Here is a 72,089-nt window from a genome sequence, read left to right as displayed (position 1 = left end):
ACCTAAAACTGGTCCGAGAAAAAACGAATCAGCTATTATTAATCTTGATGATAAATTCGGACCTGGTACTCATTGGGTTGCATACAAGAAAAATAATGATAAAGTTATTTATTTTGACAGTTTTGGTAATTTACAACCACCGCAAGATCTTATGGAGTATCTCGATGTTGGTAGCGTGAAATATAATCACAGAAGATATCAGGATTTTAATACAATTATATGCGGACACTTATGTCTCAAATTTCTCACAGGACAACTATAAATTGATGTGACTTTGTGTAGAGCACATCAGTCATGGCTGAGTCATTCACATTAACACTGACAGGATCTACATCCGTGTTGGAGGCCAATTATTTCCCTCCAATTGAATTATCACCAAATAAAAATTATGTTCTGGGACTTGTAGAGTTATTAACATTTAATTCAATACCCAATATTGATGTTGGTGCTAATAAACTCTATGTCTCTTATCCTGTGGATAATATTGATATCGAAAAAATTGATACAAATGATAAAAATAATGTTGATGAGAAAAAAATAGTCAAGAAAAAAAAGAGCTAAAAAGAATGTAGCAGTAATTACAAAAATTGATAACAATGTCCCAGTAACTGAAGGTAATACAATGAGTGAAAATATAGAAGCTGGAAAATATGAAACTGTTGAAGAAAGAGTCTTGACAATACCAACAGGAAGTTACGAAATCACTGACATTGAAAAATACATTCAAAAGAAATTACAAAGACTTAGTATCAGCATAAAAGCCAATAATAATGAATTGAGAAGTGAAATTAAATGTGATCAATTTGTAAATTTTACACCCCAAGATTCTATTGGTACACTACTGGGATTTACAAACCGAAAGCTGACACCACATAAAACTCACTCATCAGATTTACCAATGAAAATATTAAAACTCAATGCTCTGAGAGTTGAGTGCAACATTACATTAGGTGCTTACATAAATGAGCACAGAGTTCACACAATTCATGAATTTTTTCTAAGTGTACCACCAGGATATAAGATTGTCGAATTGCTATCTCACGTCATTTATCTTCCAATCGCCGTATAAGCAATACAAAATCTCAGACTAAGAATTGTCTATTAAGACGGAAAACTGGCTAATTTCAGAGGTGAGACGATAACCATAAGATTGCATATAAAGTCTATAAAATAATGGGTATCGTATATGAGACAAAAAGTGGTGCTGGCTATAAAAAAAATAGCAACATGGTCGAGCAACATCAGTCGCCGAGTACCTCACAAGGTGTTAACACATCAGAACGCTCAGTTTCTACAGAGCCTCGGACTAAAATTACGTGGAAAATTAAGAAAATAAAAATTTATTTTTGTTGTTTAACGTGTACACGACCATGGCGGCGGCGGAAATCTTAAATATTCAACGACAAATTATTTTTGATGAGTCAATTGCGCACTATGAAGCGCATGCTCATCTCCCGTATGCTTCATCAACATTCAACAACAGCGATGAAATAAGAATTGCTGTTCAACATCAAGATTTGTGTCTACTTCCAAGTAAGAGTACACTACATGTGTACAGAAAATTCACAAAGTCTGATGGTACAGCTGTAAGTGCAACTACTCACATGGTCAACATGACAGTTTGTCATATGTTTGAAAAAATACGCTACGAGCTCAATGGTCTTGAGATTGATCGTAATAAAAATGTCGGTATCACAAGTCTCATGAAAGGATACACATCACTGAGTCCTGCTCAACAAAATACACTCGAGAACTCAGGCTGGATTGTAGATGAAGCTGTAAACGAATTACACAATGACAATGGCTACTTTTATGTATCTATACCACTGAGTCTTTTGCTTAGATTTGCTGAAGATTACCATAAAGTTGTCATCAATGCAAAGCATGAATTAATATTAATAAGATCAAATGCTGATTTGAATGCCTACGTTGTGGCCACACCTGCTGCTGGAGCTCATGCTGAAGCTGTTAAAATTACGCTGCAAGAAATCGAGTGGATTGTACCATATGTGACTATGGCTGATAAACAAAAAATTGAAGCTTTGAATTATATCACAAGTGATCCAGCTATCTCAATCAGTTTCCGTGCTTGGGAGCTGCCAGCGTATTTGATCATTGCAACATCCGAGATATAAAATTATTTTTAAACTCTCAGAGTTATCCTTATGGGAATTTAAACCTCAACATTGCAAACAATCAATATAGTCTGTTGTACGACATGTACATAAATTTTCAAATTTCATACTACAACAAAGAACCTGAGCCACTGCTAACGAAGAAGAAATTTTTAGAACAAGCGCCGCTGTACGTTATCGATTGCTCAAAACAAAACGAATCAATAAAATCTGGACCGGTGGACATTCGTCTGGAATTTGAATCCGCAAATCAATTCCCTGCACAGACATCAGCTTATTGTCTCATTATACATGATCGCATAGTCGAGTATAATCCTATAAGCAGCATCGTACGAAAACTAATATGAAGACTGTTAAATTTAATCCAACGCTAACCATACATCACATGGATGTATGAAGATTTGCACACGAGCAAGCAAGAAGAGGCGAATGGGAACAAGCAGCAAAAGATCGGGAACGATTGAAACAAAGAATTAATAAATTAAATATAATTATTGAACCTGTATTAATTAATAAACTTACATTTATAAATAAATAAACTTTTTTTGTATTGATATACATTGTTTTTTATTATTTATAACCTAAAATATACATTTAAGTCTTACATAACCTGAAATATTTTTTATATTGATATATAGTGTTTTTTATTACTTGTAACCTAAAATATACATTTAAGTCTTACATAACCTTAAATACATAATAAACTATAGATATTTTTCTTACCCTAAAACATACATTTTAGTCTTACATAAACTATAGTCTTTATTCTTAACCTAAAAGTATACATTCTAGCCGTACATAACCTCAAATACATAATAAACTACAGATATTGTTTTTAAACTAAAAAAATGTACTACAGTTAGAGCAATCTTTTTTAAATGGATATGCAAAGCTATCGGGGATATCATCGTTGAATGTATAATGATCCCAACACCTTTGATAGCCCATTAATTTTTCATTATTTCTTAATTCTTCTGGTAGTTTGTGCCAAGCGAAATCGATCTGCTGGGCTGCATTTTCAAGGATAAATGTATCATCAAGACATGCGATATCTCGATCATCCATACATAGTAAATTCTTCAATTGATTGAAGATCTGAACTGACTTCTCGTAGGTTTGTTGAATTTCATAAAAATGCCAGAACCATCTCTTAAACTCTTGGACATTTTGAAATGCGCATAAAGTATCCAATTTCTTCCAATGATAAGAGTAGATGATCAAAGAGAGTTCAACATCCCGATAATGCAGAAATCTGCAATACCGACCGAGGATTTGTATCTAGGCTAGTTTTTTTTTTTTATCAACATCAGGTTAATGTCGGTACTAAATCTGCTTTATTGTGATAGCAGTATCGTCTGTGCAGAATCTGCGTTATAGATAGCATGTTGCATGCACAAAATCTGTTTGATTAGCAACACGATCATGCAACATTTACTATTTCAATGTCTGTTTTATCGGCCCCCCCTTAAATTTTTTCAAATTATCCCCCTCTGTTTAAAATTTTTTTCAAAATTATCCCCTTTCTTTTAAATTTTTTCCAAAATTACCCCGTCTCTTTGAATTTCTTTTCAAAATTACCCCCTCTCTTTAAAAATTTTTCAAAGTTACCCCCTCTCTATTAATTTTTTTATCAAAATTACGCCCCCCTCTTTTTTCAAAATTTTTTTCAAAAATTACCCTCTCTCTTCTCAAATTTTTTCAAATTACCCCCTTCTCTTTGAAAAATTTTTGTCAAAAATTACCCCTCTCCTCTTAAATTTTTTCCAAACATTTTGTACGATGTTAAGATATTTGAAAGAATATACAGCCACTTAACAAATTAATTTAAAAAAAAAAAGAAAAAAAATTAAATAAACACATCCTTTATTATGCTTAAAAAAAGCCAGAGCTAGGTTGATTATTTTTAGCTATAAATAGACTAACTCTTTTAAAGCTATAAATAGATTTATTTGGTATGCGAAATATAATGATGATGCAATATCAAACATCAGTTATTCTTTGAAGGATGAGTATAGAAAAATTTTATATAGAAAAAACATCCGTATATTATTTTCTTAGAACAAGTATTTTTAAATCGATACATTTTTATTATTTTTTTCATTTTATTTATAAGATGTATTTGGTATGCAATTAATATGATGTAATATTTGAATGATTATTCTAAGAAATTTTTTATTCTCTCTTATTTTATTCTAAAATAGAATACATTTTATTTTTTTATTCTCGATATATGTTTTTGTGGAATATGCAGTATTTGGTATGCAAATGTTATAAGTTTTTGTGATATGATCCACAAAAATTTAATTTTTATGTGTTTATTATAACTATTCTTAATGGAATTTTAGATATACTGTATACTCTGGTTATGAGCTATATTGCTGTCTACACTCTCACATACAGGAAAAAAATGAAATTGATATAAGAGTGAGTAGAGCGTCCGATGTAACTTATAACCAGAGTCTGCTGTATATTTATTGCATTATATATATATATACATAATAGGTATTATAAATATAGATATATATACATAATAGGCATTATAAATATATATGTTATATTTTTTTTTCATGTTATTAAAAAAATTTTCTTGTCTCCAAGCAAAATATGTTTTATGCCTATAAGGAAAAAAAATTACCTAGTTATTTTAATAAAATAAAATTATCTGAAAGAAATAATAATACTACGACTATGTGGATTCCAATCTCTCATCTGCCCCACCAGGATATAATATTTAACCAATGGCTGTATTTTATTCGTTTGAATCTGCGGCGCGGTAAATTCTTACTCCAAACTGTACAGAAGAATGTTAAATGGAGGGGAGTCCACGTGCTCGTTCAAACTCTCAGCACGGGATATTCTTGCTCCGAACTGAGAGTATACCAAAGCTAGGGAATATATATCCAAGTGGTCGTTCAAATTTGCGGCGCGGGAATATTCTTGCTCCGAACTTGTATAGCTAGAGTATATCCACATACACGCTTTAAATTTTTGCGGCGCGGGAATACTTCAAGTTTAAGCTATATAGCATACGCTTGATATGATATATATATATATATATATACAATTTTTGAAGCAAGAGAATATTATTATTACTCCCTGATCTGAATTTTTTACCTATATCAGTATGACAGAGAGACTAATCTTGCCAAGTCTGGTCGCACCTAGTATTATGGTCGAATATTAGGGCGCCACTGGAAGATGGACTCGGCCTTCCAGAACCGGATGTTATATGATTTTATTTTAATTAAATTAATTTTATTTATTACTCAGGGTCGTTTGTAATATTTTGTGAGTGAGAAGAGGAATCGTAGAGTAGGCTGAAATAATGTTAATTCAAATTTTATTTAATTTAAGCACCTTGCTTTATTCATTACCTTTTGACAATAATTATTTCCTTATACTTATGACAAACTAATATTTTCCTATAACAAACTAATTTCCTTATGACAAACTAAATTCCTTATGACAAACTAAAATTCTTATGACAAACTAATTTCCTCGTCCCCTGGACGGATTCTTATGACAAACTAAATTTCCTCGTCCCCTGGACGGATTCTTATGACAAACTAAATTTTCCTCGTCCCCTGGACGGATTTCCACACCCACACACCCACTGAATTTATCTCGTCCCCTAGACGGTAAGCCTTAACTTTAATTTAAAAACATCCCCTGGATGTGTAATTATTTAAAATAACCTTATCATGTCCACCGGACCTAAATCACAGACACAGTTTTCTTTACTTAAAATTATTGACTCTACTTTGAACTCTATTTAATTTATGACTTCATTTCCTTTTATTCAATTAATAAACTTGATTTTCGATACAAAATTTCACCAATAAAATCTCCAATATAAAAATTTCACAACTATTAATTCTTACTTATTTACCTTGATTTATTTAATTCATTTATTAATTTTTACTGTCTTATTTAATTCAATTATATTTATTAATTAATTAATTTATGTTTTAATTTAATTATTAATTAATTAATTTCCCACTGAAAATTTTCCCATTAATATTTGTTTTCAAAATCGGTATCATTAATTTACTCACTATTTCTGATAATTATTTTTACTCAATTTAATTTACTGACAAAATAATCCTTCTTAACTTTTACACGACACAAATTTACCGTAATTGTCTAGCGTTTTACTTTTGATTTTATAATTTTAATTAGAATTATTTTAACATTATTTTATAAATTTTTCATAACTAATTTAACGACTAGAATTACGTCTTAAATTTACTAGAATATTCGGCCGGTCAATTGGTGTCGCAAGGCCTTAATTTATGATCTTACATGCGGACAAATTTTGTCTAGAGCGGCCGACAGGCCTGAATACTTTTATTAAAATATTGAATTTATTTTAATTTATTTATTGGATAATTTACGCGGAAAATTTATTTTATTCCAGCCGAGAGGCCTCGAATGAAATAAATTTAGAGTTACAACAGAGACAAGTACACGGCAAAGAATCTACGGAAATTTCGAGAACGCGAGACGCGTAACTAAACTAGGCGACGGCCTTGAGTTACCAATCTAATTCACGCAACCAGTAGAAAGATGCTAAGTAATTAATTTATAATTAATTCGGCCCTCAAAATTAGAGGCCTTAATCAATTATAAATTTTACCTTATGAAATTTAGACGCGCTGCGTATTTTCCAAAAGCTGCTGCCTTTGTTCTGCTGGCTATTCTGGGCCTCTCAAATTTAGCGCCTCTCTCTCTCTCTCCACTCAAAAATTTACTTTATAACCTGTCAATGAACAGTACGTATTAGTGATGTATTAAATAATTAGTTATGATAATTATCGGCCTAAAGGCCTAATAATTTAAAGTAGGAAAAATTATGAATTAAAAAATCGCCTCGTTCCACGTGAAGCGTGGACGGACTTCACTATTTACCTGATGTTTTCTATCGATGTACTTGTCGTCCCGACAACTCTCTTTTTGCTTTCTTCTCGTTCCGCAGTCCATTATATTATTTCACTCCCGTTCACCATTCCGGAAACTTATTCCCACTACCTTAGACTAAGGAAATGACGAACGGACGGGCCTTAGTGATCTATGCGACACCCGGTGACTAGTCGCAATACTACTCGTAACTTACGAGGTCATCGGCCGGTCATTGGCGGGAACGAAATTCAAATTCAAATTTATTTACTATTTTGTTTATTAAAATTACCCTGTCACATCAGCATATTCAAAATGTAACATTTCAATGATTTTTAGTAATTCAAATTATACCCCCCCCCCTAATGTGAGCTAAAATTTTAGCATTAAAAAAAGTATACTTTCTACAATATTGCCTTTTTTGAAGCGAAAGAAAATTTTTTTCTCCGATGTACCAATAAAATTAAACTGAGCACATTCCGATTCTTTTAATATATCTATAAAATATACTTAATAAGTTTTCATCAAAAAAAAACATTAAAGTATAAGAACTTAAATTATCAAATAATTTGAGTATATACATAAAATAAAAATCACTTATATAAGATGGAATTTCTTATATGCATTCCAATCTTTTGTATTCAATCTATGGGGAATATTTGTTTAACATTTAAATAATATGCATAAAAGTGTATTCAATATATACCAAATGAATTAAATATTCATTAGAAATTGAGCTAATGATTCATATATCCTAAAAAATGGAAACTTACAAATCATAGTTATAGCTATTTCAAACTTCGGGTGGGAGAATTACCTCCCTCCACTTAAAAATTCAGACCATACAAAAGACTCGTGATTTTATCGTTAGAATATCAGTTATTGTTTCTCGTTGTCACAGAATCACATCATTCAAAATGAATAAAGAATATTCAAAGTATAATAAAACAATAGAAGCTGCATATAGTCACTTATTAAAACTCGATTATTTAACAAATCGTGAAGTTTTCGAAAAATGGCAAAATATTGCCCAAAAGTATTTGCAAATATACAATAAAATTCTGAAACTTTCTAATCTGTCGGTGGGTGATCGCAATCAAATTCAAGCATGTATAGCCATCCATCATGCATTAACAATAGACTTTAATCATAAATTAAAACTTAAACGTGATAGCAGTGTAGTTAGTGGTGGCAGTGTGAATGTCGATCGATTAGAAGATCGTGTCCAATGGAAAGACTCTGTAAAGATATTTGATAATAGAATGTGTAGTGGAGTGATCGTTAATCTAAAGCATGTGGAAGTGAGCTCATTTTTAGATGATGCAAAAGTTATTTTCAATCAACAAATTGATGAATTGATGAAAACTAATCAATCAATCAAAGTTCATACCAATTTAGCATGCAAATTTAATCATGTACGTGATGCTGAAATTAGTGAAGAGATGAAACATTTTAATACAAAAAGTGAATCAATTCTACCTAGCACTAATATTAATGAATGGTTTGATGAAAATGTGTCTGAACCATTGCTAAAAAAAGTTGAAGAATTTAATTCAAAAAACTCAGGATGGGCATTAGCCCAAATCAGCAACTTAATGGTTAATATAAACCATTTTACACCGTTGGGTGGAGGAGGAATATCCACACTTATACAACTACCAAAATTTATTCAAGACAAAAAAGCCATACTGAACATTCAAAACTTTGATGATGATCGCTGCCTATTGTGGTGTGTGATGGCTACGTTATATTCATCAACACATCCAGAACGAACATCAAGCTATTTAGACTACAGCAAAGTTCTCAAGTATGAAGGTATTAATTTTCCAACTTCACTGCAAGATATTCCACGTTTCGAAAAACTCAATGATTTAGCAATTAATGTTTATGGATTTGAAAAAACATCTGATTATAATGATAAAGAAATTTTAGTTCCGGTATATTTAAGTAAAGCTAATCCAGATAAAAAAAGAATTCATCTTTTTATTATTGAGAGTAATTATAGCAATATTGAGGTTGATTATGATTTAAAAACAGTAAGAAGCGCATTTCATTATACATTAATAAGAAATCTTTCACGGTTAGTCGGCAAGCAAATTTCGAAACATAATGGAAAATCATACTTGTGTGATATATGCCTTAATCATTTTCAAATTGACAAATCATATAAACAGCATAGAGTTGATTGTTTGAGAATGAATAATATTCGAGTTACGTTCCCTGAAGATAAAATATTGAAATTTAAAAATATAAATTATCAAGAACCAGTGCGATTTGTCATTTATGCTGATCTTGAATGCATTATAGAATCAGAAAAAAATGGAGCACAAAAACATGTTCCTCATAGTATTGCATACTATAAGCATTGTAATTATGATAATAACAAGTCTCAATTTAAATTAAAACGCAGTTCAGATTGCATAGAATGGTTTGTTTTAGAATTAAAATCAGTTGCGATAGAAGTAAATGAATGCTTGCATGAAAATATTGCAATGAACTTTGGTGTTAATGAACAACAACAATTTTCAGCTGCAAAGACATGTCACATTTGTAAACGTGCTTTTACAGCAAAAGATATTAAACATCGCGATCATTGCCACTTGACCGGTAAATATCGTGGTGCAGCACATGCACGCTGTAATTTAAATTATCAAAACAAACATTATATTCCAGTAGTTTTTCATAATCTTTCTGGCTATGATGCACATTTTTTAATAAAAGCATTAGTAAAATTATTTGACAAATCAATCACTATTTTGCCACAAACAAAAGAAAAATATATATCTTTTAGACAGGATGTTGATGGGACTTTTGTAAATTTACGTTTCATTGATTCCTTAAAATTTATGGCTAGCAGCATTGAAAAATTAGCATCAAATTCAGATATTGAGTGACACGACATTTGATCCGAAGACAAAATACCCGCGACAAAATTCCCGTAAACCAAAATACCCGTGACAAAATACCCGTCAATTAAAATACCCGCGACAAAATAACCGTTATGTTATTAAAAAAAAAAAAAAAAAAAAAAAAGAATTACATTTTTATTAATTGAAATTTTTTATTATCTTAATTTAGTGTTTTTGACAAGTTTTTGATAGGTATCTGGTTGAATGTGTCCGAAAGTATCGAATAGTTTTCTGACAAAATATAGTAATAAAATTGATAATTAATATAACCATGATGTTTATAAATTAATGACCACCTGTTGGTATAATATCAACTGAAAAGTATATCGATATATTATATATTGATTCTATCCTAATAGCACAGTTTGCTTTAGCGGCCGTTTAATTTCAAAAGTTTCGTCCGTCAATTTCAAGCTAAAGCGGCTATTAGGGTGTATTTGATCAGTAATTTTTTTTTCTCCAATATTGCCATCTATCGTCTGAAATTGATAATATACTAAGTTACATTATAATATATTTGATCTCGTTATTGTTTCACGTGCTTTCGTTTTGGTTTAACATTATTTGCAATTTTTTTTTTGTGTTTAATTATGTCGTTGAAATTTGTTAAATCGCAAAAAGGAAAAAAATTGCTTATTTATAAAGGTTATTCGTATTCGTGTAAAAGCATCAATAAAAGTAGCGTTACTTGGCGATGTTGTGAACATAACCGCAAAATGGCTTGCTCTGTTATAATTCACACCACGTCACAAGAAAAGAACGGTAATTTTTTTTTTCTATATTATGTTAGCTACTGTTATTTGATAATTTATATTTTTATTAACAAATTTATTTCAATAGGTTCAATTATTGGTGATGTTCCTAAACATCAACATGCTGGGGATATTACTGATATTAAGGCCAAAGTTATTCGAGCAAATTTAAAGCGTCGTGCTGTTAATAGTGACAATAATCCATTGCAAGTAATTGCTGACACTGTAAAAAATGCTAACTCTCCTGTAATGGCTCGATTGGGTCGAATTGCATCAATGCAGCGATTGGTCCAGCGTGCTCGTCATGAAATAATACCTCAAGTTGATGGAAACAATGTATCTGATTTCATATTACGTGATGACTTGAAAATGACTGAAAAGAACCAACTATTTTTACAGTATGATAGTGGTGGAAATAAAAATCGATTTTTGATTTTTTCCATTGCTTCCAATTTAATTAAATTAAGTCAATGTGAAATTTGGTGTGGCGACGGCACTTTTCGATCAGTCCCAGTTATATTTAAGCAATTATATTCATTACATGGAGTCATTGATGGACACACATTGCCATTAGTTTACGTATTATCACCTAGTAAATCTCAGTCTACTTATTTAAAGATTTTGAAGAAAATAAAAGAACTAATGCCTGATGTTATTACTTTACGTCGGATGTTAACCGACTTTGAATTGTCTTATATTAATGCGTTTAAGACTGTATTTGAAAATGTCGACGTCAGTGGATGCTTTTTCCATCATACTCAATGTATATGGCGTCATGTGCAAAGTGAAGGTTTACAACAGTGGTATAATAAAAACATACGTGTCGTTCAGAATATAAAAATGCTAATGTCACTGGCATTTGTCCCCCCTAACGATGTAAAAGAAGCCTACGACGAGCTTGTAAAAAGTGAATTTTATGTCGAGAATGAACAACGATTATCTGGATTGTTGGATTATTATGAATCTACGTGGATCGGTGTCTTGAAACGGAACAAAGTTGATCGTTCTGCTCCGAAGTTTAGTATTGAGTTGTGGAATTGTTACGATAGTGTAATGAATGAAGAAATGAAATCCAATAATGGAATAGAGGGATGGCATCATTCTTTTAATGCCTTAGTTCGCATTCATCACGCTAATTTAAGCAAGTTTATAAGTGTTTTGCGAACTGAGCAGACTATCGTCGAATTAAAATTAAATCATCAAGATACTGGTGTATCATTACCTAAACGTCGTCGTAATTACCGTGAATATGATGCACGTTTAAAGAATGTTGTAGCTGCATACGATCCTAATAATAAGTTACAATATTAAAAAAATGTAGCCAATGTATTGCGTACCTAAGATCAATGTATCGATATTTTCCAAACTTAACATTACTGTGAATCATAAATTAAGGATGATTAATTATTGTTTATAACGTTTAATTGACATTTTTTTGTATTCTCTTATAATTTTTTGACTTAAAATATTTGTTTACATTATGAGTAAATTCATTAATGATAAATTATCCATTTTTATGTAAATCAGAGATAATTTTGATATTGTTTAGTAAAAATAATAATAAATATTCTAATAATAATAATAATAATGATATGTAAGCATTACGTTTTTTGGTTGCGGTTATTTTGTCGCGGGTATTTTAGTTGATGGATATTTTGTCGCGGGTATTTTGTCGCGGGGATTTTGGTTTGCGGGTATTTTGTCTTCGGGTCAAATGTTACGTAGCCCAGATATTGATGATAAAAAATAACCCGCTCAGAATATCAAGATAATTATGATAAATTTGAATTAGTTACAAAGAAAGGTATATTTCCATATGAGTATATTGATAGGTGGAGTAAACTAGATGAAACACAGCTACCAGAAAAGAAATTGTTTTATTCAAAATTAAATGATTGTCATATATCAGATGAGGTTTATGAACATGCTAATAAAATCTGGGATACATTTCAGTTAAATACTATTGGTGAATATTCAGATCTATATTTAAAGACTGATGTTCTCTTACTAGCAGATATATTTGAAAAATTCCGTTCAAGCTGTACGGAAACTTATAATTTAGACCCATTACATTATTATACAGCACCGGGTCTTGCATTCGATGCAATGCTAAAGAAAACAAATATTGAACTTGAGCTTTTGAATGATGTAGATATGCTTTTATTTATTGAGAAAGGTATAAGAGGAGGAATGGCACAGTGTTCAAATCGTTATGCAAAAGCCAATAACCCATATATGGGTAAAGATTATAATCCCAATGATGAAACATCATACTTGATGTATTTTGATGTTAATAATCTGTATGGTGCTGCCATGTCACAACATTTACCATATAGTTCTTTTCAATGGACAGAAAGTATAACTGATCCATCAACTCATGACATTGTTTCAATTTATGATGATGATAAAATCAGTGAAGCTATCAGGAAAATTCCTGATGATTCCTCTGAAGGGTATATCCTGGAGGTAGATCTGGAATATCCCGAAGAGCTTCATGATTATCACAAAGATTTGCCCTTATGTCCAGAGCACATGGTAACACCAAATGGAAAAAGTTCTAAACTTATAACATCACTCGAACACAAAATAAATTATGTTATTCATTATAGAAATCTTAAACAATGTTTAGCTCTAGGAATGCGATTGATTAATGTTCATAAAGTATTAAAATTTAATCAAAGCCCATGGTTAAAAGAATATATTGACTTGAATACAGATGAACGAAAGCTGGCTAAAAATGAATTTGAAAAAAATTTTTTCAAATTAATGAATAATGCAGTTTTTGGAAAAACAATGTAAAATCAAAGAAAAAATAGAGATGTAAAACTAGTTAAAGAATGGCGAGGCCGTTATGGTGCTCGGTCATACATTGCAAAGCCAAATTTTCACAGCAGTTTAATTTTCGATGGAGACTTTTCATTAATTGAAATGAGACGTGTAAATGTAGAATTTAAAAAACCAATATATATTGGATTTGCTATACTTGAATTGTCAAAAACTTATATTTATGATTTCCATTATAATTATATACATCAAACAATACCACACAATCAAGTAAAATTAATGTATACAGATACAGATAGTCTGATTTATCATTTTAAAGTTCCTGATATTTATGCGCTAATAAAGCGAGATATCAATAAATTTGATACCTCAGACTATCCACAAAATAATATTTATAATATTCCACTGGTCAATAAGAAAATTGTTGGACTTATGAAGGATGAAAATAATGGCAAGATAATGGAAGAGTTTGCTGGTTTAAGAGCAAAACTTTATACTTTTAGGGTTCATGGTGAACCAGATAAAATGAAAGCTAAAGGTGTAAAAAATGCTACTATTAGAACAATAACATTTAATGACTATAAACAATGTCTTTTTGAGCATGATAATTTAGTAAAAAGTCAGTGGATGATAAAAAGTAAAAAACATGAAGTAAATACAATAAGCCAAAAAAAGTTGGCATTAAGTTGGAATGATGACAAAAGAATGAGATTAAATGATTCATCAGACACATTACCATGGGGTCATAAAGATATAATAATATTAGAATAATTTAAATTATATTTTAGATTTAGAAAAAAATGTATTTAGAATAATAAAATTTTACTAAAAAAAGAAAAAAAAAATTTTTCTTATTTTTTATAACCACCACCAACTATTCTAGAGAGATAAAATATTCAAAATTAATTTTAAGTAATGACATTTGCTTTAAAATGATGCAATTAAAATTTTATTTAGAATAATTATTCTAAATAAATTTTAAATTTTATTAAAATTTAATTATCTATGTTATGAATTGATGACTGAAATAATTAAATTTTAATATATATATATATATATATAATTCAAAAATAATAAAAATTTTTATTTAGAATAATTATTTTAAATAAATTTTAAATTATATTAAAATTTAATTATCTATGTTATGAATTGATGACTTAAATAATAATCATTCTAAAATATATATTTTAACATGATTGGTAATATTGACATCGAGTAATTTAAAATACTATAGTATAAAAATTTTTTTATCTATACTATGAGTGGTTAAATGACAATAATTTATTATATTTTTTTTATTTGTGGTATATGTATTTTATTTTCTATTCAATTAATTTATTTTGAATTCAATTAAACAATTATTATTTATCAAGATATATGTATTTTGCTTGCACTCATCGCTCTCTCTAGTAACTTTTCACTAACAATTTGCGCATGGGGTTTAATGGCTATATGATAAATCTAGTATAATTCAGAAACTATAGCAATATACTATTACGAATAGAATTTTTTCATGTCCGTTTAAAAATTGAGCATGTCTTAATGTACGCTTGAGTATAAAAACGAAAAAGTGCGCATAGATTTCATCAGTAGTTAAGAAAAATCGGGTGAAAGAGTTTCACATCAAATTTATAAAAGAACAAAATGTAAGTAACTATGTCAATAATTTTAATAAATGACAAAATAATTTAAATTGTAAATTTTAAAAGTTTTTTTACATTTTAAAAAATTTTTTTAGTATGTCCATATTAAAAATCTATATCCCACCAGCGTGGATTAATCTTGATATTCCATATCTATCATTTTGATAGAATATGAAATATCAAGGTTTTTATTGCTAAAAAAACCTTTAGAAGGCAAAAAAATTATGGTCAAAGGAGTGGAGGCAAAAATAATTTTGAATATTAAGAGGGAGTATTTGTGGTTCAAAGAAAATATGTCACATAAAACTCCAGTAAATGTACATTTTGGATATGTGCATCTTGTAAGTACTTTTTCTTATTTTTGTAAGTATTTGATTTTTTTGAGTTTATAAAAATAATTTTTTGTTTTTTTTCTCTAGACTAGTGATGCCTGCAGGCTTATTATTATAGATAAATGAAAATAATATTTTTGTATCAATAAAAAAAAAAAAATGTAATCATAGAAATAATCTTAAAAAAATATTATATAAATTAGATAAATATATTTTTGTAAGGAAAATAAATATATATATATATATATATATATATATATATATATATATATATATATATATATATATATATATATATATATATATATATATATGTATATTAATTAATAAAAAAAATACTCATTGTAATATTTGGAAATATTGATGTGCAGATACTTGTATAAAATACTTTAATTTTTAATTTGATGATTCTTTGAGAGCTACGGCTCTAGAATAAAATAAAAACGATTATTTATGTATCTATTTAAGCAAAATAAAATTCAGTTATCAAAAACAATATTTTGTTATTTTTTTTTTAAAATTAATAATATATTGTGTGACAAGGGATGAAACACGACGAGGTTGGCTACCTGAACCGCAGGGGGACGAGAGCCGACATCACTCGCAGTCAGAAAATCATGTTTTTATCCCGAGTCACACACTGTTTTTTCATGATTACATGCATCGGAACTTTAAGATTCAATGTCAGCAGCCAGTAAGAAACAAGTTAATTTCAAGTAAATGATGCTAATACTGTTAGGTAATGAGAAATCTGTGATTTACAGTCACTTATTAAATAGTAAATAAGACAAAAATACTATTTTCATTCTTTTTTTTTTTTTTTTTTTTTTTTTTTTTTTTTTTTATTAATCTGATTGGGTTAATTGAAACTGTCACTTAACAAATGAAATGTGTAAACTTTAGTGGCAAGTAAACAAAAATGAGAGTAATAATGCTGCAAGTGAACATTAAATATAACTGGCATCGGGCAGAAACATGAATGTTTTTGACTGCTGCATGAAGGTATTTTTGAATTTCGTTAGCAGTTGTTTTCAGCATCAGCTTTAAATTGGCTTATTTCGATGGGCTATAGAGACACTGAAACTTCAAGTTTTTCGATGCTGGTATCATAAAAAAAATAAAGTTAAAAAAAAACTAAAGAAAAAAAAAATGTAATCCTTGAAATAATTTTTTAGTTTTTTTCAAAAAAGATTAAATAATATTATAGGGTAACTATGATTAAAAAAAAAATTTGTCAGATTTAAATTTAAAAAAAAAAAAATGTTATTATTTATTATGATAATAATAATCATATTAATTAATAATAATGATAAAAAATGAATATTAGTAAAAAATAATTATAAGTGAAAAAAAAATAATTATAATGAAACAAAAAAATTATTATAAATAAATAAAAAATTATGATGAAATAAATAAGGAAATAAAAAAAATTCAATCCTCAGGATGAGGTGGAGGAATTTCCATCGGTACCACCAACCGACCTGCATCAAAGTCGTTGTCTGGTGATGCTGGTGGTGGTGGTGGTGGTGGTGGTGGTGGTGGTGGTGGTCGTGGTGGTGGTGATGCCCTTCGCTGCATCTCTTCAACAGCAGCAGGAGCACCCTGCAGTTGCTGCTGCATTTGTTGAAATATTCTCAGCTCTCTATAATAACTCGCTCTTGCTCTCCTCACAATTTCTGCTTGTTGAAACAGTTGTTGAGGATTGTGTTGTCGCTGTTGCTGTTGAGGTTGGGGTTGGTGCGCTTGCTGATGTTGATGTGGATGGTGTCGTTGATGCTGTTGTTGTTGTTGTTGTTGGTGGTGTTGTTGATGCTGGAGCTGTTGTTGTTGTTGCTGCTGTTCTGGTTGGTGTTGTTGGTGCTGATGTTCTTGTTGTTGCGGTATTTCAGGCCCCATCACCAAAATATTATTAATTCCAGCAACATTTGGTTCTGCACTAGCAGCAGCATCTCTCCATTGAACTCGTACTGCGGGCAAAAGTTGGGCTTGCACCCTATACCACCAGAACTTGCGATGATGATTAATGTGTAAAGTGGTCTTTAAACCATTGATCAATATTTTGGCACCGTTCAGGGTTCCGGAAACTCGTAAATGAGTGGATAATTGGCTGTGGAGCTCTCTTTTTAAATCGACAATGTTGAATCGGAAAAATTCCGCATACGGGCGCGGAATATAATCCTCATATGAGATTTCCCCGACAATAATTCGCCTTCTCTCATGAGGAAAATAAATTCCGTCTCTGACGGGGAAACGTTCATCATCGACGAAATTGTTGGGGAAATCACCATGTTCGTTTTAACTCCGGAACCACCAGAAACGGTAAACATCGTTGATAATTAGTTCTGTGACCACATTATCAATTGTAACCATTGCCCCCAGCACGGCCCCATGCTGCTGGTGGTAATCATTCACTTGAGTTTGAATGAGGCTGAAGAAATCTTCATCATTATTAAATAATACCTCCCACTCTTGGGGCACAACAACGCTATATCTAATGTTTGTCTGTAACATAAAAAAAGGATTTAAAAGAATAATTTGAATATCCCGATAAATAAAAATTCAACTATTAAAATTATTTTTAACTTCCCGCTAAGAAAATCGACGATTTTCAAAAATTTCGGGAAGTTATTGTTTTCACCCCGATTTTTGAAAATCGAGTTTTCATCAGATGTCGACGTTTTGAGGTCCTAGGAAGCTATTCTGACTATTTTCAGAATGATGTCCGAGTGTGTGTATGTGTGTGTGTGTGTGTGTGTGTGTGTGTGTGTGTGTGTGTGTGTGTGTGTGTGTGTATGTGTGTAAACTCTTTGTAACTTTTTAACTAATAAATCGATTTGGATGGTTGAGGTGGCAATCGAAAGAGCTTGTTGGCCGTCAACTTTTCTAACAATTTCAGATCATTTGATCGAATAGACTCGAAAATATTTGCGAATTACGAAAAAAAAAAAAAAAGTTTTTTTTTAGTTTTTTATTGATTTCTCAGAAACGACTCATACGATCGACTTCAAAATCTAATCAGCTCTAGTACTCAATAAAACGCGTCGATTGCCACCTCAAACATCAAAATCAGATAATTCGTTCGAGAGTTATCGCGGGAGAAAGAAATGGTGAAAAATGTTTTTTTCTAAATATTTTTAAAACGACCGACGCGATCGATTTCAAATTTCAATCAGCTCTAGAATTTAATAAAACGCGCCGATTGCCGCCTTAGACATCTCAATCGGTTAATTTCTTCGAGAGATATCGCGGGAGAAAGAAATGGTGGATAATGGTTTTTTTCAAATACTTTCGAAATGACTGACCCGATTAATTCCAATTTTTTTTTTTTAGTATTTTGAAAGCATTTCAAAAACGACTTGATGAATCAATTCAAAAATCTGATCAGTTATAGAACTCAATAAAACATGTCGATTGTCGCCTTGAACGTCTTAATCGGTTTATTCGTTCAAGAGATATCGTTTGAAAAAAAATCGTAAAAAACGTATTCTTTCGAAAACAAAGGCATACAAAAGTATTTTCGAGCTCGAAGAGAAAATGTATCTACAACAATTTTCTGAGCTCAAAGAGCTCGAAATAGGCGGGAAGTTTTGGAGCTGGCCCGCAGGGTCAACCGAGAGACCGATTTTTTTCATAAGAAATAATTTAAATATTGGGATGAATAAAAAAAAAATACCTTATCATTAAAATGATTTTTTTAAAAAAAAAATAATTTAAAATATTACGATAAATAAAATTTCAACCAATAAAATTATTTTTTGTATAAGAAATAATTTAAATATTGCGATGAATATAAAATATTTAATCATTAAAGTGATTTTTATAAAAAAATAATTTAAAATATCACGACAAATAAATAAATTTACTAACAATTAAAATGATTTTTATAAAAAAAAAAATAATTTGAAATATCACGATAAATAAAAAAATTTACTAACAATTAAAATGATTTTTATAAATAAATAAATAATTTAAATATCCTGATAAACAAAATTAACTAACTATTTAAAATTATTTTTATAAAAAATAATTTAAATATCACGACAAATAAAAAAACTAATTAACAATTAAACTTATTTTTTTATAAAAAAATAATTAAAATATTCTGATAAATAAAAATTGAGTAACAATTAAAATTATTTTTCTATAAAAGAATAATTTAAATATCCCGATAAATAAAAATTCAACCATTAAATTATTTTTTTATAACAAATAATTTAAATATCGCGATGAATAAAAAATATCTAACCATTAAAATGTTTTTTTTATAAAAGAATAATTTAAATATCCCGATAAATAAAAATTTAACCATTAAATTATTTTTTTATAACAAATAATTTAAATATCGCGATGAATAAAAAATATCTAACCGTTAAAATGTTTTTTTTTATAAAAGAATAATTTAAATATCCCGATAAATAAAAATTCAACCATTGAATTATTTTTTTATAACAAATAATTTAAATATCGCGAGGAATAAAAAATATCTAACCATTAAAATGTTTTTTTTTTTTTTTTATAAATAACAATTTAAATAAAAAATTAACTAACTATTAAAAATTATTTTTATGAAAACATAATTCAAATATCACGACAAATACAAACTAATTAACAATTGGATTTATTTTTTTTTTTTATAAAAAAATAATTTTAATGGCTAGCTATTTTTATCGATATATTTTAATATTTAACTGAAATGAAATCAACACATACCATTATTGTTGTTGTTGTTGTTGTTTTTGTTGTTGTTGTACTTGTTATTGCTGTTATTATTGATCGGATTTCCTTTTTTTAACTTTTTTAATAATGAAAATTTTTAAACTTTGAATTCAAAAAAACCGAAGAGTTAGTTGTTGGAGAGACAATCAAATACGTCGCAATAATAAAAACTGATACATGTACCAACTTATAGCTTTTTAAGACATTTGAATCTGATGGGAACCATACAACGGAAAATACCCCTTCCACTAACCAAAAAAAGTTTATTTTTTTTTTTTTAAGTTTGATGTTATGAAAATAAAAAAATCGGTCTGTCGGTTGACCCTGCGGGCCAGCCCCAAAACTTCCCGCTGTTTTCGACCTCAAAGAGCTCGAAAACATTAGTGTAGATATATTTTCGAGCTCTTCGAGCTCGAAAATGCTATTACATGCAATTGTTTTTTTATGATCCTTTCAAGCTCTAACAAGTTACCTGTTATGCTGAAGGTTGAAAATTTAAGAATCGAAAATCATGAAAGAAGCGGTTTTTAAAATTTAGTTCCTGATTTTGTTCAGTAAAATAAGTGTATTGAGGCAGAAATCAATGTCGGGGTTCAAAATCAAGATTTAAATAAATTTTGACTCATGTAAGAAACAATAAAGTATGAAATATCCGATAAAAATATTAAAAACTACGTTTCATCGATTTTTTTGTTGATAATATGATTTAAACTAAAAACCAAGTTCGATGACATTATATGATCAAAAAAAACCATAAAAAAGATGAGTTGGTATGATATCAGGCACATTTTAGTACGTTATATTCTGATTTATCCGGAAAAAATAACATAAAATGTTATTTTTTTAACTTTTCAACGCCGATATCTTTTGAACTAATCAATCGATTTTGATAGTTGACGTGGCAATCGGCGCGTTTTATTGAGTTCTAGAGCTGATTTAAATTTGAAATCGATCGCGTTAGTCGTTTCGAAAATATTTAGAAAAAACCGTTTTTCACTATTTCTTTCTCCCGCGATAACTCTCGAACGAATTATCCGATTTTGATGTTTGAGGTGGCAATCGACGCGTTTTATTGAGTACTAGAGCTGATTAGATTTTGAAGTTGATCGTATAAGTCGTTTTTGAGAAATCAATAAAAAACTAAAAAAAAAATTTTTTTTTTTCGTAATTCGCCAATATTTTCGAGTCTATTCGATCAAATAATCTGAAATTTTTAGGAAAGTTGAAGGCCAACAAGCTCTTTCGATTGCCCTCTCAACCATCCACATCGATTCATCAGTTCAAAAGTTACAAAGAGTTCACACACACACACACACACACACACACACACACACACACACACACACACACACACACACACACTCGGACATCATTCTGAAAATAGTCAGAATAGCTTCCTAGGACCTCAAAACGTCGACATCTGATGAAAACTCAGTTTTCGAAAATCGGGGTGAAAACAATAACTTCCCGAAATTTTTGAAAATCGTCGATTTTCTTAGCGGGAAGTTAAAAAGATATATTTTTTTTTATTTAAATTATGGTATAAAACAATTTATTCAAAATCACATTTTTTCATTGAATTTTTTATTAATAATTAAAAGAATTTGAACATGCCGCTTGTTTAAATGTGTATATTCGCGCCAAAGTTTTCACTTCTCGCTTCAACTATGTATAGTTACATACTTAAACTGTACTAAAAAAATATTTTTTTCATTTAAATGCATCAAACTATTATTATATTATTAGAAAAAATTTATTTCCCATCAATATAAAATTATTTTTATGCTAATTATTCATTGAAAAATTATTTTAATAATTTTTTGATTTGTTTCATATCTCACTTGCTCTGTATAGGGACATTCTGTTGGGTCCATGAGAACAACCAATGGCGTGTTATCCCTATAAAATTTCCACGAATCAGCAAGTATATATTTTTTACTAGCAAATAATATATACTTAATTGTGCATATATTTGGTTTACAAAAAATGTCTGAGTTGTAGTCTGACATGTGATAAAATAATATTCATTTTATATTGTTTTTCCATAAACGATTTAAAGTAAGTATTTATTATTTCTGCAATAATTTTTTTTTTTTTTATATACTTATATATTTATAATTTTTCAAATTCTAATTTATTTTCAACAGTTCTTAATATAAAAAAATGAAATTCAAATTATATATGCCGGGGGAGTGGAGACATATATATAAAAATTATTTACAATTACAACTGGAGATACAAATTCAAGATTTTCTTGATAATAATGAAAATGTCAATGTTGCATTTCTCATTATTAATGGCTTATCTTATAAAATAAGTCTGTGTAAAATTTGCAGAAAAATGCGGCTATGCAGAAATGGCTCGAACTTGAGGCGAGCACTCAAGGGTACCATAGATCTTGTGAGTGATTTTTAACATTAGTACTCTATTTTTTTTCTATTTTTTTTCTATTTTGTTATTATCAACACTAACCCATGATTATTTTTTTCTGTTGCAGAGATCCGATTCGGTACAAGTAACTTTTTCACATTAAAATTAAATGTTTTTTTCCTTATTTCATTATAATTTTTATTTCATCTTAATTATTTTTTTATTGCAAAAATAAGTTGCTTATATAAATCTTAATAAATAAAACCATTTTTTAATTTAATTCTATGGCTAATTTTTTTTCATTTTTTTCTTTTTGATTATAGTTATCCTACAAGATTATTTAATCTTTTTTAAAAATGAAAAAATCACTTTTGATTTACGGGGTAACGGTAACCGATTGTCAATTCAAGTTAATTCACGTTCAAACACTGGAAACCTCAGATAAAGAGTCTTTAACATTTTTTTAAAAACCATATCAAAGAGCTAGAAATTTCATATTTTCAAAAATTCTAATTCATCTCTGAGAAAAATTGTTTTAAAATTCTCATTTACTCTATGAGTGCAACAGAGACAGCCCCATTTTTTTTTTCTGAGTGTGAGAAAGAGGTCCGGTGCCGTATCCCCTTTAAAATTTGCAATTAAAAAGTGTATTTTTCTTAACTTAAAAGTGGAGAAAGGTTTTTTATTAAGTACGATTTAAAAAAAATTTTTTTTTTAATATGATTGATTTTTTTTCTTTATTATATAAGAATTAATGGTTTTTACATTAGCTGTTACATATCATTCAAGTGTAATTATTTCCACTAATTTTTTTTGGTAATTGCCCCCGTTTTGATATTTGCTTGTGATTTGATGATCGTTGTGGGAGATCTAAAGTCAAATTATTCATATCAGTGAAAGCCTCATGATATTGGATGGTGTACAAGACTTCAGTTGGTGGTGATAATTTTAAATCTATTGCATTGAAGTACTCGGCAGGATTTGGAAATAAAGTAAAGTCTTGTTCTTTTTTAAACCACCAGAATAAAAATTGATGGTTCAGGTAAAGTGTTGCTGTAGTACCCCCGAGTGTGATTGTTGTTCCTTCACTTTCTCCAACAAATAGTTGATGTTGTTGAATCAAAGGGTTGATAATTTTGCACAGTTCCTCTTCCTTGTATGCGCACCATTCATTGGGGTAAATCAATTTATACATGACATTGATTGACGTCTTTGCAATTATTTTTCTGAAAAAGAAAATAATATTTTAATTGTAACATAAGAATAATAAATTTTTAAATACTTTAGTTATCAAATTATTAATAAAGTATTTGAGTTAAAATTTTTTTTAATAATTAACAAAAATAAATCTAAAAATAATTAATAATCAATTATAAATTACTTACATGAGCTATGAGTAACTGTTGAAATAAATTTTTCAAAGAGATGAACAAGACACGTCCTAGTGATATTATGTCACATTGAAACTTTTTTTAAATGTAAGAAGTATTCCTTAGGGATCTGGTATATATATCCATGATCCCACCTATTGCCTTAACCCCTTCTATCAATATGCGTGACACTTAATAAACGTTATATCCTAAGAAAAATAGATCAGATTCCTGTGTCACAAAATTCAAATAATTGCAAATTCAATTTGATTGGATATTATGTTTAAAAATAACGGTACAGCACATGCGAATGTGCAAAAACGTTCGCGAAAATAAAGTAGAAGGGATATATGTCTACACATCAATGTCTTATGACAGTGGTAACATAGGAGTATCTTATGCTGGTGAGGACATTGGAATGTGCCCCCACGAATTTCCCTCCCTCATTATCTAATATATATATTTTTCTAAAATCTAGTATATTTCAACGACGATTGTTATTAAAATAAATAAATATTTAAATTAATTATTATATAAATTCTATTAATTCCAATATTTATCATCAGCAAACTATTTGTAAATAAAAAATTACTTGAAAATAATTCAAACGCAAATTATTTAGAAACATTTTTACATGCTGATCAGATAAAGAAATATCTTTAGCAAACATTATTTTTAAATAATTATCATCAAAAATAGTCTATAGTCTTATAAGATAATATTTTTTAATAATTATTTAAAAAAAATTGTGCATACACACATCAATGTCTTGAGACATTGGAATGTACTCTACAGAATAATTCGCTCTCCTTCATTAATTAAAAGTTCTATTCATTTATTTATAGTTAGCAAAGAACAGTAAATAAGATTTTTAAATTCAATTAAAAATCAGTACTTAAATTATTATTAAAAAAAAATTTTAATAATTATGATTTAAGTATAATTTTGATAAAAATTTATTATCAAAAGAAAATATATTTTTTTTGGCCCACATGATACATATATTTTTTAAACATTATATTCAAATTTTAAAAAAATCTTCATGTCTAATAAAATAAATATTTTTATTGTTCCTTAATTTGTAAAAATATTTTTTAGATTAATAAAAATGTAAATCTGTTTTATGACATCAGACTGTGATGGTATTTGAAATAATCCAATAATGTGATTTTGAATTATTAATCATGTCTGCAATGTTGGTTTCAAAATGTGTGTTCTAAATAATTTTTAGTCTAATTAATATTATTTTTATTCAAAATTATTTAAACATAATTATTTTTGTTGAAGTCCAAAATGATTAATATTCCCCCTACCCCAAATGTTTTACTATTATCATGTGAGTGGGGAGATTGCGTTAAAAGCTAATGTGTCTGAGCTCTGAACATTCAGTCTTTCGCAGTGCTTTAAGAATATGAAAAGTGGACTTTATATATAAAATTTCGTAATCAAAGTTTGCGAATTATACATATTTGAAAAAAACTTCAACATAATATCACCACCAATAACAATGGATCTAACAGATATCAATAAAGTCAACTGCTTAGATGAATTTTTACCATCAAAGAAGATGTCTGAGTTAGAATTGGACAAAGATTATCAAATTATTGAGCTAAAGCCAATCACGACCAAATACGGTCCACAAATAATTGTGAATTTGGACAATGAATTTAACATTTATTTGCCAAAGCGAACAGTAAAACTTCTGCATAAAAATGATATGGAAAAATTAAACAACCTCAATGGAGCAGCCCACAATGGTCATCTTTATCTTCAATACCATGGGTCAATATACAATAAATTCGAGATGAAAAACAATCCATAAGAAGTACATCTAGTTTGTTACAAATTTTTGTATGCATAAAAGTATAAAAAAATATAAAGTATTAAAACTTGACTCATATGTTTTTTATTGTGTTTGATGGATACTCTTCGACCCCAATTATAGATTATTAATAGAGAAATTATATTTTATTGATTCTTAAGACTAACGATGCAAAATAAAAACAATAATTATTTAATTTATGAATTGGTCTTTATTTAAAAATTTAAATTTAAGCACTGATATATATATATTTTTTTTTTTTTTTTTTCATTTCAACTGATTTCATAGACATATTTGTTAATTCTTCAAGCTAATAGATAGCATGCACCTGATAGTGAGATCGTGAGAAGGACATTACAGCATTTTTTTTATATTCTAAAATAAGTTATTTATGGTCTGAAAATAATTGTTTGAATATATTCAGCTATGTTAACATAGGTAAAAAAATTCAGATCGGGGGGAGTAATAATATTCTCTTGCTTCAAAAATTGTATATATCATTTCGAGCATATTGCTATATAGCTTAAACTGGTAGTATTCCCGCGCCGCAAAAATTTAAAGCGAGCATGTGGATATACTCTAGCTATACAAGTTCGGAGCAAGAATATTCCCGCGCCGCAAATTTGAACTACCACTTGGATATATATTCCCTAGCTTTGGTATACTCTCAGTTCGGAGCAAGAATATCCCGTGCTGAGAGTTTGAACGAGCACGTGGACTCCCCTCCATTTAACATTCTTCTGTACAGTTTGGAGTAAGAATTTACCGCGCCGCAGATTCAAACGAATAAAATACAGCCATTGGTTAAATATTATATCCTGGTGGGGCAGATGAGAGATTGGAATCCACATAGTCGTAGTATTATTATTTCTTTCAGATAATTTTATTTTATTAAAATAACTAGGTAATTTTTTTTTCCTATAGGCATAAAACATATTTTGCTTGGAGACAAGAAAATTTTTTTAATAACATGAAAAAAAAATATAACATATATATTTATAATGCCTATTATGTATATATATCTATATTTATAATACCTATTATGTATATATATATATATATATATATATAATGCAATAAATATACAGCAGACTCTGGTTATAAGTTACATCGGACGCTCTACTCACTCTTATATCAATTTCATTTTTTTCCTGTATGTGAGAGTATAGACAGCAATATAGCTTATAACCAGAGTATACAGTATATCTAAAATTCCATTAAGAATAGTTATAATAAACACATAAAAATTAAATTTTTGTGGATAATATCACAAAAACTTATAACATTTGCATACCAAATACTGCATATTCCACAAAAACATATATCGAGAATAAAAAAAGAAAATGTATTCTATTTTAGAATAAAATAAGAGAGAATAAAAAATTTCTTAGAATATTCATTCAAATATTACATCATATTAATTGCATACCAAATACATCTTATAAATTGTTACGTTCCCGTAATATTTTATTGATTAAATTAAATTAGTTATTTTTAATTAAATAATTTTGTACAATGAAACGGAAATCGGTTATGATAAGAGAGTCGCCGTGGCTCGCGGGTAGGCAAAACAGATGACGATGCATGAGACCCGGGCTACGACGATTCTCTCACAGAGAACCTGAGATGCAGCGTCAACATTTTGTCAACTCTGTTGGCTTTATTATATTTTTATAATGACGAAATAGTCAGTCCTTCGAGAGAGCTCATGGAGCTCGAACCTCTGCTCTCTAGCCTTAATAAATTACAATTAATCCTAAATTAATCCAACCTTACTTTGGGCTGCCATTAGGCAGCCCAATACCCTACGACTCCATGGTTATTTTGGGCGCTGCTACCGGCAGCCCAATAATCCAAAAATCATCAATTAAATATTGGGCGCTGATACCGGCTGCCCAATAATTTATCCAGTCCTGGACACTGCCACCGGCTGTCCAGAATTCCTCAAATCCTGCATCCTCATAAATAATATGGAGACCAGATCGCGAACATATTTTAAAATCGCGAAAATCAAATTAAATTAATAATTAATAAAATAATCGACGACCACGGCCCACCAGGGGTCTATAGACACTCTAACGAGGCCAAACCTGGATAAAATTAAATAACTAAAAATTATTTTGATTTTTAATTAATTTTGGGTAATTTTCCAAAACGTAACAAGATAAAATGAAAAAAATAATAAAAATGTATCGATTTAAAAATACTTGTTCTAAGAAAATAATATACGGATGTTTTTTCTATATAAAATTTTTCTATACTCATCCTTCAAAGAATAACTGATGTTTGATATTGCATCATCATTATATTTCGCATACCAAATAAATCTATTTATAGCTTTAAAAGAGTTAGTCTATTTATAGCTAAAAATAATCAACCTAGCTCTGGCTTTTTTTAAGCATAATAAAGGATGTGTTTATTTAATTTTTTTTCTTTTTTTTTTTAAATTAATTTGTTAAGTGGCTGTATATTCTTTCAAATATCTTAACATCGTACAAAATGTTTGGAAAAAATTTAAGAGGAGAGGGGTAATTTTTGACAAAAATTTTTAAAAGAGAAGGGGGTAATTTGAAAAAATTTGAGAAGAGAGGGGGTAATTTGAAAAAATTTAATATGAGAGGGAGTAATTTTTAAAAAATTTTGAAAAGAGAGGGGGTAATTTGAAAAATTTTTAAAAGAGAGAGGGTAATTTTTGAAAAAAATTTTGAAAAAAGAGGGAGGGGGGTAATTTTAAAAAAAAAATTAATAGAGAGGGGGTAACTTTGAAAAATTTTTAAAGAGAGGGGGTAATTTTGAAAAAAAAATTCAAAGAGACGGGGTAATTTTGGAAAAAATTTAAAAGAAAGGGGATAATTTTGAAAAAAATTTTAAACAGAGGGGGATAATTTGAAAAAATTAAAGGGGGGGGGGCGATAAAACAGACATTGAAATAGTAAATGTTGCATGATCGTGTTGCTAATCAAACAGATTTTGTGCATGCAACATGCTATCGATAACGCAGATTCTGCACAGACGATACTGCTATCACAATAAAGCAGATTTAGTACCGACATTAACCTGATGTTGATAAAAAAAACAACTAGCCTAGATACAAACCATCGGTCGGTATTGCAGATTTCTGCTTTATCGGGGTGTAGCACCCTCTTTGATCATCTACTGATGAGCATAATATGGACATTGATGATTCAAAAAATCATTCTTTTGATAGAGTGAGAAAAATCTCATTTTTTCTGAGTCAATAATTGGAACAGCAGTGTCAATTAGATCTTCAAGCCATTTTTTCTTCCATTCACCTTGTACGTAAAAGTATCGTGCATGTTTGACCATAATTTCAAGAATTTCTTTCAATAATTCATATGGAAGCAAACCAGCTATCCATGATATTGAATGTTGATGTCCACAGTGATCAACACTTTTCTGCATTACAGCAACGTCAACTTGATCCAAAGGTGGTTTAAACAACCAATGTTCACATCGTGCAAGTCCATATGTACCCACTTTATCATAAATATCAGTAGCGCAAAGTTCTTTTACCACAAATTTGCCATCAGGCATCTCAAAACCCACAAAATCAATTATGAGGTCCATAATGTTTGTTAGCATTAAATGATAGCTTGGTTAACATGAACGTAGTTTTATGGCAAGCCTGTTCGTACTCACGGCGATCTTTGAAGCTGAGTAATAATTTCTTCCAATGCTTCACTTGTACATCGATTTCGTTCTTTTGTTTGGCCAATTTTTTTAATTTTTTTCGTTCTTCGTTATGACGATCAAAGTCATTAACGTTGTCGTCGTCCATTACATCCTCGAAGTCGATCTGCGCATCATGAAAACATACATCCGTACACACATGAGGTCTGAAAAAGGAGTTTAATTAATTAGTTATTATAATGAAAATTTTGTTTCAAAATTTCCCGCTCAGAACAGACTTTAAGCGACATCTAGTCGAAAACGAGCTCAATTTAACCGGCAGAGCTATATTATGAACTCAAAATGGCCTCCATAAAGCTCAAACAGTACCTGAAAATGAGCTCAGGAATGATTTACAGTGGGTAAAATAGAGCTTACCGACTGCTAATACGAGCTTACCATCTGCCAAACCAGAGTTTACCGACTGCCAATCTAAGGACAGTCGGTAAAACAGGCCTTACCGACCGCCAGTATATCTACAAACCGTCGGCCGCTTACCCTCGGCCGGTAACTCAGCACGGATTAGAACCCACAATCTGTTTTATCGGGGGGGGGGGGGGGGGTGAACTCCCCCAGCTCAACTACTATTCAAATAAAAGAATAACTAAAAATTCAATAAATAATTTCGAATAAGTAAAGAAATAGTAAAAACCAAAAAAAAAAAAAAAAAAACTTATAATAATAAATGACTTTAAACTAAATAAATATTACTATTAACAATAATAAGTAAACTTTGAATTACTATTATAATTACAATAAATAAATTTAAATTATCATTATAATAAATAATTAATAGAAGATTTTCTTAATGAAAAAATTTCTATAATAAATGAATTTAGACTATTATTAATGAAAGATTTTATTGATTAAAAAATTTATTATTATAAACAAATTTAAAATATTAAAATAATGTATTGTGCATGTGGGTGTATGTGTGGGTGCGTACGCACATAGGCCCACATCGGTGTGTGCCCTTTCACCACTTCCCTAGCGGAAAATCCTAGGAAAAGGGAAAGGACCCATAGGAACTGTGCTTCCGATTGGACACAGTCTCCCCCAAAACAATACATCGAATAGACCAGATAAGAAATTATAAAAAGTGTCGTTGAACTGAAAATCGAGGCAGTTCGGCTCAGTTTAGTTTAGTTCCGGTTCAGTAAGAACAGAAAAACTTAAGTGTCCACACACTTAGCTTACACACTAGCTCAGCACTAGTTTTTGTTTTATACACGTGTCTTCACACGTTAGTTCATCCAATCAATTTTATAAGTGTCTTCACACCTACGTTATCGAGTTATTTTACAAGTGTCTTCACATTTAAATTTATTCAATATTTCACGAGTAATTTTTTTTTTTTTTAAATTTCAATTTAATTAGTAACTGTTCAAGAAAGTAGTGTTAACAATAAAATAAAATTATATACTATAAATAGCAAATTCCAATCAGTGTAATTAACTAGAAATCTATTCAGTTGCTGTAACTGAAAGTAAAATTTTTTTTATTCTTAAGTAAATTTCTTTGATTACGAAACAAATTAATTTAACGAGTCTTTGAGTTATTGAAATCAATCGTATGATTTATATAATAAAATTCAGAAAATACAATATAGTGTCGGCTGGTAGCCACCTCAACTCTCCGTATAAATTCCAAATTCGAGGTAACTAGTGTCGGCTGGTAGCCACATAATAGAACTCGAACTCGTAGTAACTAGCATCGGCAGATAGCCACCTAATATTTTTATAGAATAATCTCAAATTATCATATCCGTAGTATTAAAATTTTAATTTGTAAAACTTTTAAATTGTAAAACTATTTTTTTTTGCGGTCTCAATAGAGAAATATTTAATTGTAACTTAAGATTTATTATTGATCAACCAGACAAATATCCTCACAGATTCCCAGTCTATAAGCCATTGGCTTGGACTAGAATAAATATTAGATTAAGTCCAATAATCTGGTTGTAACAATGAAATATTTATAAAAAAATAATAATTATTAGTAAACAAGTTAATAATAATTAAAATGAAATAAATTATAAAATGTTTAAATAATAAAATGAATTTATTGTAATAAAGAAAAAAATAATAAGAATCAATAAATATTGATTTGTGAATTCGACTCCAATGCTTTATGCGTATGTTGCTAACTATATTGGAAGTCATGAAAAAAAAAAATATATATATATATATATATATATATATATATATATATATAAATAATCATTATAAAAAAAAATATTCATTTAATTATAGCCAATAAAATAGTTGGTATAATTAAATAATTATTAGAAGGGATGTTACTACCTGGTAACAGCTCTTCTGGAAATCAAAAAAAGATTTCAGTTTCCTAAGTGAGCTCATTCGTCATTGACGAAATTTTAATTATTTAAAGGCAAGGTCCTTAATTTTATTAAATCATTGTAATATGATTTAAATATTTATAAACTGAATTATAAAAATATAATTCAGAATATTTTTAAATAATTATTGAATTATTAAAAGTAATAATACATTCTAATAAAAAAATAATTTTGATAAATATTCCATCAATTATCAAGTTCAAGTTGAATTATTTAAATATAATTCATTCAATAAATAAAATTCAATATTGATAAAATTCCATCAATTATCAAAAGTTAAGAAGAAAGAATAACACAAAAAAAAATCAAATAAATAATTATTGATAACAATAATAATCAGCAAATAAATCAAGGCAATAATTTAATTGTATAAATAATTAAATATCAAATTTAAATAATAATTGATTGATGTTAAATAAATTAAATAACAAGTAAAATCGAGACTTAAACCATTTTATAAAAGTGTAAAATTGTAAATTGCATTTAATTGTCTAAAGTAAACTAAGTTTTGTTTTGTAATAATTTTTAAATAATTGTTTTGATTTAAGTAAATTGGGAAGTTGTTTTAATTTTGCTTTTATTATTTTACTTAATTAATTAAATTTTATTTTACTTTTTTTTATTATTTTAATTTATCTCTTAGACAATAAAACATTTTTATTTTTATTTTCTTTTAATTTTAAATAAATAGTCATCCTTATAGCTCCGTCCCAGTTATTTTGCTAGGCGAAGGCTAAACAGGAGCGCTACTCTTAATATGTGTTATTTTGACGTAACACTATATTTAAAAAATAAATGATTCACGATCGGATTTTTAAATTTGAACGAAAACAATTTTTTTTTTTGCTTAGTTATAAAAATAATCGTTTGACCTTTTATCACTCGCGCTATGAGCGTGGCGCCGCACTTTTTACATTTTCATTATTTTTTTATTGATTTTACGAACGAAAATATTCCAAAAAATTTTAATGCTGTTTTTAAATCTTCTAGAAGGAATAAATATTAATAATAATTATACAATTGTCTTAGAAATTGAATAATTCTATATTTCGGAGGAGCATTTCATGAATGCGACACTGCGCCGTCCGGCGCGTGTAAGCGCCAGATTGCAATTTAAATTACGCTGTTGCCAAGTCGTTTCCCCGCTCTTAATATACAACTGTCAACAAGGTACCTTAACCTGTAATTGTTACTCACTGGTTGATATTAAAAAAAAATTGATTTCAATTTTTAAATTTTGATAATATTTTTCTAGTCATATGATTATACTCGTTAAGTGAATAATATTTTCCAACCATTAATAAAATACGTTTTTATTATTTCGTACTATTAATAGAATACGTAAATGTCTGCATGATCCTAAAATTAGCTGAAAACAATTTGCACTCGCAGAAACTAAAAAAATTATATATAAATTTTTTATAAATTTCTCTTTTTATAATTAATAATGTGTGACGGGGTGACCTGGTGTTCGACTGCCAGGTCAGCAAAAATTAAATTCCGCGCCATTTTATTTTGCGCATCCGCCCTCGCGCTGGAGGTATGTAGTTCCGCAGTGTGACGACACGGGGTGGATCAGGCACACCTCGTCGCCAGACGCCAGAAAAAAAAAATAATTCTCAACCTAGAAGCCGAGCTGAGCAGTCGCTCAAACCTACACTACTTATTAGTTTCTTTTTTTTTGATTTACTGGTGCTAAAGTTTTGTCAGGCAGACGCTTTTGTTAAGTCTGTTTCTGTTGAAGTTTTTTTTGGTCTTATTTTCCGTCCAATTGTTCCAAAGGAGGATTCAAGGAATGGCTCAACACCTGGGACAAGTCGACGTAAGTTCCTTGGAATACAGGTTAAATTTTTATTTCAACAAAATTTGTCAAACACGTGAGGGAATTTTTCCTAAGTCATTTATCGTCTTTTATTAATTTAATTTATTTACATATTTAATTGATTTATATATTTTAATTGATTTATCCAATCGCTGTTCATGCCAAACTTTTATTTGTCGTTCGTACTTTCTCGTTACTATACGAAAAATCTAAATTAAGTTAAGTAAATATTAATTTATAAATATTAATTCAAAATAATAAAATAAAATAAAATAAGATTCGAATATCCGAGTGAGAATCAACAGGCCCGACGAAAGAGTGTCGCGTATGCGCAGTGGAATTCTGGCTGGTTCCTGCAGTAATTAAATTTATGAATTATTTTTCTAAAGACTAAAATTTCAATTAGTTATTATTAATTAAAGAAACAATTAATTGTAATAAATTTATTCTATCTATATTTATTTATTCTTTAATTATTTCATCCCATTTTCCCTATCCTAAATCGAGCCGCGTACTCGGCTATATCAGGCATTTACGAACCCGGTGCTCGACATCCACACGAGCATTTTCAGAAGGGCTGTCCGAACCTCCTGGTACGGGAAAGCAAGGGCGGAACCTTACAAATGTAAAAAAAATTAAGTGATTGTCAAATATCAGCTAATCTAGAGATCATTGATCCGTCATTACTAATGAGTATTGTTGCTCTCATTTTAATTCATTATATTTTTTTTTTTTTGCTTTCAATTATTATTTCTCTCTTATTTCATAAAAAATTTTTTTAAATCTGTCAAATGTTTAATTTGACGTAAAATTAGAAAAAAAAAATATATAATTATTTTCTAATAATTATATCCATTAAATATTTATCGGGCCCTTGGCAACACACATGAAATTTAACACAGCAGTGCAGCGCTCATCACGCGTGTGACGAATTGTTAAATTTTGATTAAAATGAACACAAGTATTTTTTTTTAGTTCTAAAATAAATTTTTTTTTTTTAAGTTGAGAATTTTTAATTTAAAAAATATCAGGTGTTGGCTAAGTTCAGGATCATTCCTAAAAAATTCTAAGTAATAATTTACTACTAATTTATTATTAAGCGAAATAAAATTATACACAGAAAAAAAGGAAATCTTAAACCAAGAAATAAAATGTCTTCGAAATTTTTTTCTTGAACCAAACCGAAATTTCTTACTTTACTGGAGTAAAAAATTATTTGGATCAAGAAATTATTTCCTTCGCGGAAGACATAATTTTCTTAGTCTGAAACATAAATTCCTTAAACCAAGAAAAAACTTTCTTGGTCCCAAAAATTTTTTTTTTAGTTCAAGAAGATTTTTTTTTCAATTCAACAAATTTTTTTCTTGGCTAAAGATTGTTACGTTTTTGAGTCAAAAAAATATATCTTGAGCTAAAACGAAAAAGTTTTTAAGCCACGAAAAATAATGTTTTAAACCAAGAACAAACTTTCTTGGGCCAAGAAAGTTTGATTTTAACTCGAGACATTTTTTTCTTATCCAAAGACTGTTACCTTATCGAGTCAAGGTACAATGTCTTGAACTAAAAGAAGAAAGTTTTTGTACCAACAAAAAAAAAATTTTTAAACCAAGGACAAACTTTCTTGGGCCAAGAAATTTTTTTTTGTCGCAAACAAAAAAAAATTTTTTCAGCTAAGAAATTAATTTCTTTAATTGAGCAAATAAATTTATCGAGCTAAAAAAATTTTATTTTTTTTTTTTTATTTTTTTATTGAACAATTTTTTTTTGTTTAAATATTACAAACAATGCCGTGAAGCAAATAAATACTTTATCAAAAGCATTTATAAGGGATAGGCAAGTTTCGCAATGAGTTAAACACTTAAACCAAATTGAGAAAAAACAATTATCGCTTCACGACGGAATCGAACCCAGATCGATTCGGCGTCACGCGAGAGCTTTACCAACTAAGCCATCTCAGCCTTTGACAGGTTACGTTGACTTTGCCCACATATACTGAGCCACACTGGCCTTATGGTCAGTCACATTTTTAAATCCTAAACACAGAATTAATATTACAAATATTATCGCCAATAATTTAGAGAAATGTTAGTTCCGACATTTTACCGAAATACTGAACGGATCGTATGAATCGTTCATAAATGAATTTCAATATTAAAATGAAAAAGTTTAAAAAAAAAAAAAATTGAGAAATTATTCGATATTGTTTAATTACATTAATTAATTAATTTATTATAATAATATAATTTAGCTATTTAATTTTTAATTTATTTAAAATAAAAATGTGGACTCAAAATCCATTTGCTGTGCTAGTGTGAGAAAGAGAGAGAGTGGGGAGTATTCATTCCTTGGGGTGCGAAGGAGGGAGCACCTACGAGTGAATCCAAGAGAAACTTTCTTGGCTTGAGACTCTAGTAATCTTGGTTTGAGATTTTTCGTGTGATTGGTCAAAGAAAGTACACTATACTCAAACCAAGAGTTTAAATTTTTTAAACCAACTCCCTTTATTTTTAGTTCGAGTTCGTACCGTTTATTGTTTCAAAACATCATAGTTCTCTAATTAAGTGTATAACTTGCTTGAACTAAATATTTTTATTTCTTGGTTTAAGTAAGTAACATACTTAGGTTAAGAAAAATATTTATTATAATAAGAAAAGCAAGTTTTTAAAACAAGTAATTCTATTATTGGACCAAGTATGAAATATGTATTGGCTTAAGAACTTTTTTTCTTAATTCATGATTTAAAATTCAAGAAATTATTTCACTTCGTTCAAGAAATTTCCGGTTTTCATTCCACCCGCTGAAAAATTTCTTGGTTGAAGAAAAATTTTCTCGAGTCAAGATTTTTTTTTTTCTGTGTATGAATCAATAAATGATTAGATTTTTATGTAGGACGGAAAAGGAGCTTAGCTTCTCTCGGGTGTTCCATTACAGACACATCTTTTTTGTAAGTCCAAGTTCAATTTCACAGGAAAATTATATATAGAAAAATTAATAATAAATATTTTTGTCATTATGTAATATAGAATATACTATGTTACCATCAAAAAAGGTACTTGTCACTCTATCGAATAACAGAAGAGTACTTGTGCTAGAATTTCTTCCAAGTTTGGAATATAACGTTCTGGAATAGTATAGTACATACTTAGGCCAGTAAAATAAGAAAAGTCTCAGATCACATGTAATTGCTGGCCAAGGCGAAGCCAAGGCTGACAAACGTGTGGGCTGAGGCTTTCGTTTTTACTGGCCAAGGTACGTATACTATTCTTCTGCTCGACGGAGCCGGAAAGTTGCAACTTCGTTCAGGGCAGTGGCCCGAAAGTCACCACTTTCCGGCCGCAGGGCAGAAAAAAATATCCTACTAGTGACATTACAATCCGTGGGTGCGATCTCGTGGCGAGCACTGAACTACTTTCACTGCTGCTATCTATAGCACCGGTGACTTCCTGCTTCTCTCTCTCTATGTATATTGTAACGAGTTTTCCACCACCGGGGATCTATCGGAGTGAAGTCCGAATACACTTACGATTTGGCAACCTTGTTCAAAATTTGTAATGTTGGGCGCCAAGTGATTCAATAATCACCAAATTAACAATTATCAAAAATACATTGGCTCAGGGTAGTAGAACGGGAAAAAGACAGGCCCCCTATAGATTACAATAAATGGGTTCTGTAACATTTAAACCAAAGACAGTTCAACCGCGACATTTCAACCGACGACACTTCAACCGGACGACAGTGCAACTTAGCGACATTTCAACTGAAAACGATGAAACCAAACAATATTCAAGCATTTAAACGAAAACTTATAAATTTTAACATGTACAGTATCATATAAAAGCGACAAAGTATTCGCGACAACAAATTTGCTTGAAATCGTAATGTGCCCTTTTTTCACATATTTCGGGTGGGTATTATTTTAGAAATAGGTTAACACATATGCTTGGTGTTATAAACTAACCAAAAGGAAGGAAAACAAGGATAACAATCAGCAATAATGTTAGTGTTATATACACTCTTTATTTTAACAATTTATCACTATTTTACTTTGGTTCTTACTAGTACGAGTACTGCCTCGTTAAAGATGCCCTCTTCGTTTATACTTACGCTATATATACATTACACGATCGAAACACCATTTACATACGTCACACTTGGAATGGTACAGTACCCGTTTATCAAAAACCATGAATTATTTTTTCTTCAGATATTTTATCACGGATATTTTGTCGCTAGGTTGGAATGTCGATAGGTTGAACTGTCGTTCGGTTAAAGTTTCCGCGGCTGAAGTGTCGTTTGGTTGAAGTTTCACAGGTTGAACTGTCGAGGTTTAATAGTCCCGACACCTATAAATCTTTGATCAGAATTAAAAGAAATAATTAATCGTATATTGAACGAAAAAAATAATTGATCAGTATCACAAATAAAAATTATCGGTTACAAAACAAACTAAAACTTGCCGATTTTGGCTTGACTCAATATAAACAAAAACATTGCTCCTAGAAATTGTTATTGATAAAGAAACAAAATCAGTTCATTTCAAAGGATAATTTGGTGATGTATCATTATTTAATAATAATAATAGTAAGGTAAAATTAAAAATAAAAGAAACATTATTTTATCAAACACAAATTAACGAAAAATATCGTGATATCTAACTGCTCATTTGTTTTGTAATCGATTAACGTGATTAATAAACCGGATTTATTTAATGATTTTGTGTTAAAAAACGATAGATAAAAAAAAAAAAAAATTAGTATAGATCGTCAATTTGAAAATATTTTTTTTTTTATTGTCCTGTCGGAGCTGTGAATACCTCAAGTATTTTATTGACTCAATGAATATAAATCTAGACGCATAAATAAGGAATTTTGTAAAACTACTGAGATCACTATCATGAATTGAATTAAAAAAAAAAAAAAAGTCAATATTAACAAAAATAATTTAAAATTTTGTTTACTTCGATGCGATTCGGAGGGTCCTTAGGAAACTGAAAATAGATTGAATAATGTAGTTTATAGAATTAGAAAAATTCCCAACGGAAAATATAAAATCGTACATGTAAATCGTCTTGCACCATATTGTGATGAATAAAAAGAAATGAAAAAGAAGTCTGACTGGGGCCCTGAACGATCTCAGTATAGACGTTGTAAAGGGTTCCTGTAGTCAATTGGTAAGACTAATATATCTCTTTCAAACTGATAGAATTGAAAGATTTGTCTGGACGACTTACTAAAGACTGGTATAGTCTTAGGAGAAGTCTGGCAGTGGACCCTGAATAGCCACACTGTAGACGTTGCTGATGAGTTCCCGAGATTCTGAAAGAAGTCTGGCAGAGGACTCTGAACGATCTCAGTGGTAACGTTATTCGAGGGATTCCCGAGATTCTATAAGGACTGGAAATGTTCTGGGTTTGAGTATATTAGCTGAAGGGAAATCTGGCCGTGGGCCTTGAACGATTAATCGTTGAAAGGGGTTCCCGAGATTCCTCAGTCATTGATCAGAGACTGGATATTTCTTTTGATCTAAGTGAGCTCAATAAGGATCAAAAGTTTGATTCTGAGGACTTATCAATGGCTAAGAGCAACCTGACTAGAGTTTTGGGATCCAGCCGGAGTTGACATAGTCGACATCTTCCTTAAGTAGTGTACGATTTCTGGAAGATATATGGATGCCCTGGAGAGTTTCCGATGAGCTTTTAGGGAGAAAAATGAAATTCGATGCTACGTGTGTTATTCAGAATCATTGGTATGTTAGCTTGAAATAACATATCTGAGAGTGATCTGAATGAATCGAACGGCAGAACATGAGCATATAAGATCGAAAATTATTGAATTGATCACACTAAAAGTATATAAACTAATAACTAATAAATAATTAGATGTAACGACGAAATATGTTGAAATATAAAATTTAATAAAATTTTAGAGATACTCGTTTTGTTATCTTTATTATGTGCAGATAATATTTCCAATTTCATTGGGGAAGGAGAGAAGGAGTCTATTCCTAGTCCTTCAAGGAGGAGAGAAAGAAATTCCTGTTCCCATCCCGTACCTGTTCCCATTCCCATTGAGGATCCATTATTCAAGAGTAGGGTTACATTTTTAATATTATTTATTTAATTCGTTGATTAGGAAAATAGATTTATATTATGCATACATATTTCAATGTATAACATTTCCAACATGTAACTTCCAACACGGCGTCTTAAGTGGGGTATACGATAGACACACCTAACTGAGGAGTCTCAGCTATCGTATACTTAGAGGAAACTCCTCTCACCTCACAAATACCTTTTTACATTTCTCGTCTTCTCATTATCACTCGCAACGTTTCACTCTTTGGTAGTTGGCGAAATAGGAACTGATTATTGCAATCTAAACCTTAAGTATCGTCACCAAATATATATATATATATATATATATATATATATATATATATATATATATATATATATATATATATATATATATATATATATATATATATATATATATATATATATATATATATATATATATATATATATATATATATATATATATCTTCACTCTGAAGTTATTGTTCTCTTAGTTTAAGCCACTGTTTTTTTTTTTTTGGTTGGAACTTACAAAAATTTTTGCATTTCAAGGATTGTACTTATTCAAAGATACTTTATTTTATTTAAACAAAAAAATGCTATATTACTTCAGAAAACTGACACATCTTCTTTGAAAAAAATATCTGTTATATTCAGAAAAAACACTCTTGAAACAAGTCAAAATATTTTTTGTTTGCGATAAAAAATATATTGACTTGAGGAAAAAAACATTTTGATTTAAGATAATTATGTACTAGGTGCAAGAAAATCTTAACTTTCTAAGTCTTTAAAAATAAATTTCTTGTATCAGGATTGATTTTCTTGGTTCAAGTAAACTGTATTACTTTATGAAAAATAAGTTGTAGGAAGTAAAATGATTTACATTGTGACGAGGTGTTGTCATTTGAGCCTCGGTCTTTTCTTACCCGCGATTCAGCAAAATTAAATTAGCTAACTGACGTCGCGACAACCAAGAAGCATTGACGTAGGTACGACTGCTAGGTGCACGAGCACTCTGCTCAGACTCCCATCACCATGGTGTGGTCAAAGTCTGCTTTAATTCCCTAGAGGTGCAATGCTCCACTTCAGAAGATCCTAAGTTGACTCACTGGAACAGACTATGGTCCAGTGCACCTTGCAAGGACATACGTGGCTGGCTCATTATTTGAACGAGGCCAGTTTAACTTATGTGGCGTCATATCTGAGAAGAAAAACATAACATCTATAACGTTCTCTACTATTTCACGCGTCCCACGGCGGAGTGTAGTTGGCGCTCAATAGCCGTTATGGCTCTCCGTTGATCGAAAACTGAAAATAAACAAACCCAGAAAACAAATGTCCCACTTGGAGATATCCTGAATCGCCCTGGACTGGCTGCTCTGCTCAGGCTGGGTTAGAAAACCTAGTTGGGCGCCAGTTCGTGTGCCCCACGAACAAAATTAACTCAAAATTACACAACGGAGAAAAATGAAAATGAAAATAAAATAAATAACAGGATAGCGATTTCAGATTTAGGAATAAGGATAGCAAGAAAGATAGCAGTAATTTAAATAATAAAATTAAATAGATACCGGGTTGATGACCATTTGTTTTAATTATCCATTAATTAATAAAATAATCAGTCCAATATATATCGCATACTCACATAAATAATATCGGATAATAATAGTAAATCACTTACAAAAAAATTAATAATAGTAGTATGCGCATATAAGATTATAATTCAAATAATAATACTATTGCATAAACAATAAATGTATTGCAAAACATATATCTATTAATAATTAATAGTCTCACTCACACGTGAATATAAACAAATGTTAATTAGGAAATAATAACTAAATAATCTCATATAAGAATTTGAAGTATTTTCCAGTACAACTTCCCAGTAAATTCCACTGGTAAAGTTACAGTATTTCAAAATAATATTGTTTCTGGACGCAAATAATGAAAATAAGTATCACCTCTTGAGTAAAATAATTATGAGGGTTATTTATACCCTGATCACTCTCACGTGATAATTAAATAATAATTTGATGAATCAACTCAAATTAAATATAATAATAATTCAAATTAACAAAAATTAATAACTCAAATTAATAATACTCAATACGCAAGTTAATAATAATTCACACTCAATACCCCGTTAAGCAATACGTAATGAATCAAATTGTTAATATTTAGTTCGCAAATTAATAATAATTCATAATCAAATCAATAATAACTCATAACTAATACTCAAATACTAATAATTTATAACTCAAATTATTATTAATCAATACGCAAATTATTAATATTTCATAACTCAGATTAGTAAAAATTCATAAATCGTATTAATAATAATTCCAAAAAAATACTACTCGAATAATAATAATTTATAACTCCAATTATTAATACTCAACGCTGTGTAATTTAAACATATATATATACATATCAGACTATCGAGGCCCAGTCGCATATGATGGTCATCACGTGACATAAAATAATAATAATAGCAAAAATATTCCTTCACAATAAGTATTCGCTGTGCAAATACTAATAAATAATTGCGACTACCATTTAATCATCCACTGGGCTCGATCACTACTAATTTTATTCATATGCTTGTGATCAAAGCATAATAATACTAACAATAAAATCGTCAACTACGTGATATTCACACGCTTGCAAATGGCCACCAACGCGAGAAAGCAAAGCTACACGCCAATGAATTTAACAAAGGTACTTACAGTCGTCATCGTAGTATAAAGTGCGTATCGGTTCCATTGGATCAGCAATAAAAGAAACTATTATCAACTCGAGTTGCACCTTATTTTACTCAATATTCTATCTGTATAGATATCAAAACTCAAATGGCTTATTACAATAATATTACAGGCTTTACTACAGCAACACACCCTGCTTGTACAATTGTTTATCCACGTCTGACCATGGCAGCACGTGAGTTTCATGCCTGCACCTCGGCCGGCCATATTGTATATCTGCATCTCATTTGCACCCATTGGAGAACTATCTCTGTCGCATGCTACTTTCAAATAATACCAACGATAACGTACCCGATGTCAATTGTGTAACTTTGCCAATTCCCGACGTCAAATGCCCAATTACTCCTTATATTAATAATTAACAGTAATTTCAATTGCCAAACCAATTAATAATGTATGCATAATAATTATAAATTTCATTTATAATATAATACATTTGTTGCTGACAACTGTTGCGTCGCCGCGCATGCGCTTACCAACCACAATAACTACAATCATATAAATAGAATGAATAATTATCTCACAGCCTCATAAATTATACTTGTAAGCTCAACCTAATCAGTAATTTTTGCTGACTTCAGCGCAGTTTTCACTTAATAAATTAATTCAATATAAGTAATGTAATAATTAAAGTAAAATCTTAGATATAAACAAAATAATCATAAAATTAATGAGTGTATAGACGTGTGAGCAGCGCGTGCTGCCATCTGTTGCTCACTGACCTAATGTGAGACTGCCGCGATATTTAAATATCGTGACACATCTTATATTCGTTAATTTAATTGAGCGACTGAGTGTAGATTTGATCCACTATTGCAGACGTTACGACATCATTAAGCCTTAGAGATTCCCTAGGAGCTGTGCAGTTTGTCAACCGTAAATTAAGGAAGTAGAGGGTTTTTGGAGGAAAAGCAGTTACTCTTGGTTGATGCTAACACGGTCCGGACGTCTTGCTACATATAATTCATTTCGTTACACTGTTATAAAATAAGATTTCCACGTTGAAAGAGATTTTGATCAGAAGTCAATGACACGTTGGTCATTTCTATTTAATGTCACTGTATATAGTTATAAATAATTCAAACGCTCTTCGAGAGCTGGCGAATTTATAATAAATTAGTAATTTGAATCTATATTTCGTGTAGTGATTTAGAACAATAACCCCCGCTTGTACTATTAAGTCAAGTAATTAATCTAGTTAAGTGCGACGACGAGTTATCGTCAATCAACGCTTTTGAGGATTCACCGTACGGACTTGCCCATCCTCAACGCAAAGTAAGTCCTGTTTACTAGCTCAACTATTCCCTCTGAGTGTCCTGGCGAATCCCGCTTGACACGGTGGGTAATTTATGTAAGCGGTCCCAAGATAGAAATTACACGATTCTGTACGTGATATGACGCTGCGTAGAAAACAGCTTGTATAGAGATCGGTTTTGAGTGAACGGGTAGCTGTCTTCGTGGATATCCACCTTGAACAGGAGGTATACTGTTTTAACATATATAACGTTTACGGTGCTGAAATTCCGCGACGGAGACGCGTAACAGTCCAATGTAGCGTATGCATCTACCCACGTGTGATGAATAAATAATAAATAATAACAAATAACAAAATCAAATTATAAATAAAATAATAAATTTAAGGCAGAATTGAATGATCGGTTAAATTAGAAATAATAAATAATTGTTGTGCCTGAACTAGCTCCTCAGGCTGGGTTAGTGCACGCAGGCGCCAGACCGTTTATTCAAAAGAGACAAAACTTGTTCAGGGGAAATTTACGAGGGAAAATCCGAGCAAGCGATTTGTGACGAAGCGGATAAACACTCGAGTGACACAATAGAAATTAAATAAATAATGAAAAAAATTGTAAAGAAATAATAGTTGATTACATACAAAAAATAAATAAGATTAGGCAAAATTAGATGAAACAGTAGGAAAATATCCAGAGGAAAATAAATATTAAATTTATTCCCCGACAGCTGTTGGCTTCCGACTGTTTAATTTAATAAACAATAGTAAAAAAAAACAATTATTTTTCACACAATATTTAGTTTTGTTATATTATTTCCCAGTAAACACATTGACGTAAATTTGACGTCAGAGTAATTTTACGCTATGTTATAATTTACGTAAGATATAAGTCACGAATGAGTCAGGTGTGACTCATTATTGCACACTTTTTTACGTAAGATTATAATGTATAACTAATGACGTATACATGACTTAAGTGTGACGTCAGTATGACATATGGGTGATGTCAAAATCACCAATCCGGAAAAAATATTTTTGAAAAAAAAAAAAAAAAAAAAAAAAATCAAATACCGAATTTTTGATTTGATTATTACCACGCGAACGCATTACAAATTCAAAAACACGAATTGATAGCAATAAATAATGACAAAATCCTGGGCGTCAGCTGGGTTCGAACACGGCTCCTCTTGGCTGGTAGTCCTGAACGTTGATCACTGGTCCACATCACGAGAGTTCGTCTTATGCTTAATTGATGTATTTAGAGTGGAATGCAGGTAAAGACAGAGTTCAGAAGTTTTCGTGATGGATTTTTACAAAGTTTGAAAAAATTCCATGAACTTATATGAAATTTTGTAAAAACAATATTTGTCGGCCTCGATGATCATTATAAAAAATTATATAAAAATTTATTAAGTTTCTTCAAATTTTTTAATTTTCTGTTGTGATGTAAAATTTAAAAAATCTAATATAAAATGTTGCAAAATATTAAATAATTTCACAAAATTTCATGAAATTCAATTGATTGAAAAATTGCAATACTACACTTTACAAACTTAATATCAAAAAAGTTCAAACTGTCGTCATATTTTCTTTTTCATGCTCAATGATATTTTCGATATATCATTTAAAAAAAAATAAAGTTACTTTTTTTATGCTCACGCTAATGTTTTAATCTAAAACGTCTGAAATTTATTATCAAGTTTATCGATTACTTTGGCCCAAAAATGTTCGATATTGAGTTGTTATTTTTACACATTTACACATTTTCGAAAATTCATTCTATGATTGTTTTATTTTAATATATAGATGATGAAAACACCATGACTCAGAAATTACATCAGTATTGCATAAAATACTGACTTATCACTGATGTAAAGATATAATTTAAGAGTGACATCCATATTACGTATAACCGTGACTTTACTACTGACATAAATGTATGATTTAAAAATTACGTCATTATGATATACAAAAATGACTTTATTACTACGTAACAATGTGATGTAAATTTGATGTCAAGCGTACGTAATACATAAGTCATTACTGTGACGTAATACAAGAGTCATGCTTACATCAATATGATGTCAAGTTTTTACATCATATTAAAGTCATGTTGAACGTCAGATTGACATCAAATTTACGTAAGATGCCGTGACATTTCTATGGCCTACGTATAACGTCAAAACAAGGTCATGTGTTCACTGGGTAACAATAATCCTCGGCTATATTGCTAAAATTATAATTTAAAATCGTTACATTTTTATCACTGGAGGTTAAATTATCACACAATGATCTCAGTATGTAAGCTAATTATTTATTCTCAATCTAAGGAATAATAATATAATTTAGTTTAATTGATAACATCAGTTTTTAATATGAAATATAAGAAATAATTATTTCAGTCGAATTTCATTTAAATAATAAATAGTCACAATAATTTTTACTATATTTTTATCTCTCAACACTTATGAGAGAGAGAAAGATACGGAATTTTTATACTCACTCACACTCCAATAATAAATTTTTCTCTTTTAAATAATTTATAATTTTAATAATAATTAAATAACGTTTTTGACCGCTGGGGTGTATAAATAAATCAAAACAAAAATAAAATTAGTGAGTTTTTTTAAACAAAAATAAAGATAAATAATAAGAAATAATATCTTGCAGACATTTTGAGTAAAAAAATAATTTTAATAATTCGGGAATTTTTCACCCGAGCGATGATGTCAGTGCTTGAGGAATTTGCTCAAGCACTGTAGGTGCACTACAGATATATGTCTATAGATATATCTATACCTATCTGCAACGTTCGACAAACGTTGTGTATATATATTTATAAGTATATATCTGGATATTTTTAAATATATAAAAAAAAGAAATTTCCAATAATATTTAATTATAATTAGTTATCTTAATTATCATGTATCATCCAGTTGATCAATTATAAACAAATTAATTGTAACCTCCGCGGCGACCAACAACCACCGGGGTAAAGGGGGGGGGGGGGTTATCATGTGAAAGAATATACGGCGAAAGAAATCTCAAGTACTTACTCGTAAATCTTCAAATAAAGAAATCCAAAATGATATCAATTAATTTACCCGCTGAATAATAACTAATAATAGCAACAACTTTAATTATCAGCAACAATAATGAAACGCCATTATACGTATGCACAATTTTACTCTGAGGACCGCGTCCGTACACAATAATTGCCCGTATCTTTCTGACTTAATTACCCTATCCTCTACCTGTTGGTCGTCGCTCACGTGGCGCAATCGTCACCCTTATTTACTATCATGATTATTTTTACTAGCCCTGGGCCTAGTTTTGAATTAAAAATATAAATTATCAAGATAATTTTCCCGAAACTGAATGATACATCAATAATTATACCAATGCATGAACTATTTAATTATACTATATGCATATTTTTATCTTATCTAATAAATTAAATAATTATTATTTTGAATCATGGGATTCATGTCGGGAATACAGGCTAAGTATTGATTTTCCCCAACCCAGCGGTCAATATTTTTCCCAAAACATCAAATGACATCCCTAATCGGATGACAAGTTTAGTAAAAATAATATTTTAAACAATATGTGGGGCATAATGTCCCGCTGGATTATGCATTCCCAATGTCTCAAAATCATAAACAAAAACTTAAAACTAACAGAAATCAATTGTTTATATTTTTAAATTAGAAAATAAAATTATTCCATACACGTGTTCACTCACACGCTGCGCGCGTGCGCTAGTATTATGAACGGACTGCTGTCTCAACCGGCGGAATGGGGGAAGGCCCACGTAACGATTCAAATTCCAACGTATAATCTAAATATTTAAACTTACAACTAATTAAAAATTAAATAGTTTGAATCATTACGTGACACATACAAGACCCTATTACGTTTCAAGATAAGTCAGATAGCTTTGCCGCAAAAGTCGGTGAATACTATAATTTATTATGAATCCAACTTTGAACTCGAATAACTTCCGAAAAATTAAATTTATCGATAAACGATTTGAGACTTTTTGTAGTGATCAAGTTTTAACAAAATTATGTTTTGAATTTTCCAATACACTAGTTCCCTTGTAAGTGATAAAATTCCAAACTGTAAAGAAAAGTTTTCCTATGTTATTTAAATGGGAAGATAAAAAACACTATGGGCTACTTCCGAATCGTGCGATCGTGTTTAAGACGTGAGTGTGAAGATTGGTGCCCGAGCCGAAGGCGAGGGTACCAATACACGAGCATCTTAGACTCGATTGTACTAGATAAATACATTAATTTTTGTGACAGATACTTGAAATTTACTACATTTAGTGCATATAAATGGCAGGTTATAAATTCGCGTTTGTTTATTTGGTAAGATTGTTCTGAGTATTCGTTAAAAATTAGAGAGAAGTTGGTAAATGGACGAATGAAAATGATGATCAATTTTGCCGCATGATGGCTCATTAAGTTACTTCGATATTTTTTGGTCGTTTGCTATCGCACATGTAACCAAAAAATATGTTTTGATCCAATGATGACGTCACGATTGGAACGATTAAGTATCTTTTTTACCAGCTGTATCTTATCTAATATTTATAGCTGCTGGCTATAGTTGCTAAATGTCGTAGATTTCAAGTGTCTGTCACAAAAACTTGAGTTTAAGAGCCGATCTCCTGATAGAACTGTTTTTTTTGTCATACTTCATTAATTTCTAGTGGTGCTCAAAAAAGAAAGTTTTTCGACGGACCCTAATTTTTATATTATACAATAATTCCAAGTATTAGTATTGATTATCAATTCATTTTATAATTATCTGATGTTTTTGTAAATTATAACTACAATGAAAAAACAGTTAAGTTGAATTCAGACACATATTCTTGATTCAAAAAAACTTTTTTATAACGATTTGGAAAATCACAATCATCTTGCACCAAGTAAATAATTTTCTGACTTGATATTTTTATCATAAGTGAAAATTTTTTTTCTCAAATTGACATACTTTTATGCTTAAACTGAAAATTTTTTACTCGCCTAAAGTGTTTTTAATTCTTAATATGAGAGATATTCCATTCAAGAAAGTTTTTGGTTAAAAGTAATAATGAATTGTATTTATTAATGGAACAAGTGAAAGCAGAAGATAGTAATATAACGAGTTATTTGAAAATTCAAGTTGCAGTAAGACACATGTATCTATTATATTGTCTGGAGATCGTTTGTTAATTATATATAACCACATATAATTAGATTATATGTAATAATCTGTGATATTTAGTCGGCGTTATATATAATGATGTATATATATCTGTATAATTATATAATTTTATATAAATCATATATAATTCCATCTAAATCGTATAAAATTGACTACAATTACATAATAATTTCTTTTTACTTGGGTTCTTGAAAATTCCACGATTTTTTGAAAAAATCTTTTTTTACTTATTCTCAAGTTCGTATAACTTGGGAATTAAATTCCATATACAATTTCTAGAAAGAATATTTTAAAGCTTTTCTATTATGCTTTAATTTATGACTTTGAATTTTATGATTTGACTATTTCATCCAATAATTTGATAGCATTGAAAGTATCGATGAAATCATAAAATTTGGAAACCATAGTTTTCTTTTCTCACAACTTATACATTTCCCATTATAATTCAATCTCATCAGTGGTTTTTTATTGTGAACAAGATCACCTGTAAATTCCACAGCTATTTCATATTTTCAAACTATCTCTTTGATTACTTATTATGTTTCAAACGTACTTGTACGCGATGTATTCATAATTTGTCTGATTATTCATTTTATTATGTATGTATATTTTTATTTCTCAGCACATGAGCATACACAAACATTAAGCAGATTTCAAATGTAATATCAATAACTCGTTCTATAGATATAACCACGCTTACTCAAAGCTAGTTTGTCAATCCGAGATTTTAGTAATACGTAATTTAATAAGCATTGCTCGTACATACTTATATAAATATATAAGTAAACTCGCATTAATTAAATCGTGGCTAAAGAATCTCTGATTGAAAAACTAACCTTCAACAACTGATGCAACCCTAGTAAAAATAAACAAGGGTCACCTCTGTTTTAAACTAAGAGCAAGCTAGCGAATAATTAGGGCAGTGCTGAAAATTTTCGAAAAATCTACCTTCCATTCTGGCTGCGAGATGAAATTTTTATATTTTTTTATACACTTTAATAGCAGATTCCTAACATCACAATAGTCATAGAAATTGATAAAAATTTAACATTTTATTGTTACTTTTCAGCATACAGAGGTCATGCAACACGGAAGGAAATTTATTCTCAAAAAAGTACTTGGGATGAAAATACCTATATGCTCATGCAGTATTATTGCATCAAATGGAAATCGTACAGCATTTATCAAATTCTTTTACACTATAGGGCGTTTTGTTTTCATCAACTTGGCCAATTTTCACAGCAAGTATGACTCAATAATTAATCTACATTTATTCGCTTGAAATGCTCAAATTATAAGTACTGATATATGTAAACAATAGAATGTATGAATTGGCTAGGTTCACTTATTCGACCGAAGTTATATGTACCGGTTAAATACAATTAATCAACCGTTAAATTTCAATGAAGTTGATTTAAATGTCAAGAAGAATTCATATATAGATGAGAACCCTCGTTCGGTTTACAAGCTACCATTTAATTTTTATCAAGAGTTTCTGAATTTTAATGTAACATCGAAATCAGAATCGTCGAAAAAGATTAAAAAAACAGGGTAAATAGTGATTTCCTATTCTAGTGTTATAGACGATTTTCGTTTTGACTCAGAATTTCTCGAAATTGATGTCTAAGAATTGATCTCAGGTCAATATCATCAGCTTCTGATGAAGATAATGAAGAATGGAATGCACCATTTCAGAGTGGAAATATTTACTGGGATTCATCTAGGTTTGCTAAGAAAGGTATGTTATTATTACTTTTGGTAAAACTAATCGGTTCTTATTATGAATATGATTTCGTCGTTAATAAAATTATTTTTAGATATTGGAGTGCAAACAACTAATTCACCTCATCGACCATCTCAAAATAATACTATTGATAGTTACAGCATAATTAATACACCATTCATCCGAGATCCTCGTACCTCATTCGATTTAGTACATGAAAAGAAATTGCACAGCAGTTTTACACCTCAAAAATTTGTGAATCATCATTCAACAAACAAGGTAACTTAAAGAATTAAATATTTATTATATCCAATTGAAAATGAGCCGGAAATAATAATACAATAAATGTTATTGAAATTAATAATATTTTGAACTAAAAATGTCATGAAAAGTCCTTGATCACAGTCTTGACGATCTGTAGAAATGACGGATAACCAAAATTTGAAATACTTTGGATCCTTATACAAATTCTCCTCAAATACAGAGAAACCAGTGTTGGAAACCATCGATAAAATACTTTTTATTGTCTAGTTTGAATTGATCTCTTCACCATTTTTAAAAATTTATTATCAAAATTTTTTCATTGTTGGAACTTGGCATCATTAGTAATTTCCGGGAATGTAGGTGTGCTGGACCGTCAAATGTTGTGGAATTCATCGATTCCGCCAGCACAAAATGATCGAATCACCTTGACTTGCCTGTTCTCTCCCTGAACAGAAAATACGATTCATGAAGATTAATAATGTTTTAATCGTTCTAAATTGTCACAAATCGTATTTTCTAATTAGGGCTTACCAGCCGGGATCAAAATATGAATAAGTTTACATAACAATTGAGTTAATTCAAGATTCGAACAGATTTGCATTTTGTTTACTTTTATTCTGATGAAAGTAGATCTGGTCGAATAAATAAGACCTGGGTCGATGCATAGTAAAGAATAACATGACAAATAAACCAAATAATATAATAAATAAATCAAATAAATTAAACAGAAAAAAAAAAGAAAAACAATAGTGACAAATTATGATTATCTATCACTTTCTAACATAATTTGTTTGATTTCGATGATTCGAGGGTCTGAGACTTCTTCATCCAAAATTTGTAAACTTCTCAATGTAAGAAATTCACAAAGTCATGTGAAAACCTCAACTTGATTAAATATTTGATTCTCAATTGGAAGAACTATTTTTTCTCACCATAAATTCGAATAGCTTTATATTTTTATTTAATACTTTACAGGTAGAAAAATGTTGATTAAACAACGTTTTGTTTTATAAATAACTCTTAAAAAATAGGTTAGTGAAACAAATAACTGAACAATAGAGAGCATCGTAAGATTCTAGTAACTAATTTAGTTATAGAAAAAAACGTCAGAAACTTGAATAGTAGTCACCAGTAATATTTAGCAGCTAACCTAGGTAATAAGTAAGTCACAATTATGGGTGGTTTAAAAAATTATTATGATTGCTCAATCTGTAATAAAGAATACAGTCAATACATAAAAACAAGAGTATTGTGACGTTCTTATCGATTTTATATTATTACTATTAAGGATTTGGGGTCGCCTGCGTTTTCATCTCCGGACAAAACATCTCCAGACATAATATTCCCGGACATAATATCTCCAGACAAAATATCTCCTAGACGAAATATCCCTAAGACAAAATAATTTCAGAAATAAATATCCAAGTAATGGTATGTCACGGCTTCTATATTCAAAAATCCTATTTTTTTTCTTTCGAAATAAATACACACTAAAACTTCTCGTTCGTAAACTTTTTTATGTATAACGCCAACTTACTGACGCCAGTAGTCGTACCGAACAAAAATATACATATCTGAACGTTGTTAACGCTTTACAATTAAGTCGTATTGTACAATAGATTTCTCTTTTCTTGAAATTTCATCATTTTTATTCAACGTATTTTTAAAATTTATGTATCCGTTCCCATTTAGCTATCTGATTATAGAAGCAGTTGTCTTATTGTTGATTTTTCATATTTAAACTATAGACCACCCAACTCATGTGCACTTGCATGTGATTCCTGCATGTGCATGCTCGGCGACAAAGTGGCGCCAGGTCATCAGCCTAATTAATAGTCAAAATCTATTTCCCGGGAATCATACGTATGCATAGACCTAGAACTTTCGAACGAGTCCGAGTCTTCTTGTATGGTAAACAAGTTACCACCACTTGTCATATCCATCAGTAAAATGGGAATTTTATCGATCACTAGAACTTCAGTCAAACCGAAACTGTACTGGCCAGGTTTTCTCTGTGGTTTTCCTACGCCACTGCACCTCCATTGCACAAGGGAGGTAGCAGTGCATCACCGTAATGATGTAGTACAGTACAAGCACAAGTCGGGCCACATCCGCACAAACAACCGGGTATAGGAAAAATAAGCTGAGTAAACACTTTATAGTACGTGACAGGCAATGCTTGCCTTCATACATGGTGGATTAGCAATGAACTTGAAAAAAAAAGTCGTGAATTGATATCAATCGGAAGCACCGGTAGCGTTGATTATCTTCATCTTATTTTAATCCATTCAATTTCATTCTTATTTTTATATTGAATTAATTTACGTCCACGCGCAAGCGCGCGTGTGAATTACATTATTTCCAATATGAAAACAAAATATTTCAATATAACTTCCGACAATACAGAATTATAAATATATTTCTTTGTAAACTACGTTTTTAATAAAATTGTTAGTACTCTTCCTATTTAAATACACTTGTAACAATTTCCAAGATCGAACTTTTAAAAACGCAACATATAATTGACAATGATTGAATATGTTTTTTGTAAGGTCAATTCTTATTGAATTAAATGTTTATCCTTGGGCTTTGTTAATAGTCATACAAAACGCTACTTTACCAGGGAACTGTCGTCTTTTGAATGTAAAGGGATATACATTTTCACAATATAAAGTTAAACGATTAATAAAAACAATCTCACCAGTTTTGTCATTGGTTAATATTTTACATCATAACACGTTAACTCCTAAATCTAAAATAATTAATTTTGTGCTATTGTATAGTCCCTCACTTAGATTAAGATTTCTAATCAACATCACAATCGGAAACTTCCTTAAGCGAAGTACATACGGAGGGAAATGTGATGGGTTCAAAGTATTCAAATATTCTGGTAATATAGATTCATCATCAGCACTGTTGTCACAGTTTTCTGTACTGTCAACAGCTAAATAAAGCTTTACTTAAGCCAATCGTCTAAAAGTTCAATAACTTATTTATTGATTTCGTCAACATCTACATTTTGAGCAGATAGAATGACGATTTTCGTAAGTTCATCATAACGTTTGCCTCTGATAATTCTACCATATAAATTTTCAACAATGTCATTTTCTCTCAAAGTCGAGCATGTGTCTGGAAGTTGTATTTCATCATCCACATTGTTTAAGGTCCCATCACCAACATTTAGCAAGAACTGAACGAATTCGACTTCTTTGGGTAGTGTTCTCATATTTTGTGTTACGTTCCCGTAATATTTTATTGATTAAATTGAATTAATTATTTTTAATTAAATAATTTTATACAATGGAACGGAAATCGGTTATGATAAGAGAGTCACCGTGGCTCGCGGGTAGTCAAAACAGATGACGATGCATGAGACCCGGGCTACGACGATTCTCTCACAGGGAACCTGAGATGCAGCGTCAACATTTTGTCAACTCTGTTGGCTTTATTATATTTTTATAATGACGAAATAGTCAGTCCTTCGAGAGAGCTCATGGAGCTCGAACCTCTGTTCTCTAACCTTAATAAATTACAATTAATCTTAAATTAATCCAACCTTATTTTGGGCTGCCATTAGGCAGCCCAATACCCTACGACTCCATGGTTATTTTGGGCGCTGCTAACGGCAGCCCAATAATCCAAAAATCATCAATTAAATATTGGGCGCTGATACCGGCTGCCCAATAATTTATCCAGTCCTGGACACTGCCACCGGCTGTCCAGAATTCCTCAAATCCTGCATCCTCATAAATAATATGGAGACCAGATCGCGAACATATTTTAAAATCGCGAAAATCAAATAAAATTAATAATTAATAAAATAATCGACGACCACGGCCCACCAGGGGTCTATAGACACTCTAACGAGGCCAAACCTGGATAAAATTAAATAACTAAAAATTATTTTGATTTTTAATTAATTTTGGGTAATTTCCCAAAACGTAACATTTGTATCAATGAAAATTTATGAAAATGCGTCCATAATACGCTAAATTTAATAGACAAATTAACTGTTTCATTTCGGGTAGCATGAGGTTGTACTGGAAGTAATTGACAAGAATCACCGCCTAAAATCATCAATTTACCGCCGAAAGGAACTAAATTATCCATTACGTGTCGTAAAGTCCGATCAATTACTTCTAACGCGTATCTCGGTGACATCGGAACTTCATCCCAAATGAATACATCAACTTCCTATAGATATACGCCTTGCTTTGTATTAGGTTTGATATTCGATGATGAATCCGAGAACATGGGGACAGGTAAACTAAACGTTTTATGTGCAGTCTTTCATTAGGTAATAAAGTTGCTGCAATGCCTGTATAAGCCATCGTACATATGTTTTTTTTTTATTTTAAACAGTTGATATCATGTTGTGTAAATGAACGTTTTACCAGAACCACCGGGTCCATCGATGTAAACACAGTTAGAATCATTGTAATCACCATTCTCCACAGAATTGAAAATAAAATTTACAACCTCCCTTCCATTCACGTTTAATTTTTCATGATTCGATAGTGATTCTTCTTGTGTAGAAATTTATGTTGATCTGTCATCAAATATGTCTCCGATTTCAGTGATTTGTGGCATATTAGGATAGGCTGAAAGACTAAAACCTTCTTGATGCAACATAGAATTAATATAAACATAAGCTTTTTTTTTATCTTTCTTCCAATCCAATACATTCGACCGATGACGTTGAATTGTTTTTTACGTAGCTGCCAACATGACATGGTAGTTTAATTATGTTTCTTAAATACATAGTGTTAAGGAATATCATTATAAAGGTGCTGCCGAGTTGATGGATCGCATTCATTTGAAGCGAAATAATCAATTAACATTGATTGCTTTTGTTAAGCGTCTCTGAGTTCATTTTCGTTGCAATCATCATTAATAGTAATGTTCTGTTGATTAGGTAAGTGTAGAGGTAAGCGGATAATTGAAGAGCTTTTACTTTGCAGAAACGTAGATAAAATATGCCAAGCAGCTCCAACGAGGCCAGCATAACGTGCGTCAACATAATTACTCACTTCATCATGATTAATTGTATTAGCATGATGATCACGAGATGATTGATCATCGTTATTATCTGTTGCTGTGACAATGTTTGGTATCCTTCCATTGATTATTACTCCTGCTTTATCGTGACCTTTATAAACGTATTTATACAGTTATTTTACAGCCTTTACTTATGACACTATTTCCACATTGATATGACAGTTGAATGTTTCTGAGAGAGTTGGGTCGTACGGTACAACATGGCGATTATTAAAAATTTGATCGTTTCGTGAAAATGTTATTCCTTTATCTTTACGACGATAATAAGGATATACATTATCATCCATAGTTGTTTCATTTCGAAATTCTTTAGGGAAGTTTTTTGAACATTTCTCATTTACAATACACCAATCTCCACACGGACCATGAAGCAGACTTTTTGTAACAATATTATAAACTGTAGGTTTTTTAGTTTTATTAGGTATGACGGCTGATACAAATTGTTCAACTTTATCGGTAGTTTTTATTTTGAAGTCATGTTTTAATGTTATCAACATGTGTAGATGGGGTAATGTGCGCTTTTGGAATTCAATAACCCAATTAAAAGCAATCACTTCACCAAAAACGTTGTCTTTTATTATCATTTTAATTAAAGCATCTTTTTTTGTATTAAATACGCATGCTACTAAATCAGGCCAGTCTGAATCTGTTTGGTGTCGTAATAGATTTTCTGTTATCTTACGCCACATTGGGTTACAAGTCACTGTAACAAATAAGTCTGGTTCACCAAATGTTCGTACTATCGACATTGCATTTTAATAATGTTGCAACATATTACGAGGTAAACCGTTAAATGTAGATGGCAAAATAACTATTTTGCCAATGTTACAATCTGTTTCACTGTTATTAACGCTCGATTGCAAATGATTTAGTAAGCCTTGACATGACTCCGCACGTAATTTTTTTTGATTATATTTACAATAGTCTAATCTATATTTTTCAATTTTGACATAGCTATCTACAATTTATTGTTGAGATAAACGACGTCTCATCAGAAAGTCATTGTATTCGTGTCGAATAGCCAATCTGTATTTATAATAATCAGCACGAGTTACCCTTCGATCAGTTTTATTGACACAAGGTAGAAATCGATGCCATCCTTGATTGCCATGAGAAAAAAATAAAGGGTAAACCCACGGTTCGACATTACGATCCATCGTACTTATACGTTGAAATGCCTTTGTTTGTTTGTTTTGTACTGTTACATAAGATTCATGTATTTCACCGTCAGCAGTCATTGAAAAAACTGCAGTTACTTCATTTGCTCTTTGGAAATTATACCATCGTGCATCCATACCGGGTTTTAATGTAAATGCTAAATATAATTCAGGCTTGACAATATTACCAGATGTATCGATTGTTGATTGTTTAATAAATCTTTTATCATTTCATAAGTTTGTGCAAAAGCATTATGCTGCCGTAATACATTATCAATCGTTTCCAAGAGCACTACGTCACAAGTGACATTTTTTTTAGAACGGAACTCTAATACTTCAGTAGAGTCAACAATAAAGAGTTGACCGTAACTTGGTGATTCATTTGATGAAAGGTATAATGCGGGATTGTAACGGGGTAAATTCGAATTTACCGCGTTACACTTAAGTCCAAAATAAAATCTATTATGTGTACTGTCGGTCATGTGACATTACCACCCAGGGTATTCCGGGTAGTAGCGACTAGTCGTCCGGAAGTGGAAATTTCAATTGCTCGACCGTCAACCCTACTTAGACTTAAGTAGGAGAGAAAAGACAACCGTAGTCAAGAAGTGGGCGAGCAATTATAAACTGGGACCGAAACGAGAATCGGGCATTAGTGACCGGAACGACCAGACCGAACGGACCTAGTCCAGTCGAGAAAGTTCAACAGCTGAGGAGACGCTACGATAAAACTCCATTATAACCTCCGATATTTAGACGCTGCGAGTTTATATTAGGTAAAATTATTCAATTGAGAGCTTGTGTTTTACTGTGGAACCGAGCGATAAATTATTCATATCTTTTGTCAGATACCAGGCGGTTAGCCGGTATCTCTTCTGAATATTACTGATTGCATCTGATTAAGCAGGTTGAAGGAGAGAACCGGTAGAGGAAAGTTTAGAGATAAAAGAGAGAGACAAGGGACAAATACTGGAACGAGACGGAAAATTGACAATTACCAGACCAGACCAGTACGAGACCAAGACAAACACAACGACGAGAAAGGAACCAAAAAGTTAATTTTTTGTAAAGGTATTTATTTAAGATTTTTCCAGGCAGGAAGCCGGGAAATTTTAATTAATACATCGTCGTACGTCTGGTAGCGTCGCGTCTTAGCGTTCGAAAATTTATTACTCATAATTCAAATAATTGAATTCATAAAGCGAAAATTAATAATTTAAACCCGGAATTAAACTATATAAAATAATTAAATAATTAACTCCAGACAGGTAGCCGGAGCGATTACATAGTCAAATATTTCCAGGCAGGTAGCCAGAAATATTCTAGGTTTCCAGGTGGGTCGGGTAACTCACACACCGGAAACTGTCGAATCTAGTCATAGTCGCTAAATAAATAAAATTAAATAAAATGAATAAGGAATTGTCTCTGGAAAAATTATAAAAGGGTCCGTGGTCAAAGTCGCCGATAAAAATTAATTAGGAAAAATTAAGTTAATTAATGAAATTATAATTAATTAAATAGAGGAAATAAGTAAAGAAAAGGGATTAATAAAAATAAGAATAGTTATTGTAAGGAACAAGTACCTGAAAAGGAGCACGGGATAAAAGCTGATAAAAAAATGGCGGAACTTGAGTTAAAATGAAGTGGTAACGTCGCGGTGAATTCACTGAGGAAAATCGTTGTGTTATTGAAGTTAAAAGTTATTGGTGATAAAAGTAATAAAAGAAATAATAATCATTAAAAGTAAAGGAAAAATCAATTAATAAATTAATTAATAATTATATAATTTTATAAATTAATTAATTTATTTATCGCGGGAAAAGTAATTTAAACTCAGTGTGTGTAAATAACGTTAAAATCATTGAGTGAGTGTGTGAGTGAAATAGATAAGGATTTTTATGGAAAATTTAGTAATTAAGTATCTCGAAGATTAAGCGATTTTTAAAATTATTGTGCATGTGAGTGTGTGGAAATGCTAAAGGTAGTTGGCCAATTTTAATAAAGTAATTATTGCGGGTCAATTAATTAAATTAGATTTAAGTGAAATATTGCAGGTTAATAAAAATAAGGTTTAATAAAGTTATAAGGTTATAAGGTTTTAACAAAGGTATAATGTTATAAGGTTTCAATAAAGGTATAATGTTATAAGGTTTATAAAAGGTTATAAGTGAATAAGGTTTATAAAGGTCAAAAAAGGTTAAAAAGGTTATTGAATAAATAAAAAGGTTTAAATTGTTAATCGGAGAAGTAAATTATTTATAAGTTATCCTTCCTCATCCTTCTCTTACAATTAAATAAATTACACCGACCCTGACGATTTAAGATCCGGTTCTGGGAGGCCGTTATCACTTCCAGTGGCGCCCTTAAGAAGGTAAATTAAGGACGACCAGAGTAACAGCATATCCCTGTTATAAGATTCATTTGATAGTATATTTGGCCTTGTATTTTAAAGCAATATGGGCCCCCGCCTTGTGAATTAAAATTAATCAGATTAACATTGAATGAAGCAAAAGAGAATGTACTATTAAAATTACGAATACGTTCGAAAAATTGTTTGGATTTTTCATGAGTTCCTTCAAATAAAGATCTTAAAATTGATGGAGGCTCTGGCATAGGATCTAGATTTACTTTACCGTAGTGACAACAGTCATTGAAGGAATTGACTTTATTTTCAGGTATTTCAGCAACGAAATGTTTTGCATTACAATAACGACAATTTACATTCATTTAACCTGTATAATGTTCACGAATTGAATTTGGCAAATCGGTTATAATCTGAATTGTTTTGTTTAAATGATAAATTTGAGATTCATTGTAGACGATTATTGTTGAATTATTGGAAGGTTCAATGACTGTTGAGGTAGAAACTCTTCGTGAAGAGGAATCCTGAAATAAATATCTGCTTGACAAAAACATATCGTACGATGTAGAAGGTATTTCGCTTATACTAAGTACGGTATCTTGAGATGACAAATCCCGTAATGCACCCACGCTAGCTGTAGTTGAAGTATTAATATTCGGGAATTTATCTGTCACGTTTTGAGAGCATGCATCATTATTTGTAGTAACATGGCACATAAATGTATTGTCAGTCGAAAGATTACTTAACGTATCATTTCTTTCGTTGTGCTTCGACGATTACGTTGCTGTTCATTTTTTTTGTTCACTTCATTCATTGCTTTTCTAACTTCGTTCATTTGCATTTTTAATTTCTTCTTCTTCAGCAAGCAATCGTACAATTTTTCTACGCTTTATTTTTACCATAAAACTAATTGAGTGAAATAAAATAAATACAGTTGAATTTTAAAAGAAAATATTTTATTGAAAGATCATCAATATAAACAAATATAAATTTAAGATTAACAGTTTTTTCGAAAAAAAAATTTTTGTTTATTAATTTATATATTAAAATAAAGTAAACAATAATTGGTTAATAATTAGCTACAGTAATATTCATATTATAATTCTTGTATGAAATGAATTTGTAATCTATTAATCGCCAACAAGAGTTGAACAAATTTTAAGTATAACTGATTTAAATAACTTGAAGTTTTGGGTGTATGATTGTTTTTTAATCGATTTAAAAACTTATGTATATTTTCTATTGTTAAAGCTTTATATTTTCGTTGTGTTCATTATCGTTTTTTATCAATTGAGGTTCATGTTCATGTTTTAGTTTTTTTTAAGTATTGGTCTGAATATTATTTGGTTTTTAATTTATTATGCATGTTCTTATTAGTCTTTGTTTTGGATTCTGTTCTTATCGATCGTGCCTGAGTCTAAATCTTACGACCCTTATCTGTTTTCTATTATCTCCTCTTTTTGTATTCTTTATGGAACACGGTGATGACGTAGTCCAAGTTTAATACTTCATGAGACACACTTAAGACAGAAAAAGAATGGTAAGTTTGGTTAATCAGGCTTCGGAGAAATGACATTGTAAAAAGCAAGCCTGTAAGATCGGACAATAGTAAGCTAGTTCAAAAACGGTTTTATTTTATTGATGATTTTAATATTATATTTTTTACGTTCTTTAATGATGTGAAATTATCTTTTAACTTTCGAGGACTAATGTTGTATGGAATTCAAGAATTTTGTAGTTAGATTAAATACGTTATATTTTGAAGATAGGTAAATCTTATTGTAACAATTAAACGGAAATATTAGTTTCTATTATTCATGGTTGTAACCGCAGCAAACTTTTTGAGCACACCTTAATTTTTTTTTATCACTTCTATTTTTTTCCTGTTGAGTGTTGACGTCAACAGTAATGTAAAAATACCAAAAAAAAAAAAATCGGTCTATCAGTTGACCCTGCGGGCCAGCCCGAAAACTTCCCGCTGCTTTCGAGTTCCTTGAGCTCGAAATCATAGTTGAGGACAGCTCTTCGAGTTCGAAAATACTTTTGTATACCTTTGTTTTCGAAATATAACGTTTTTTACTATTTTTTCTGCAATGATAACTCTTGAACGAATTCACCGATTGAGACGGTTGAGGTGACATTCGACGCGGCTTACAAAGTTTTAGAGCTGATTAGATTTTAGAATCAACCTATCCAGCGAATTGAAAGTTATTCAAGAAAAACATTTTTGAAAAAATTTTATTTTTGAAATATCTCCGAACGTACCTTACCGATTAAGCTTAAATTTTCAGAGCTTATAGTATTTAACAAGCCGCGTTGAATGGCACCTCGACAATCAAAATCGGTTTATCCGTTCAAGAGTTACAGAATATATACATACGTACGTACATACACTCGGATATCGTCGTGAATTTAGTCAGGATAGCTATCTAGGACCTGAAAACGTCGACATCCGTTGGAATTTTGATTTTAGCAAATCGGGGTGAAAATAACTTCCCGAAAATTTTGAAAACCATCAATTTTCTTAGCGGGAAGTTGAAAAAATATTTTCACTGAAAAAATAATCATGAACATGCAATAGAGGCCATTAATAAAATTAAAATTGAGGAATTCAACGTATCCAGGCTAATTTTTTCGGATTTTGTGTTATTTAAAATAATATTTCGGTTAAATAAAGCAAACTGCCAATAAAATACCGTCAAGAAATGTCTTGTTAATTAAACGGATAAAATTTTTTATTAATACCTTCACTAAAAATATGTACTTCGAAAATTAATAAAACAACGTCGACTATTCTAATTCTAACATGGAAGTTAAAGAAGTACAGTTTTGGAATTTTTCAATTACTTGCTTATATATAAAGTCAAATTGATTTTTTTTTAATATATATAAAAAAAACTGTTCAAGTACTCATGATATTTAAATATCGCACACGCTGGTCACACGTCTCATAGCATGCATACTATTATGGTTATTTTGTTTATGTGTAAGATTTTGTTTTAATTATTGCGTTACTTCTACTTAATTGTTTTTATAAGTATAAATTGTGTTGTAATCAAGGAAATTCACTGACTAAGATACGCACATAAGTAGATTTTTATAATGCTGGGAAAATAATTATGCATTTCATTTATATGCTTATAATTATTATGGTTGGTTGACGCCTGCGCGTCAACGCAACAGTTGGCATCAGTAAATTTATTTATTATAAATAAATTTAATAGTGTTGGGAATAAATCATTGATTGATTTGGCTTTAAATTATACTAACAATTAATTATAAGAGATACAGTTGGCCATTTAACGTCGAGAATGGGCTAAATTACACGGGCCAATTCATGTCTTTTGTTGTCGATACTGGTCAAAAGTAACATGCGACAGGTATAAATCTCCATTGGTTGAAGTAAGATAGAAGTATAAAATGGCGCCAGCCGAGGTGCTGGCATGAAATTCACGTGCTGCCATGGTCAGGCGTAGGATAAACATTGTACGAGCAGGGTGTATGCCTGTTGCTATAGCTAAGTGATTTTTTCGAGACGCCATTTGCTTTTGTTCGCAAATATTTTGAATTATTCATTGTCATTTGGTTTTGATAATATTTTTGGCATAATTATTCGTTGAATAGTGTATCTCGACCAATAGAGCCTGGACGCCGTCTGTATTAAAACGACGAGTGTAAGTACCTTTGAGTTATTTCATTGGCGTGTGATTTCGCTTTCATGCGTTCGTGGCCATTTGTTGTCTCATGAAAGTAAAAGAAATCGTAAATCTCGAGTATTAATAATTTTCATAAGTGTTTGATGAAATGAGTAAATATTAAACCCAGTGGATTTTGAGTCAATGAATTACATTAGTTAATGTTATTGTATTGATACCAAATATTACTTGTGATAAATATTTGGTTATTGTTCTTCATTATTTAAATTAAATATTGAAATAATATTTGAATATTATTTCCAAAACTCTAACTAATTATATGCGACAAGTATTCAACTAGGGTTTCAGTATTTACTTATGACTTAGTGAATTATTTGTTGGTGATGATTATTATATGCGATAATAATTATTAGTAATTATAACGGTGGGTCCTGGCTATTGCGTATCCAATAACCACGAACTACAGTTGATGAATTTCCCCGAATAAATTAATTTACCTAATAATAAATTATTAAATATAATTATAAATTGAAGATTATTTTATTGCTGGTTCGGAGCACGGGATAATGATCTCAGGATGTAGGTGAACTAGTTCTGAACGGACACGCGGTTGAAATATAACTTAGTCTAAGTGACGCTGGTGATAAGAAAATTTGATCAAAAAGACTTGTCACGGCTGCTACATACAAAAATTTTTTAATTTTTTTTCCTCTCTTCCAAAACAAGTACACACTAAAACCTCCTGTATGTAAACCTTTTTATGTATAACGCCGACTTACTGACACCAGAAGTCGTACCGGACAAATATACCTACCTGAGCGTTGTCAACGCTTTACAATTAAGTTGTATTATACTAATGGACCACGCGTATTATATATTTCTCTTTCTGGAAATTTCATCATTTTTACTTAACGTACTTTTAAAATTTATGTATCCGTTCCCGTTTAACTAATCTAAGCATAGAAGCGGTAGTCTTCTTTGATTTTTCATCTTAAAATTATAGACCATCAAACTCATGCGCACCTGCATGTGATTCTTGGAAATTAGAGAAAGCTAATGGAAACCTCCAAGTTTATGGTTTCCTACACGGGCATGCTCGGCGACAGAGTGGCGCCAGGTCATCAGCTTACTTAATAGTCAAAATCTGTTTCCCAGGGATCACACGTGTGTATGGGCCTAGAACTTTCGGGCGAGTCCGCGTCCTCTCATATAGGAAACTGGTTACCACCACTTTTGATATGTGAAGATCATATAAAAAGACCATGGACTTTAGCTCATCAGTTCTTTTGGGAATTAAACTCTGAACCTTACCGAACTCCGGACACTTGACGGTGTTCGTGGCTAGAGGATTGGTATCCCGATTGAGCATTCGGTCACGTGAGCCCAGATCATTGATCGTCGTAAGCACTCGTATAATCGGTATATTATTTTCTACTAGTTTCAGAAGCATAATCAACGCGATATTAGCGTATAGCATCCGATCACGTGAGCCGAGATCGTACGATTGGTCCTTGGTCGTTGTAAGTCGTGAACTAATATCTACCGTTTAGCACCGTTACAGCATTGATTATCTTCATCTTATTTTTAATCCATTTAATTTCATTCATTTTTATTATTTTTATATTGAAATATACCATGAGAAACGTGAAAAATCAAAGAATATTTTACCGCGATAAATGCGAAGATTTTTGAATAATATTTTGCCGCGAAAAAGCGAAGAATTTATAAATTTATATTTTATATTACCGCGAAGACGCGAAGAATTTGAATACATTGAAATTATTTTACCCCGAGAAGCGCGAAGACCATCATTTTAATTTAACCTACAGAGATTTAAAATGCATAAACATTGAAATTCATACAACAAAGTATACTAAATAAATAAATAATTTGATAAATTAGAATCAGATTAATTAACCGCGAGAACGCGTTGTGAATAAGTGTCCTGTGTAACTGCTGACAGTCCCGACACCTCACCAAAACCTTTTTAGGTAAGTTTTTAAACATTGTAACCATTGTTTAGTATTTTTATTTTTATATACTCCGAAATATTTGTAACCCATATGCATGAAACATTTATTTTTATATTTACTACTCTAAATATTGCCATTTGTGACCCCTTTCGTATTTTGAGAATATTGAGTCATTTAATAAATAAATACTCGTTAACATAAAACATTTGAAAACATTATTTAACAGACAATTTTACTTTAACAATGAGATACTAGCTTCACGAGGCTTTTCGGCAACTCACCTTCCTTTATCCCTTATTTTTACACCTGTCTAGCCGCTCAGACCAATAGTTCACAGTAGGGGGCATACAATCTTACGTTTACCGCTCGACGTTTGATTGTGAAATTAGATCATTCACATACTAAATTGGAAATCGTTTTGGGTTTTATCAATATTGTCTTCAACAATATTGTGTGGGCGCGAATTAAATATAAAATAGAATAAACTGAGCATTCGGTCACGTGAGCCCAGGTCATAGGATCGGTCCTTGATCAATGTAAGTACCCCTTTTATTCAATACATTTTATACGAATATCGTACCTACGCCCATCACGATCTGCAATCGTGACAGACTCAATTATATATTATGAATTTTATTTAACCAAATCCCAAATTTTATTTAAAGCCGTAAGATGGACGGTGGAGTCTAAAGGTTCACCTAAAGTTTACAAGTCCAGTGATATTCATGCTTGTAAACTTTGCTACTTGAAATTGGTTATTTGTCAGTTTTCTGGCATCTCGCCTATAAGTGTCTGGGAAGTGTCTTTCAGAACACTTTTCGATGTACTTTCGGATACTTTCGGATGCTTTCGGATACTTTCGGATGCTTTCGGATACATTCGGATACTTTCGGCTACTTTCGGAACACTTTCGAGTACATTCGAACAGATAGATACCTGTCAAAAACTTGTCAAAAACACAAATTTCACATGATAAAAAAATTTCAAAAAATAATAATATAATTTTAAATAATAATAAAATCAAAACGCACGTTTACATAATCAGTGATTTTTTTCAAGTAAATAATAATTAATTAATAACAGGTGAAGTTGTTGAGGCAGGAATTCTGCGCAACTTACTTATTTATGATACAGTTATTAATGATTGTCATGTTTTATTTGAAGTATTATTTATGTAATTATTAATGTTAGTTATTATTATTAAAATTATTATTTCTCTGCGATTATTTTTTTGCGAATATTGACTGGAATTCACCAGTGGTTTAAGTTGAAGAGAACTATTTTTTTAAAGTATTTAAAAATTATTTTGCGATTATATCATTATTATTTTTGAAATATCACGTGCGAATGATTTGATAAGTTACAAGTAGTAAAATATTATTTGCTATTATTATCAGTTACCAATTTTTTTTTTTTTTTTTTTTTTTGAATATCACGTGCCAGTGATTTCATTATTTACATGCAGTGACTTATTTCTTTGCGTTTACTATGTTAATTATTTATACGTTATTATTATTTTATGATTTGTATACGCATACACGTAGTGTTTTGTAAGTGAATTATTATAATTATTATTGTCTATTTTGATATGCGATACAACTGATTATCTGAATTTTATAATTTAAAATATAATTGAAAGCAAATGGTCATCAACCCGGTATTTAATTACATTCTATTTATTTAAAATATTGCTATCTTTTTCTTGCTTTCCTTTTCCTAAAATCTGAAACTGCTCTTCTGTCATTTATTTATATTTCCATTCCATTTTCTAATTTTATTTTTACTTGAATTTAAATTGTTCGTGAAGGTACACGAACTGGCGCCCAACTAGGTTGTCTAACCTAGCCTGAGCAGAGCTGAGTGTCCAGTGGAGATTCGAAATATCTCCAAGCGGGAAGTTTATTTTCGATATTATTTTTATTTTCTGTTTTTTCCATCGGAGGGCCATAACGGTTATTTGACACCAACCACACTCCACCGTGGGTCGTATGAAATAGAAGAGAACGTTATAAAGTACATATGTATAATAGGACCGATGCCAGATTAAAACATTTGGTTGTGATAGATTTTTGGGAGTAGAATGCATTTGATCTTTTCGAGTTCAAAGTGTACAATATATACAAATAGATAGAGGTTTTTGTCATCGTAATACATTAGATAATATTTTTGTTAAGCCAAGTTTATTCGGCTCTATACTTTGCATATAATGTAATTTCATCACCAAAGCATTTATTTTCTTTCTATAACTACATTATTAAATTATCAATTAATGGTTCTTACCCGTAGAATATTTTTGGTGAATTTCCTATTTGATCAGTCGGTTCCAAAAATAACTTGTAATTTTTTACAAGCTATTGTCATGATTTGAAATGTAAGAAATTTATTACAATGAGGATGCAGCTACCGACAGATGTTAATTACCAAACATGTTTAATTTTTATCAATAGATCTGAAAAAAAAATTTTAGCAATTAAATTCAAAAATAAAGCAATCAAACAAAATAACTCAAGTAATCGGTTTAACTTTGGCTCTGTTCCTATAGCTAATGCTTTGATTCAACTAAACTTTTTTTTAATTCCACGAGATGTCAAGATCAACTTAAACTAATTTGTAGTTTATAATTACGTAATTACCTTGATTAAACAAAACGATTTATTCAATAATGAAAGTATATATATATAGTGTTAAAACTGAAACGTTTTGAAATCTTTGAATCATTTTGAATCTTTTTTTCAATCTGGATCTTACTAAAATAATCAATATTTGATTCTTTTAATTGCTATATAATTTTATCGGTAATTTATCAAATTTTTAGCAGTTCAACTGACTCACGCTCGGGTAATAAAGTTAAATATAATCACGTGTATTTACTGATAATTACATACAATTATATCTAATTTATATATGATTAGATATAAGAAATAATTACATTCAATTTTATAGACTCATTTCGGATCATTTTCTATACATGTTATTAAATCTAATTACATATGTTTATGATATTTGAACTAACTTACTTCTATTTTGTTTTTAATTTAATCATTGCTTATCATTTAGAAAGTTATGATCATAACTAAATTATATTTTTGGCATCAAAACAATAATATTAATAATAGAAGAAAAAACATTTATCATACATAGAATATAACAATTGAGGGGTTAACTTTAATAGCGATCTCATAGAATGATAATTAATGGGTGATTTATGAAAATCTTATGTTAGTATTTAAATGTTGATTTTTGAGATTAAGATTAATAATTTGAGTAATTATACTTACGGATTATTTGTGAGATCTTAACATTCAATATCATTCGATTTCACTTGTATGTACAGTTATATATCACATCGTAGTGAAAAGATGAAGTACATTAAGAAGCAAAACAATAACAATTTCGCCGATATTTGTTGGCTATTTAATGATTATGTTGATAAGTACTAATAACTGTCAGTATTTAATAATTATGATGACAATTACTCATTTAATATAAATTAAAAAATCGAAAATTATATTACACACCACAATTGAGGATGTAAATAATAATAACAATGCTTGAAAATCGTTTGCGAAAAATATTTTATCTAATTAAGTCAAAACTAGCGTCTATCATAGGCTGAAATATTACTATAATGGCAACTTTAGCTGCAAATCAGCAGAAAGATACGGCCGAAATTTCACAAGAAGTTGACTGATGCGTTTTTTGCTGATGCGTAGTAGATGACGTCATCCGACAAGTCTGAACCAGTTTTTCTGTATTTGTGACGCCATCAGACAAACCTGAACTTGTTTTCGACCTAGAGTGAGGATACTGAGCTGATCACTGAGCTCAAGAACTCGCAGTAGTCAGTCTACATCGAGAAACGTTTTAGTTAACAGCCTGTACTAATGGATAAGTTTAGTGAAAGTGAAAGAATTTTTATCTTCCATAACCGGTTATACACTGATGCCTTCTGAGGAAATTGGTAAATTTGTTAACGATATAATTGCTATTGCAAAAAATATTAAAATTATTCAAAGTGTGCGAGATGTATCGTGTCCAGGCTGTGCTAAAAAAAGAAAGTTAGCAAAGAATCTGTTTAAAATTAGTGAAAAAACGGAAAAACTGCAATTACGTATACTTTGGAAACCATAAAAATGCACGGAGAAAACGAGTCTCGAAAATATAGTAATAATTACAATATTTTAGTAGAATTTACTAACAGAAATGAATAAATACATTTCATTTTGTAATTATTCCAAAACGTTTAGTAAAATTTACAGTTCAGTAATTATCACAATATGCAGATTTTAAAAATTCCTATACGTAATAGATTTTTGACTATCATGATTGAATTTTTATTAAACAGAGTTGTAAATTTTACTACATTAATTTTTAATAAATACAATACAACGGAAAGTATATTTTACAAAGCAATATAGTAAATATAACATTTCTGAGATTTGATAAATTATTGAACGGAATATAAATTTTGCTATTCATGAAATAAAATTTACTACGTGTATTATGAATTTTATTATGCGCATAAGAAATACTACTACATAGTATACAAAAATTACTAAACGTTTAGTAATTTTGTACTATGTTAAAACCATATCGTTGTAACCCGGCGTGCGCTCCACTCAGTTCTGCCCAAACGGCTTTGGAATAATGTGTACTGTTAGCCTGTCTTCAGGAAGCATAACCTATAAAATTGTATAGTGATTATTTGAGTGAAGGTGAAATATATATGCATGTGCTTGTGATTATTATAAGTTATTATTATTTACTTTTTAATATTTATTATATTATTATATATAATCATGATTAATGTCTTTTCCTACAAATACACAACATATTGTACTATGACAATAACTTTTTAAATTAAATGTTTTGTTATAACAATAATAGCAAATTGAATTATTTATTTATCCTTTATGGACTCACTGAATTTTTTATGATAAATAATTTTTAAATTAGATAAATAGTTATAAATCTAGTTAACACTAAATTGTCAACTAGTGTACAGTCAACTATGCTCGAATCAATGATTTCAAATTAATTAATTATACTTTAAAAATGTAATTGTTTATAAATCTTTATAATAGTCACATATATATATATATATTTGTTCATAAGTATGAAAAGATTCATGTATTAAGATAAAAAAATGCATTATGCATATATTAATAATTCGTATAAATATATTATTTTTTACAATCAGTTAATTTTAATTCTTACTTTTCAAATTACGGAAGCTTATTGTAATTATTAATTGCAATTATTCCTAAGCAGGTTTTGTACTATTCCATATTTGCGATGTATATTTTACTAAGAAGTATAGTAAATATTCCAATATTCGTACTTTAAAAATTACTAAACGATTTACAATTATTCCTAAGCAGGTTTTGTACTATTCCATATTTGGGATGTATATTTTATTAAACAGTATAGTAAATATTCCAATATTCGTACTTTCAAAATTACTAAACGACTTACAATTATTACTAAAGAGGTTTTATACTATTTCATATTTGAGATGTATATTTTACTAAGCAGTATAGAAAATATTCCTTTATCCGTATTGTAAAAATTACTAACCACGATAAGTAAAATATACTAATGTGATTAATAATATTTCTTATATTTTCAATAGCGGTTCAACATTACAATCTAAATATAGTAATTTTTACCCATATTTTTTAGTAAAAATTACTATATTTTTTTTTCCGTGTGGCTCCTCAAGGTTCAAAGTATATAAAAATTTTTATTTTTTAATAACTTAGCTATGAATATTTACTGAACTATTAACTTTTTTATAGACTTCACGTATGTGCGAATGAGTGTAACCATGAGGCCCAAATCGAGTTCGAAGACATAAGCGACGAAAGTGATATTTTCGAGGACGACGCAATTCCAAACTCTTATTATTTTAGAAACGCCAATGAGGAAAGAAACAAAGAATTGGATATTCGACGGCAAGAAATCGACTTACAACTTTCTCATTGGAAAGAATTATTATTAAACTTTAAAGAACGCAACGATTACATACAAGCGTATCATGAAATCACATTCATATTAATTAAGTTATCGTTTAAATTTAACGAACAGTAATAACCGAACTAATAATTGATTTTGTTGGTTTCGAAATACCTGATGGCAGATTTGTAATAAAAAAACTTTGTGCTACTGATATTTGTGATGAAGTGGGTACATATGGACTTGCGCGATGTGAACATTGGTTGTTTGAACTACCTTTTGATCAAGTTGATGTTGCTCTAATGCAGAAAAGTGTTGATCGCCGTGGGCATCAACATTCAATATCATGGATAGTTGGTTTCCTACCATATGAATTATTGAAAGAAATTCTTAAAGTTATGGTCAAACGTACAAGATACTTGTACGTACAAGGCGAACAGATGAAGAAATGGCTCGAACATCTAATTGGCACTGCTGTAACAATTATTAATTTAGAGAAAATGAAATTTTTCTCACTCTATCGAAAGAATGATTTCTTGAAATATCAATGTCCATATTATGCCTATCACTTGAAGAAATTGGATACTTCGTGTGCATTTCAAAATATCCAAGAGTTCAAAAAATAGTTCTGGCATTTTTATGGAATTCAATCAACATACTAAGAGTCAGTCTAGATCTTCAATCAATTGCGGAATTTACTTTGTATGGATGATCGAGGTATCGCATGCTTTGATGATACATTTATCCTTGAAAATGCAACTCAGCAAATCGATTTCGCTTGGCACAAACTACCAAAAGAATTAAAAAATATTAAAAAATTGATTGGCTATCAAAGGTGTCAGGATCATTATATATTTCACGATGTTACCCCTGATAGCTTTGCATATCCATTTAGAAAAGATTGCTCTTACTGTAGTTGTTTAGGTTATAAAAAAAGACTATATTTTATATTAGACTAAAATGTATATTTTTAGGTTAAGAAAAATATTTATTATTTATTGTATTCGAGGTTATGTAAGACCAAAATGTATATT

The 72,089-nt window shown here is 30.1% G+C and overlaps 1 protein-coding gene and 1 long non-coding RNA gene across 2 annotated transcripts; both read right to left on the bottom strand.

The window, feature by feature from the left end:
• Window positions 1-16,882: 16,882 nt before the first annotated feature.
• Window positions 16,883-67,974, bottom strand: LOC103574198 (putative cyclin-dependent serine/threonine-protein kinase DDB_G0272797/DDB_G0274007). Its single transcript, XR_008403895.1, has 3 exons — window positions 67,734-67,974; window positions 67,381-67,549; window positions 16,883-17,953 (listed from the first exon to the last, which is right to left on the bottom strand). It is a non-coding gene; the product is annotated as a putative cyclin-dependent serine/threonine-protein kinase DDB_G0272797/DDB_G0274007 (long non-coding RNA).
• LOC128668015 (uncharacterized) lies at window positions 56,084-56,701 on the bottom strand. The gene has a single exon (XM_053740163.1). It carries the CDS (start codon window positions 56,699-56,701, stop codon window positions 56,084-56,086), a length of 618 nt encoding a protein of 205 aa, XP_053596138.1.
• Window positions 67,975-72,089: the final 4,115 nt, after the last annotated feature.

This window comes from Microplitis demolitor, chromosome 6, assembly GCF_026212275.2.
Source record: "Microplitis demolitor isolate Queensland-Clemson2020A chromosome 6, iyMicDemo2.1a, whole genome shotgun sequence".
Lineage (NCBI taxonomy): Eukaryota > Metazoa > Arthropoda > Insecta > Hymenoptera > Braconidae > Microplitis > Microplitis demolitor.
This window is presented reverse-complemented; position numbering and strand designations above follow the sequence as displayed.

What these genes read in the sequence shown, in the direction of transcription:
- LOC128668015 (XM_053740163.1), bottom strand. Translation starts at nt 56,701, where the DNA reads ATGTCGATAGTACGAACATTTGGTGAACCAGACTTATTTGTTACAGTG.